The sequence below is a fragment of the Coffea arabica genome, chromosome 7e (genome assembly GCF_036785885.1).
Source record: "Coffea arabica cultivar ET-39 chromosome 7e, Coffea Arabica ET-39 HiFi, whole genome shotgun sequence".
NCBI classification, from domain to species: Eukaryota; Viridiplantae; Streptophyta; class Magnoliopsida; order Gentianales; family Rubiaceae; genus Coffea; species Coffea arabica.
Genome location: NC_092323.1, coordinates 43,633,697 through 43,705,785, shown reverse-complemented (window position 1 = coordinate 43,705,785; position 72,089 = coordinate 43,633,697). Strand labels below are relative to the sequence as shown.

General features: G+C 36.6%; 1 protein-coding gene and 1 pseudogene across 1 annotated transcript; both read left to right on the top strand.

Annotated features, from left to right (window-relative positions):
- Window positions 1-40,319: 40,319 nt before the first annotated feature.
- Window positions 40,320-43,542, top strand: LOC113700971 (probable dolichyl-diphosphooligosaccharide--protein glycosyltransferase subunit 3B; annotated as a pseudogene).
- Window positions 43,543-66,579: 23,037 nt separating this feature from the next.
- Window positions 66,580-71,695, top strand: LOC113702477 (uncharacterized). Its single transcript, XM_027223710.2, has 4 exons — window positions 66,580-66,820; window positions 67,271-67,749; window positions 70,332-70,932; window positions 71,058-71,695. Exons 1-4 carry the CDS (start codon window positions 66,719-66,721, stop codon window positions 71,499-71,501), a joined length of 1,626 nt encoding a protein of 541 aa, XP_027079511.1. The 5' UTR covers window positions 66,580-66,718; the 3' UTR covers window positions 71,502-71,695.
- Window positions 71,696-72,089: the final 394 nt, after the last annotated feature.

Sequence of the window (72,089 nt, the reverse complement as noted above, 5' to 3'; positions counted from 1 at the left end):
GGTATAGATTGTACCCCAATCCGATAAGCGTAGCTTCGGTTGTGTCCGTTACGCAAAAACACGTCAAATCTGTCTTTTGCTAAACCTCATTTCCGCACATGTTCCTAGCTTGGTTTTGTACTTGTATTACCTTGAGCCTATTGAATGGCTATTGGAATGAGATTGTTTTGTGTGTAACTTTGGGTTTGATTGAGGAAAAGAATGAAGTCATAAATGGTTGGAAAATAGGAAAATACAAAGGGCGTGCTGCCCAAATTTACGCTCAAGGGTTAGGTAGACATACTTGCAACTTGAGTTAGGGTTAAGAGTGACTACTACTTGAACCATCTAGGATATTTGTGTCTTCTTTTACTGAGGTATATATGTAAGGATTTGGCCGAACTTGTACCCTTGAGAAATAAAATAATGACTGCTTGAAGTACGTTTTCCTTGTACTTTCGACTCAAATGGCATTTCCAAGTATAAATGTTATAAAGTTATATAGTTTGAAAAGCGAGCGAATGTTTCACGAATATTCTCCAAGTGAATTTCCATTTCTTGATTCTTATTGAATGAAAAGTCTAAGTTTCAAACCTTAGTCGATTTTCAAAATTCTTAAACTGAGTTTTATCGCAGATTTGGATTCCAAACCCGGAGTACAACCTGGAAGTGACCAGTAAAGGCACTATATCTTTTGGTGAGTGCTTTCAAATACCGAATTGAACTTGATACTTGTATTTGTTACGTGACCAATGTGATTACATGTTATATACATGAATTGTTAGGGCGAGAGTGTACTCTATTAGCACTTGCCCTCATGTGATATATACTTGTTTATTGTTACAATTGATTTGATATACTTGTTTATGATGTGCGCAGCTCCTGGAATTCAAGAAACCCTGTGACGAGTTACTCAAGTCGAGTTGGCAAGGGCTTGGTTGATTGGGTAACGAACCCTGGATCTCTTGTTTTGTCGAGTGGAGTGATATCTTCTCAACTAATCGGTATACTCGAGTATTACCACCCGTGTTTATTGAGGATTTTGGGCCCAGTAGGGGGTGTGAATGGTGGACGGAGAGTAGTGTAAGTGGTGCTCTACTGGATTGGTTACTTACTTGAAGGTTGACGGAGTGTCAACTATTACTTGATCAAACTCTGGTGATGCAATGGGAATTTGGCTCCTGAGAGCCTTCCGTATTCTTATACTTTGGAATGATTATTGCTTATTGGATTATTGATTCTTCTGAAAAACTTTTACACTCGCTCACTTTGAGATTTTCTATTTGAAGTATTATTGTTCACTCTTATGAACTTTTGATGCCATTAACTTGCTACGTTGATATTCATACTTTCAAAATGGTCAATTTGTTATTTGGGACCTCACTGGGCTTTTAGCTCATTCCACGTCATTTGTTTTCCTTAGAAGAGGTACGAGCGAGGTATGAGACATGTACAGATTAGCGTAGTCTAACTGTTTTGAATTTTGCATTTGTACTCATGCTAGTACCCTACTAGGGTTGATTGTACTCGAAATGTACGCACTTTTAAGTTTTTGGTGTGTAGAAACTTTGTATCTGGATTTGAGTATCAATGTATATTTTAAGTTGACGTGGATGTGTTATGCATTTTTCTATGCACGTACGTTATTTTCCTTGAACTATGAGTGAGTGAGTTCTGGCGAGAGTTGAGCAGGCGGTCCGCTAAACCCTGGGGTACGCCCTAGGGGGAGGTGGGGCCGTCACAGATGGTATCAGAGCTCCTATTGACCTCGTGCCGAGAGAGGGTTCTCGGACTGTGGGGATTGACTTGTTAAGTGTGGAACAATTGTCTATTGTTGGGGACCTTAGATATTTATGTTGGGTAGGAATCTCTAATACGGGTGATTTGCTCTTGAGCCTGGCCGGCTTGAGTGGTGAATTATCATATTTTCGGATTCTTGTCCCCGATTACCAAAGAGTGATACCTTTACGATAAGTTGAGATCTCGCGTAATATTAGGGTAAGTTTGGGTGGCGAAAGCCGGGAAATGCGAATAGTCTGGACTTGAAATATATTGAAGATATTTATGGGATTTGGCTCGCTGTAGACCTTTTATGACTAATGATTATGTTCGACAGGGGAATCCGAGTATAGGAGGAGTTTTGATTGTGAAACATATAATCGAGAAAATAAATGTCACTTTTGCGGACTTCCGTATGCGCCGTCTTCTTAGGTATGATGTTGTGGGTCATCATGTAGATAATGAGATGGTGGCGAGGTTCGAAAACACTCGCTAACATTGTCTCTGTTGACCTTGGTCCCTAGTTTTTGATGATTACAAAACAAATGGATATTGCTAACATCTCCTCAAAGGCTTTTTCAGAAATGAAACAAATCAGGTTCAAAGATTAGCACATTTGAAAATGACAGAGTATGCTGAACCTGTCAGACGCTCAAGAAGACAGTACCGGACGTCCGATAATCATTGTATAACTTCGGACGCATGAAGAACACCACCACCGGACGTCCGATAGGATCCTTCAAAGTTGACAAAACAATCGGACGCTAAATATGTCTCCACCGGACATCCGATAGAAACAAGATGATTTCTCAAATCTTTTTGTTTGCTGTCGGACGCACAAAGATCTTGCACCGGACGCCCGATAGAATTGAAGAAGATTTCTCAAACTCACTGCCTGCTGTCGGACGCAAAAAACAGGAGTACCGGATGTCCGACACTCCAACGGCTTGTTGACTCTTCAGCTACTTTCTATCCGTTGGAAGCTTTAATGAGGCACTTTCTTGATCCTATATGAATAGTGGTTGGTCAGATATTTCAAATAACTTTGACACACTGAAGATACAAAAGGTCTAGAGTGATTTTAGTGAGAAAATACTCTTCAAATAAGATTTGTAGTCTTAGTGGTGTGAGATTCATTGTAAACTTTTCATTTGTGAGTGAATACTTCATGAGTGTAGCTCTGTGAGGGTTGTCCTGAGGGATAGTAAAACGTCCTAACTTGACCGAGTGGAGTTCGGGGCAAGGAGGAGGTGAACCTTCCTTTGTACACAAGAATGATTGTAATTCATCAACTTGAAGTAGCTTGTCTGAATTAATCTACAAGCTCAAGAGGAGTTGGGTAGTTAATTGGTTTGCAATTCTTTCCTTTTTATTTATTTATTGTTACGCTTATGATCTTTACATTGTTTATCTCTTTCACTTGATTGTTTTCGATCCTTACAATTGGTATCAGAGTTTGGTCTCCTAGAGATTAAGCTCAATCGGTTTTGGAATAAAGATGACAACCAACAATGCTATGTTTTTTGAAGAACATTCTGTCATTAGACCACCTATGTTTAATGGATCAAATTATGTGAGTTGGAAAAAAAGAATGATTATTTTTTTGCAATCTATTGATATTGAATTGTGATTTATTATTAGTGAAGGTTCATATGATGCCTCTCTTATAGATGAAAATACTCAGAGATCTAGACCAAAAATAAGAAGTGAACTGACTGCTGCGGATAGAGCTCATCTCACATTAAATGTAAAGGCCATGAATGTGTTATATTGTGCTTTAGATTCAAATGAATCTATTAGAGTCAAAGGATGCAAGTCAGCCAAGGAAATTTGGGATAAACTGAGAGAAATTCATGAAGGTAGTGAGAATGTTAGAAAACAAAAGAAGTCCATTCTAGTTACAAAGTATGAATCCTTCAAGATGCAACCTCATGAAAATATTGATGAGATGTATTGTAGATTCAATGACCTCATTAAGGATTTGGAGGTGTTGGAAAAAAAATACTCTCTAGGTGAGAAAAATAGAAAAATTCTGAATGCTTTATTGAAGGATTGGGAGAGTAAAGTGACTGCCATTGAGGAAGCCAAAGATCTAAATACCTTGCCTATTGAATCTCTCATTAATTCACTGACTTCTTATGAGCTAAAACTCAAGTCCAAGGTGCAGGAAGAAAAAGACACAAAAGTGAGAAAGAATATTGCTATGAAGGCTTCACAAGATGAAGATGATACAGCCTCTGTGAGTGAAGATGACATGAAAGGTGATGATAGTGATATTGCACTCATCACACGAGGCTTCAAAAGAATACTCAACAAGAGAAGATTCAGAAAAGGTGGACCTAGCAACTCCTTCCCGAATCAGTCCAACAACTTGAGAAACAAAGGGAAGCTAAAGTTCAACAAAAAGTAAACTGATAAGTGCTTTGAATGTGGCCAACCTGGACACTATGCAAGTGAGTGTCCAGTGATGAAGAAGAAAGAAGGAAGAAAACCAAGACTCAACAAATTTCAATTCACATGGAATGAGTGCAACTCCGATGGTGAAATTGAAGAGGATGAAAAATCTGCTCAATTGACTTTTATGGCCATTGGAGATGATGATGTAATATCTTGTAACTATCAATTTGAAAGTGATGATGAAACTGATGATGATCTTGAATCTTTCATTATAAAATTGTATGATAGTTTGAAAGAATCCTATGCTAGAAACAAGGAGTTAAAACAGAAAATTAATTTTTTGTTTCGAGATAATGCAAATCTTTTTCAACAAAATAAAAAGTTGAAAGCTGAAAATGATTACTTCAAAAAGAGTGAGACTGCTTTATACTTTGAGCTTGATAGAAAAACAAATCTTTGTGAATTGTTCAAAAGGGAACAAGGTGATTTGAAAAGAAGAATGGATGGTCTAAATGAGTTGCTTAAACACAAGAAATAAGTCGGTTTTCAAAAGAATAGGTTGAATTCTAATTCCAACGAATTTGCTATTCATAAGAGAAGACAAATAAGATTTATTAAAGCTGTTCATGTAAATAACTCTTTGATTATGTGTAATTTCTGCTGTCAAAAAGGTCACATGAAAAGTGATTGCTATGTGAGAAAGAATATAAAAAAAGGCATGAAATGCATGTGGATAGTTAGACATGATACTAATTCTAACAAGTAGAAGATATTGGTAAGATTGATGAGATTCTTGTTCATAATGTTTTTTTTTGTAATTCTCTTTTGATGTTTCTGATGTTTTGAACTGAGTTTTTATTGATTTTTTTACTGAATTTGTATGATGTCAAAAAGAGAGAAAAAAGAATAATGCTGATCTCATGATGATTTGCTGTGATTGCTGTCATTTCTCTGTTTTTATTTGAATTATTGGATTCTCTGTTATTGTTGCTGGTTTTTACTCTCATTTTATGATGACAAAAATGGGGAGAAATGGATGTTATGTGTAAGGGGGAGTTATTCTGAAATTATAAGTTTAGATGCATTGTGTGAGGGGGAACTTATGCTTATATGCTCAATTTCTTTCTTTCTTCCATCCATTGTTTTGTCATCATCAAAAAGGGGGAGAATGTTGACCTTGGTCCCTAGCTTTTGATGATTACAAAACAAATGGATGTTGCTAACATCTACTTAAAGGCTTTTTCAGAAATGAAATAAATCAGGTTCAAAGATTAAGCATATTTGAAAAAGACAGAGTATGCTGAACCTGTCGGACGCTCAAGAAGACAGTACCGGACGTCCGATAATCATTGCGTAACTTCGGACGCATGAAGAATACCACCACCGGACGTCCGATAGGATCCTTCAAAGTTGACGAAACCATCGGATGCTAAATATGTCTCCACCGGACGTCCGATAGAAACAAGATGATTTCTCAAATCTCTTTGTTTGTTGTCGGACGCACAAAGAGCTTGCACCGGACATCCGATAGAATTGAAAAAGATTTCTCAAACTCACTGCCTGCTGTCGGAAGCAAAAGATAGGAGTACCGGACGTCCGACACTCCAACGGCTAGTTGACTCTTCAGCTACTTTCTATCCGTTGGAAGCTTTAATGAGGCACTTTCTTGATCCTATATGAATAGTGGTTGGTCAGATACTTCAAATAATTTTGACACACTGAAGATACAAAAGATCTAGAGTGATTTTAGTGAGAAAATACTCTTCAAAGAAGATTTGTAGTCTTAGTGGTGTGAGATTCATTGTAAGCTTTTCATTTGTGAGTGAATACTTCATGAGTGTAACTCTGTGAGGGTTGTCCTGAGGGATAGTAAAACGTCCTAACTTGACCGAGTGGAGTTCGGGGCAAGGAGGAGGTGAACCTTCCTTTGTACACAAGAGTGATTGTAATTCATCAATTTGAAGTAGCTTGTCTGAATTAATCTACAAGCTCAAGAGGAGTTGGGTAGTTAATTGGTTTGCAATTCTTTCCTTTTTATTTACTTATTGTTACGCTTATGATCTTTACATTGTTTATCTCTTTCATTTAGTTGTTTTCGATCCTTACAGTCTCCTTTCTTGAGGATCAAAAAGGTTGGTACTCAAAACTAAACATATTCATGGCCTGTGACGGATCCCACCGCCTATTTGGTGCAACGAATCCCTTTTTCAAGTCGACCGCCCGGCCTTAATCACTACACCCTAAGATAGCAGCCAGGTGCTCACGTAACACGACTATACGTCTCCCACGCACCCAAAATTCCACCATCTCACCACTATGACGCGCTTTATACTCAATGTTGGCGTAGAACTCGCGCACCAAGTCCGGATAGTAGTAAGTCGGGAAGGTGAGAATCGGCACCCAACCAAGTTGATCGAACGCCTCCGAGATGCGATAAACTATTTCAACTTCTGGACTCACGTGCATCTCAAAAATAAATTCCAAATCAGCATGCTCCTCGTGCCACTCTTGATTCCTCAGAGTAGAAAACTTGGCACTGTCAAAAACAGACGCTGCGGCACTACGAGAAGTGCCCTCACCTGGTTGTCGGCTAACCGGTTGAGGAGAAGGTGACCTCTCCTCCTTACTTACTTCAACCTCCTTACTAACCTCAATATCATCACTACTAGAGGACGAATATACAACCTGTTTTCCTCTAGCCATAGTACCCTTAACACAAATACAACCTGTTTTCCTCTAGCCATAGGGTTTTAATGGATCAAATACACCCTTAACGCAAATCGCGGGATTGAGTTCCTTGATCAAATTTCGCCTTTTCCACCTCAAATGGTCATCTTTGTCTCCATTTACCAAACCTATAACACAAAAATAACAAACTAACTTAATTACACGCGTTATACATAAAATCATACCAAATTAACATCTTTAACAAAAACATTGGGTTGCCTCCCAACTAGAGCTTTTGTTTATAGTCGTTGACTCGACTCAAAAGGTTTGGATCTTTTTATGTCTTTGGGGAGTGATTTTCTCCCCACGGGTCGAAACTCCCAAGCCATTCCAATGTGTGACGAGCTGTGCATGTATTACCATCGTCCAACTTTCTGAAATGCCAAGAAGGAGTATTAGAATTGCCAGAAAAGGATAAGGATAAGGAGGTTTATTCAAGGGTTAAATGTAAAAATCCAAGAATCCCTAGCAGGTCCTCAGATTACCACTTTTACGGATGCCTTGGATAAGGCATAGAGGGTAGAAAATGCTAAGTCTCAATCTAAGGTTTTTCATGCTAGAAAGAGGGGTAACCCAAGCGATACCTCTAAACAGTCCGAGAGGTCTACCCAACCCCTTAAAATGGAAAAAGGGGCTGGAGGAGTGAAGATGCCTGAAATACCCGGAGAAACTCCATCAAGCGAAGCCCCGCCAAAAGGAAATAAAAGTAGGCGAGATCAACAAAAGGGGAAAACTCAAACTGGTCAAGCCATGACTTCTCACGTAACTTGTGCATACTGAGGCAAGATTAACCACACTGAGGCCGAGTGCTGGAGAAAACAAGGAAAATGTCTGAGGTGTGGTAGTACCGAGCATAAGTTTTTAATTTGCCCTAAAACTTCTAAGGGAGAAAGAAATTCTCAATAACCTGCTAAATCCACTGCAAATCAATCGAGTGCCGGAAGGAATAATTAATGCCGATGATTAAAAGACGGATCCAAGTAGTGGAAACTCTACGAGTAGGGGTGAATTTGACTCCACTTGACAAATAGGGATTGTGGTTTTACCCTAACATAGACTGGCACTTTTAGATGTTGTAATCTTTTGTATAGGGGATGACATCCTTTTGTTGTATATTGCGACTTAGCATATTTTGATTTGGTTGTTTCCCCTTTTGTTTTGAAACGATTTGATGAACTTATTATAACTATTATGATCTTTTATGTCATATGAAAATTTACCCTGCTTTTAATTGATTTTACTGTTTATATGTATATGTAATATATTGCTCAATGTCTATAGACCTATAATAGGATCATGAACGGCACCTGAGAATAGTTAAGTTCAATAAGTGTGGGTTGAATGGGAGAAGTAAGAGTGATGAAAATTGGTCACGTGAGGAAAGGGCCGGTAAAGATTTTGATCGAAACGTGAAGAAGTTAAAACGCAAGCAAATCAATCTAATGAAGGTCTTATAGAGAGATTATGGAATCGGGGAAGCAATTTGAGAAGTTAAAGAGGAGACCGAAAGAAGTATTTGGGGTTATTCATAAATCAGAGTACGAATTTCGAAGATGAAATTTTTTTTAAGGAGGGAAGGATGTGACGATCTGAATTTTTACTTATTTTAATCTTATTTTAATGGCTTAATTAATTATTTATTCACCCGTTTTCTCCGAATAATTTATTTCAATCATTTTAAATCCATTTATATGGAATAATGTCTCCTTTATGTTTTAAAAATGTTTTGTTAGAAAATTTTATTTTTCGGAGGCTCGTTCGATAAGAAATAGCGAAAACACGTTTATCGAGGCTATATTTGAATCAAAAGTGAAATAATTTTGGAGATTTGAGTACTCATGTTTTATTTCTAAAATGATTATTTTATAATTAATTACATTAGTAGTAGTTAATTATATAATCGTTATATGAATTTCTCGTAAATTTCGTCTTATCGCGCGCGAATTAGAATTTCACGAATATCGAGTTGAAATGGTTAAATAGAGATTTAAGAAATTTATTCTAGACTACTAAGAGTGGATAATTATAATGTTTAAGAAAGTACATTGGAGGTTTAGTGCACAAGTGAAACAAACCCGAGAGGAAACAAGCACGAAACACGCGCGTACACATACTATTCTTAGTTGACTTTTGGAGTAACTTTGGCCACAAACTCTTAAGCTTCTCAAGGAAGCCTCAACCATCAGTAGAAACACTCTCCCTTTCTCTCTCAAGCAGCCGTGCAACGCCAAGGGAAGAAGACCAAAAAATTTCTTCATCTCATCACTCAAACTTGCACCAAATCATCTCAAATTCCTACCATACCTTGCAAATAACTTGGAGATCATCTTGGGCTAGGAGAAGAGTTTCATTCTCACGGTTTTCTTGAGCTCAAAGGGGCCGAAAATTTCTGGTTTAACACCATCTAGGAGGTAATGATGATCCAACCCTTGAATCTTAGCTTTTGTAAGTTAAATTGCACTTGGAAGCTTGTAGCTTCATGTGGGTACCTCTATATTATTGGAAATCATGTGAGTGGGCTCTATGAAATCCCACAATGGACTTGATGAACTGATGTGATGATGTTGGGTGTTGTTTTTGTTAATTTAGTAATTAAACTAGTGATTATAAGTTGAAAAGTGGAAAGAAAACTCAAACAAAGTGAAACGGCAGAAGGGCCGGTTCTGCCCTGTCTTTGCCGTGCCCCTTGGTGCGATTTTTCGTGATTAAATTGACTTAATTTTGATGTATATATATTGCATAGGTTGTGTGGAAAGTTTCCACCAAAACTCACTTGATTTGGTTGGGTAAATGTTTAGATTTCGAAATGGTTTCATGACTGAAAAAGGTGTCCAGGGTTTCTCTGGCAGCGAATTTCAAACGACTATAACTCTTTACTCCAACATTGAAATCGAGTGCCGTTTATGGCATTAGAAACCAGACACTTCCAGTTTTATAACGGTATAAAATGTATCCCCTGATTCTACTTGAGTGAACCGTACCAGCCTTTCAAAGTCACCTGTCCTGTTTCTCGGCTATGCTAGAGAGACAGTGAGGTGCTGGAACTTGTTGCTTGAATTTTAGCTAGCTATGGACTGAATCTTTCTTCTCAGAAATTGTAGCTCTATGAATGTAGTTTCCAACGCCACTAACCATACTTAATTCCAAGTTGAATTGAGTGAGTTGTGGCCGAGTTACGAAATTGTATCAGTGATGGAAAACCCTCATTTTAGCTAGCCGAATGGCTTTGCTCGAATTAGGACTTGTTATTTTGAAACTTTTGGTGTCAATCACCCACCAAATGTATATTGGATGTTTCTTAGACCTTGCCTTCATAAATGGACCAGATTTGAGATGACTTTATCGGCCAAATGTTAGAAAAAGGAAAACGGAAGCATACGGCTGATTTGACTTGGAAATTCTTGAAACTTTAGTGGTCTTGTTAATTGACTTTCCGAACAAATTTTTGCATGAAATTCGACAGAGGAGTGGCCCTCATATGGTAGTGTGTTCATACCAAATTGGGTGCCATTCCAAGTCTATTTCTAAGCTCAACTGAAGTCCCAAAGTTTACGTTTCAAACCTGGAAATTCTTGTTTAGTGAGAAATTTTCAGCAAATTTGAGCTGCTATATCTTGGTGCTCAAAACTCCGATTCTTGTTCCGCTTGTTGTGTTTTAAACTTTGATTATAACTCTAATTGAGTTCAAATTTCAGAGGCTAGTTCGCATTCTATAAATTTTGCCGAATTTTCAAACTTGACCAAAAATCAACCCCGAAACTGTCTTGATAGCCCAAATCAGCGACTTTAAGCCAAAATTTGAATGTCTTCCATCTGAAATCATGAAAAAGTGTCTTCTAGAAACTTTTAGTACTTTGGAAGTAATTTCCAACGGAACCAAGTTTCCAATTTTGGACCTACCAAGAGTGAGATACGATTTTTCAAAGATTGTTTGTCAAATCTGAAATTTCCAAACTTAGGGAAATTGAATATTTAGAACTCTCCATTTTCCTTCGATATCGCTGGATCGTTTTATACTTGATTTTAAAGATGAAAATCAGATTTCCTTGTATTACTAAAACCCCGCTTTTGAGTCTCGATTTACGAGTAATTAAGGATCATTTTCATGATATTTTTCTAGATTGTACAAGTGTACAATCTTCTTCGATAATTAGGGGTTTTAAGAGATAGTGCGTAATAGTTAATCATTGATTGCTCAAGCACACAAGAGGACCTTCAAGAGGATCCCACGGTAGATGCCTGAACCCTCGAGTGGACATTTCTTCCTTATTTTACATGGTGAGTGTCAAGTGCATGAATGGTTGATAAATGCTTTAATTGTTAAATGAGTATTATGGAATTGTTGAGACGAGTGTGTACTTTATCGCACTCGTTCTCCCTTAAGTGATGCCGCAATTGAATTGTGCTATGTGATTTGATATTCGAATTGTGTGAAGTGAATTGTTATGTGTATTAAGTGAAGTGTTGCCATTGCAAATTACATTTGTGCTGACTCGACGTCGATTGAAGTAAATCTTATCAACCAATCATATTTTACTCGTGGGAATGCCTTTGTCCCCTCTCTCTTTGAACTACGTGATACTTAATAGCTGAATACATATGATTGGTAATTGTACATGAACACGTTTAACTCATGAGCTCTGAGCGGAACCATGTACCACACCGATTCAGATGGGAGGTACCTCTCATACCATCTCAGTGCTATAATCGATTCCCTGAACGATAGTATGTTGCACACCGAATCGGGTGGGAGGTACCTCTCATGTCGACTCAGAACCATAAACAATAATTGGTAATTGTACATGAATATGTTTAACTCGTGAGCTCTGGACGGATAGCATGTACCACACCAATTTGGGTGAGAGATACCTCTCATACCGTCTCAGTGCTATAATTAGTTCTTGGAGCGATAGCATGTACCACACCGATTCGGGTGGGAGGTACCTCTCATGTCGACTCAAAACTATAAATAAAGTATAAGTCGATTGGAGCGATGTCTCATCGACCACTGAGCGATAGCATGTACCACACCAATTCGGATGGGAGGTACTTCTCATGTCGACTCAGAACCATAAACGTATAATCGATTCCCTGAGTGATAGCATGTACCACATTGGTTCGTGTGGGAGGTACCTCTCATGTCGACTCAGAATCATAATTGGAAAACTGAAGTTCTACGGACTTGATTACCTAACCGGGTGACGGAATGTCATCACGAGGAAGTATTGGATTGAACTTTGGCAAAGTAAATAGGAATTAGCTCCTGAGAGCTCCTATATCCTACTCAAGTGTGTTTAATTGTTAATTGTAAATTACTTGAAATTTATAGTTTTATTTATTGTACAAATGTTATTGTCATTTGAACTATTCGCTTGCATGCCTTTCTTGACCTCACTGGGCGTCAGCTCACCCCATTAGTTTTGTTTTCCTTAATAGGGTCGGATTGAAGGTTGGGGAGAAAAGTCAACTTGATTGCTTTTGGTTAGAATCATGGGATGTAATTGACTAGTCGAATTATAATGACTGTACATTTTGGGAATGTTATTTACTATTGAGAACTTGTGATGTAAGATTTGAAAGTTTATTTAAGGAAGCGACCTTTCTCTACTTGGACTTGTATTATCGGGTATTATCTTTAAGTTTGGATTTGAATTGTACCGAGTCCTGGCGAGAGATAGACAGGCGTCCCGCTGACACCCTTTGGTTCGTCTTAGAGAGAAGCGGGGGCGTCACAGTTAATATCAGAGCTTAGGTTTCAAAACTTTATAGAGTGTCCTAGGGTTAAAAGTTTTGGATGCCAAACTGTGGGATTTGATTGTATATTACGTGCAATGTGATCTTGGTGCTTGAGGTTGTAGCACAATTTTTGCTTACAAAATACTATAAGACTTTACTCTTTAGGTTAGGTTGGAGGTGAGTCAAGATTCGAAAATCTAAATGGTCATCTGGTGAGTTCAAGGGTTTGAAACCTTGCTTTTTCCATTATTTTGCTTGCCGAAATTCCGGAAGAAAAGTTGAACCATTTGAACAATTTTGGACTCCATTTTGAACTTAAAAATGAGACATCTTTTGCACTTCTTTTGGTTTGACTTATTACCCTAGCATGTATAAGAACTTTCACCTTGAATTTAGTGAGGAAACTTGTATTCATTGGAAGTTTTAGTCTAAGAATTTAGGGAGTAGCTTAGGCTTTTGAATGGAATTTGGAATTTATCATCATTCGAATGAGGTGGCTTGGTATCGTGGATCCTTCTAGTTCTATCCCTAACTAGGCTTATTGTGAGAACACGTAATTTTCTCATTTTCTAGGATTTTATTCTATTTAATGGCTTGTTTTCTGCATTTTCTTTATTAGGAAAATTTTCTAGATAATTTTTATGAGTAAATATAGTTTTTATGTGATTTTTCTAGTATCGGTTAGTTTTTGAGAAATTAAGAGCGTATACCGGACGTGGGACCCGCTAGTACGGAAAGTTCGGAAAAATTCGGTCAACTAGATTAAGTTTTGGATACTGGGTTTAAATTATCGGGTGCTAAGAGATAATTAGAGAATAGCATATGGATTAGAGTGAGAGGGAACAAAAGGATATTCATGCATTTAATGGGGTGACAAGTGTCACCATATGATTAAATCTTGCCATTTTGACCACTATTCATGCCTTTACCAAATTAATATCAAAATTCACCAAAAATTCACCATTTTCTCCCTCTCCTTGGCCAGCCCCTCTCCAAGTAAAAAAAGAAAAGAAAACTCTCCACAATCTTGTCTTCAATCTTGCCCAATCTCTCAAGTAAACCGAATAATCTTCAAATTACTCCATAAAACCTCTTAGTTTGGTGGAGTTAAGCTTGGTTGTGAAGTGGTTTGGAAGCTTAAGGTGTTAAGTTGCTTCTTTCTTGACTTGGTAAGGTGAGTGGTGGGGGAACTCCTTTTCTCTTTTCAATAATGCTTAATTAGTGATTAATGTGAGCTTAAGTGATGATTTTAGTGGTTATTTTGTGATTTTTGGATGAAATTGGTGAAGTTTTATATTTATTTGTGATTTTTCTGTTTTCATATGATTATTATTGTGTGGCCATGTATGATGGTTGGAAATGATCTAAAATGAAGCTAGAGGATGTGACTGGTGGTTAATTGCGGAAAATTTCCGCATTGAACGAAAATTTCGGAAGTTACGGTTTCGATTACCCCCTTTCTGTCCGGCACTTTTCATCATAGTTAGAGGCCGAATTAGCCTTGGATTAAAACATGAAAGTTGTAGGGAATGATATTTTAGAAATTCCTACAAAATTTCAGGCCAATCGGAGTAGCGTAACTTATGAAAAGACTGAAATACCCTTGCTGCCCTGTTTCTACCCGAACTTGATAATTTCTTCTGTAATTGGTTAATTTGGTTGGGAATACTTCTGATTTGGTTGTTGGCGTCTTCTTAAGAAATGTAGCCTGGTGTCTTAGCTTTCGGATGGTTTTGGAATCACTTGATTTGGACTTATGTAGCCTGAATTACGGTTCGTTAACCAGAATGCGGTTTGTTAACCTATTTTTGCGGTTCTGGTTTGGTACATTGACATTTTGACCTAGTTGCATTACAAACTGGACTGAGTGGCCTTCTTCAACTTTGTAGCCCTTTCTGTTAGCTTCGAAACTGTGTATCTTGCACCTCCATCCGATAATCGTAGTGCTGGCTGTGGCCAATACGCTAAATGACGTCAAAACTGTTTTTAGGTTTTAAGGTTTAACCTTCATTTCCGGACTTTTCCTAGTTTACTTTAGTACTTATACGTGCTAGTGAAGCCTTGTTTTTGGTAGTATGTGGAATTGGTTTGTGACTTGTAATCGAGTCTTATTATGCTTATTTGAATGTTTTAAGACGTGACGGTGGTTCAAGACACTTTTTGGGCGGAAGTGTATGAAACATCATTTGCTTGCTTGGTGAGTGTACTACTCACTTGTTTGTTAACAATGTGGCTTTATTATATTGAACTTGATGCCCTGAAGGCTTATTTGCACTGTTGAACCTGATTAAAGTGAGGGTGTACTTGATCGCCCTCACCCCTTTTGTAATATATACGACTGTCTACTGTTTTACTGTGGTACTTGAAATGTACATGGAAAACTGGATTTGGTGTCGTTTGGACGAGGATCCAACGGCTTTTACTGTTACTACGGAGCTCAACCTCATTGGTAGTCGATTGAATCGAGCCAGTGAGGGCTTGGTCGTGAAAGTCGACGAGCCATGGGGACTGTTATATGGAATCTTGTAGTAGTGAGACTCTTGATTCCGGTATACTCGAGTATTACAAAATTTTTACTGTTTGGAGTTCCGGCCCGGTAGGGGTATGTTGGGTGGAAGGAATGGAAGTAAAGTGGAGCCTACGGTTGGTTACTCTTAAACATTGACGGAGGGTCAATGAGGTCCGATCAAGAATGCAAGCGAGGAAAGGGGCTCTTGAGAGCCGCCCGTATCCTTTTATCAACACTATTGATGTGTGCCTTGGCTTACTTTCGATGTATTGAACTGAGAAGCTTGATGCTTATATGAACTTTGCTGCTTGAGTGATAGTATCTCACTGGGCGTAAGCTCACTCTTTTCCTTTTGTTTTCCTTACAGGAAATTGAATACTTTTGGAAGGGCGATGAAATGGATTGCCGAGTTGAGCCTATGTATATATATATTTTGAATAGCTCCTTTTGGGACAAAACACTAAACGCATTTTAATCCAACCCATTCGAAGAGTTGAGATTTGCAAACCGTACATGTATAAACTTATGGGATAACTTTTGTATGCTATTTTGGTTTGTAAATGCTACATTTCAGGGTGTATATGTTTGATTGATGTCCGACTTCGATTTTCATTTTTTTTTATTTTGGAATTTTGACTTGTTTTAGCGCGCTTGTATGTCCGGAACATTTTAGATCGCTTCAAACTGTCCCGTTAGTCCTGGCGAGAGTTGAGCAGGCAGTCCGCTAACCCCTTTGGTTCGTCTTAGGGAAAGGTGGGGCTGTCACAGGTGGTATCAGAGCCTAGGTTTGAATTGGCTTGGGTGTATGAGAAATGCTCGATTTGAGGATTCTTTTGATTGTGTCTGTTAAGATTATTGATGCTAATTATTCTTTTGGTGTAGGATGGACGGAAGTGGTGAGCCTAGTGATAGCCCTACTGGGGAGCGACCGCAGGGGGTGCTTCCGGTGATTCCGTACCAGATCCGGCCTAGAGGGGCCGTTGTGCGTTGGAACCCGGCTAACCACCTCCGACGTTGTGAGTGTCGACACACGTATGCCTACCCTAATGCCTTAGTGTTGGATGTGGCGGAGGAACGTAAGGATTTGGCCACAGATAACTCTAGGCTTGAGACCGAGGTGAATCAGTTGAGGGCGGACAATGAGAAACAAGCCAAACGAATCAAGGATTTAGAGTACGATGTGCTTGAGGTAGAGGATCGGGTGGATGACCTGTGCACTCAGCTTAGGGAGGCACGTGAGCGTGAGACTAAGCGAGCGCGGAAGGTTAGGGGTCGAGCCGAGTCGATTCTACACCTCTGTGATGATTTGACCAATGACGAGAGCGACGAGGCCTCGTGTGCGGGGCTCGGGGCTGGGGTTGGATCCACCCCGTCGGGTGGGTCTACTAGCCCAACGAAGGATTAGATCATGACTCCTAGGTCTTTTGGATGGTTGTTTGTATATAGGGCGGATAGGGAAAGGAACCTTAGCTAATCGTTTTGTACGTTTGGATTAGCTACGTGTATATTTCTTTTGATGAGGTCATTCCCTTGTGGAGTGCTTATGTTTGTACTTGACGTGACTGTACTCGACTTGACTGCTTGATGTTATGTGCTTTGTTTGACTTATTTGGAATGTATATATATGCTTTGTTATTAAAGCTTTGGGTTCTTATTTACCGTAACTTATTGCTCTAGTTACATTGCCTAGACCAAGTAGATTTCATGGAAGGTACACGGAGTGGACGGGGACGTGGGCGCGGGAATAGACAACCTACGCCGGACAGGGGTATTGGGGAAATCTCATCTGGACCTAATCCTGACCCCAACGTGCAAATAGCTGCCGCTATGCAACAAATAACTAACCTGCTGGCACAAGTGGTGCAGCAACAGGGTCAGAACCCTACTCCTAACCCTGGAAACCCTAGCAACCACGTCGAGAGCGAAGATAGAGCCCTCGAACGATTTCAAAAGTTTCCTCCACCCAAGTTTATTGGGGGGCCCGATCCGGATGTCGCCGAAAGGTGGTTTGAGAAGATAGTCGATATTTTTACGGCCTAGCACTACACTGAAGAAAGGTAGGTGACTTTTGCTGTCTTTCAACTAGAGGGGGCGGCCCGGTCCTGGTGGAACGTCATTCGACAAAAATGGGAAAGGGAACAAACGCCCAGGACTTGGGGTAAATTTTATAAGGGAATTCAACGCGAAATTCTTCCCTCCTCTAGTTCAGGAGAGGAAGGAAGACGAGTTTATCCGACTCCGCCAAGGGGCCCAGTCGGTGGCGGAATACGAGAGCCAATTCACCCGCCTGTCCAAATTTGCTCCTGAGCTGATCATGACCGAACAACGGCGGATCAGGCACTTTATCCAGGGCTTCAATGTCGAAATCCAGAAGGACCTCGCAGTGGCTCAAATCAATGCTTTTAGCGAGGTCGTAGAGAAGGCCCAACGGGTAGAGAGTGCTAGGTTGCAGGTAAGGAACTTCCAGGCGAAAAAGCGCGGCTTTCCTGGAAGCAGTTCGGGGCAAGGGGACAAAGGTACCCCCTCCAAGTTTGGACGAGGAATGGGAGGTGGACGACAGTCAGGTACAGGCAGAGGGACTCCCTCTAGGGGTGACCAAGCTGGGCGAGGCCAATAAGGAAATTTTCAAGGAGGCTCAGCTTCAGCACCTCGCGGTCCCTGTGGGCATTGTGGGAAGCCAAACCACACGGAAGATAACTGTTGGAGGAAGGAGGGCAAATGTCTGCGATGTGGAAGCGCAGACCACCAGTTGGCTACTTGCCCGGTCCTAAAACAAGATGGAAAGGGGAGCCAACCACCGCCGAGGGCCAATGCTGGACCAGTTAAGAGAGATGGGTCCAAATCTAAGGTGCCAGCTCGAGTGTATTCATTAGAGCCCCAACAGGTCCCAGATTCCTCGGAGGTCGTAGAAGGTACGATCCCTATCTTCTACCTTTTTGCCAAAATTTTAATTGATCCTGGTGCCACTCATTCCTTTATTAACCCTGATTTCATGTGTGGCATCGATATAAAACCTGCTAGTTTACCATACGACCTAGAAGTTAGTACACTTACGGGGAATCAACGTTTGGTTACTAGTATGGTTTATAGGGATTGTGAAGTGTGGGTAGGAGAAAAGAGATTGTTAGGAGATTTGATAAGCATGTCCATTATGGGATATGACGTGATCTTGGGTATGGATTGGCTAGCCAAGTATAATGCCCAACTGGATTGTAAAACGAAAGTGGTAGAATTTCGCATCTCTGGTGAGGCAACCTTAAGGTTGGACATAAAGGGTAGGTTAGCCTCATCTGCCCTGATCTCGGGCATTCGGGCTAGAAAACTGTTAAGTAGAGGGGCACAAGGATTTTTAGCCTTCCTGATTAATACCCCCATGGATAAGTTAAAGGTAGAGGACGTGGCCATTGTAAGGGAATTTCCGGATGTATTTTCTGATGAGTTAGTAGCCCTGCCTCCGGAAAGAGAGATAGAATTCAAGATAGACCTGCTACCCGGAACCTCACCTATCTCAAAAACACCATACTGAATGGCCCCTGCGGAGCTCAAGGAGCTAAAGTTGCAATTACAAGACCTTCTGGAGCGGGGATTCATTCAAGAGAGTGGGTCTCCTTGGGGAGCTCTTGTCCTGTTTGTAAAGAAAAAGGACGGTAGTTTGAGGATGTGTATCGACTACCAGGGCCTGAACAACGTCACGATTAAGAATAAACATCCACTGCCCCACATTGATGAGTTGTTCGACCAGCTGCAAGGAGCAGTGGTCTTCTCGAAACTGGACCTCCGCCAGGGGTATTACCAGTTGTTGATTAGGAGGGAGGATATTCCGAAAATCGCTTTCAACTCGAGATATGGGCATTACGAGTTGGCAGTTATGCCCTTCGGACTAACCAATGCTCCTGCCGCCTTCATGGACTTAATGCATGGGGTTTTTAAGCCCTATTTGGACCGATTCGTTGTTGTGTTTATTGATGACATCTTGGTCTACTCCAAAACTCGCGAGGAGCACGGGCAGCATTTGAGAACCGTCCTGCAAACCCTAAGGGAACATCAGTTGTACGCCAAATTCAGTAAAGGCGAGTTTTGGCTGGAGAAAATCAGTTTCCTAGGGCACGTGATCTCCCAAGAAGGCATCTCGGTTGACCCGGCGAAAGTAGAGGTTGTGACCAATTGGAAGAGACCAGAAAACCCCATGGAGATCCGCAGTTTTCTAGGACTAGCTGGGTATTACCGACGTTTCATTAAAGACTTCTCCAAATTAGCAGGTCCCTTAACTGACCTGACGAAGAAACATGGTCGGTTCGTCTGGAATGCCCGATGTGAGACAAGTTTTCAAGAGTTAAAGAAGAGATTGACCATGGCTCCAGTTCTAACCTTGCCTAACGGAGTAGACGGGTTTTCTGTTTATGCTGACGCGTCGCGAGAAGGCCTGGGATGCGTTTTAATGCAGAACCGTAATGTGATATCTTTTGCTTCTAGAAAGTTGAAACCACACGAGCAAAATTACCCGACTCATGATCTAGAGCTAGCCGCCGTTGTTTTCGCGCTGAAAAAGTGGAGACATTACCTATATGGGGTGACTTTTGAAGTTTACTCGGACCACAAGAGTCTTAGGTACCTCTTCTCACAGAAGGAATTGAACATGAGGCAACGACGGTGGATGGAATTTTTGGAGGATTACGACTGCACAATCAACTACCATCCGGGGAAGGCAAACGTGGTAGCCGATGCCTTAAGTCGTAAGGTTCAAGTAGCAGGGTTGATGATCAAAGAGTGAGATTTGTTAGAATCCGTTTGTGAGTGGAAACCCTGCCTTGGGAGTCATAAGGTGAGTTTTGGCAATGTTAAAGTGACATCCGCTCTACTGGAACGCATTAAAGAAGCACAAAAGGGGGATTTGATGGTGCAGAAGTGGGGAGAGAAAGTAGGAAAAGGAGAAACAACCAATTTCAACTTTAGTCCTGAGGGTATTTTAAGATACCGGAACCGAATAGTGGTGCCGAAGGATGAATCATTGAAAACGAAGATTTTAGAGGAAGCCCATCGGTCTAAGTACACAATCCATCCGGGTAGTAGTAAGATGTACCAAGACCTGAAAGGAACCTATTGGTGGGACAATATGAAGAAGGAAATAGCTCTGTATGTACAGAAATGTCTCGTTTGCCAACAGGTGAAGGCGGAACATCAAAAACCATCGGACTTGTTACAACCCCTTGAGATACCCGAGTGGAAGTGGGAAAACATCACAATGAACTTCGTTTCAGGTTTACCGCGAACGCAACGAGGACACGATGCCATTTGGGTGATCGTCGATCGATTAACCAAGTCGGCCCATTTCTTGCCGGTGAACATGAAGTATTCCATGGACAAGTTAGCTCAACTGTACATGGATGAGATTGTGAAACTACATGGCGTTCCTGCGAGTATCGTCTCCGATAGAGATCCCCGGTTCGTATCTCGGTTTTGGCAGAAATTCTAGGAAACTCTGGGGACTAAACTCAACTTGAGCACGACCTATCACCCTCAGACGGATGGACAGTCGGAGCGAACAATCCAAACACTCGAGGACATGCTACGAACTTGCATTCTGGATTTTAGAGGCAATTGGGGTCAACACATGACCTTAGTAGAGTTTGCGTACAACAACAGCTACCATTCGTCGATTCAAATGGCTCCCTACGAGGCACTATACGGACGAAAATGTCGGTCACCAATCTATTGGGACGAAGTTGGCGAGAGGAAGGCACTGGATCCAGCAACTATTCCTTGGATGGAGGAAGCTCGAGCAAAGGTTAAGTTGATACGGCAACGACTTCAAACAGCTCAAAGTCGACAGAAGAGTTACGCGGACAATCGAATGAAAGATTTGGAGTTCGAAGTTGGGGACTATGTATTTCTTAAAGTCACGCCATTACGGAGCCTCACGGCAGGTAGAGGAAAGAAGCTCCAACCGAGGTTCGTTGAACCTTACAAGATTCTCCAGAGGATAGGTACGGTAGCGTATCGGTTAGAACTGCCATCCAGTCTCTCTCGAATTCACGACGTCTTCCACGTCTCGATGCTTAAGAAGTACTATCCCGACCCCTCCCACATCTTGCGACCAGAAGAAATCGATATAGATGAATCGCTCGCTTACAAAGAGAAACCTGTCCAAGTGCTTGACCGGAAAGTTAAAGAGTTGAGAAACAAGCAAATTCCATTGGTTAAGATACTGTGGAAAAACCATGGGGTAGAGGAAGGTACCTGGGAGGTGGAAGAGGAGACGCAAAAGAAATATCCAGAACTATTCGTGAATCAAGGTGAGAAAATTTCGAGAGCGAAATTCTTTTAAGGGGGAGAGAGTGTGAGAACCAGTAATTTTCTCATTTTCTAGGGTTTTATTCTACTTAATGGCTTGTTTTCTGCATTTTCTTTATTAGGAAAATTTTCTAAATAATTTTTATCAGTAAATATAGTTTTTATGTGATTTTTCTAGTATCGGTTAGTTTTTGAGAAATTAAGAGCGTATACCGGACGTGGGACCCGCTAGTGCGGAAAGTTCGGAAAAATTCGGCCAACTAGATTAAGTTTTGGATACTGGGTTTAAATTATCGGGTGCTAAGAGATAATTAGAGGATACCATATGGATTAGAGTGCGAGGGAACAAAAGGATATTCATGCATTTAATGGGGTGACAAGTGTCACCATATGATTAAATCTTGCCATTTTGACCATTATTCATGCCTTTACCAAATTAATATCAAAATTCACCAAAAATTCACCATTTTCTCCCTCTCCTTGGCTGGCCCTCTCCAAGCAAAAAAAGAAAAGAAAACTCTCCACAATCTTGTCTTCAATCTTGCCCAATCTCTCAAGTAAACCGAATAATCTTCAAATTACTCCATGAAACCTCTTAGTTTGGTGGAGTTAAGCTTGGTTGTGAAGTGGTTTGGAAGCTTAAGGTGTTAAGTTGCTTCTTTCTTGACTTGGTAAGGTGAGTGGTGGGGGAACTCCTTTTCTCTTTTCAATAATGCTTAATTAGTGATTAATGTGAGCTTAAGTGATGATTTTAGTGGTTATTTTGTGATTTTTGGATGAAATTGGTGAAGTTTTATATTTATTTGTGATTTTTCTGTTTTCATATGATTATTATTGTGTGGCCATGTATGATGGTTGAAAATGATCTAAAATGAAGCTAGAGGATGTGAGTGGTGGTTAATTGCGAAAAATTTTCGCATTGAACGAAAATTTCGGAAGTTAGGGTTTCGATTACCCCCTTTCTACCCGGCACTATTCATCATAGTTAGAGACCGAATTAGCCTTGGGTTAAAACATGAAAGTTGTGGGGAATGATATTTTAGAGATGCCTGCAAACTTTCAGGCCAATCGGAGTAGCGTAGATTATAAAAAGACTGAAATAACCTTGCTGCCATGTTTCTACCCGAACTTGATAATTGCTTCTGTAATTGGTTAATTTGGTTGGGAATACTTCTGATTTGGTTGTTGGTATCTTCTTAAGAAATGTATCCTGGTGTTTTAGCTTTCGGATGGCTTTGGAATCACTTGATTTGGACTTACGTAGCCTGAATTACGGTTCATTAACCAGAATGCGGTTTGTTAACCTATTTTTGCGGTTCTGGTTTGGTACATTGACATTTTGACCTAGTTGCACTACAAACTGGACTAAGTGGCCTTCTTCAACTTTGTAGCCCTTTCTGTTAGCTTCAAAATGGTGTATCTTGTACCTCCATCCGATAATCTTAGTTCCGGCTGTGGCCAATACGCTAAATGACGTCAAAACTGTTTTTAGGTTTTAAGGTTTAACTTTCATTTTCGGACTTTCCCTAGTTTTGCTTTAGTACTTATACGTGCTAGTGAAGCCTTGTTTTTGGTAGTATGTGGAATTGGTTTGTGACTTGTAATCGAGTGTTATTATGCTTATTTGAATGTTTTAGGACGTGACGGTGGTTCAAGACGCTCTTTGGGCGAAAGTGTATGAAACATCATTTGCTTGCTTGGTGAGTGTACTACTCACTTGTTTGTTTACAATGTGGCTTTATTATATTGAACTTGATGCCCTGAAGGCTTATTTGCACTGTTGAACCTGATTAAAGTGAGGGTGTACTTGATCGCCTTCACCCCTTTTGTAATATATTCGACTGTCTACTGTTTCACTGTAGTACTTGAAATGTACATGGAAAACTGGATTTGGTGTCGTTTGGACGAGGATCCAACGGCTTTTACTGTTACTACGGAGCTCAACCCCATTGGTAATCGATTGAATCGAGCCAGCGAGGGCTTGGTCGTGAAAGTCGACGAGCCATGGGGACTGTTATATGGAATCTTGTAGTAGTGAGACTCTTGATTCCGGTATACTCGAGTATTACCAAATTTTTACTGTTTGGAGTTCGGGCCCGGTAAGGGTATGTTGGGTGGAAGGAATGGAAATAAAGTGGAGTCTACGGTTGGTTACTCTTAAACATTGACGGAGGGTCAATGAGGTCAGATCAAGAATGCAAGCGAGGAAAGGGGCTCTTGAGAGCCGACCGTATCCTTTTATTAACACTATTGATGTGTGCCTTGGCTTACTTTCAATGTATTGAACTGAGAAGCTTGATGCTTATATGAACTTTGCTGCTTGAGTGATAGTGTCTCACTGGGCGTAAGCTCACTCTTTTCCTTTTGTTTTTCCTTACAGGAAATTGAATACTTTTGGAAAGGCGATGAAATGGATTGCCGAGTTGAGCTTATGTATATATATTTTTTGAATAGCTCCTTTTGGGGCAAAACCCTAAACGCATTTTAATCCAACCCATTCGATGAGTTGAGATTTGCAAACCGTACATGTATAAACTTATGGGATAACTTTTGTATGCTATTTTGGTTTGTAAATGCTACATTTCAGGGTGTATATGTTTGATTGATGTTCGGCTTCGATTTTCATCTTTTTTTATTTTGGAATTTTGACTTGTTTTAGTGCGCTTGTATGTCCGGAACATTTTAGATCGCTTCAAACTGTCTGTAAGGCCCAAAGACAACCTAAGAGGGGGGGTGAATTAGGTTGATTAAAATCTTAATCAAATTTATGCAATTTTTGCTTAATAAAAATTTACCTTCTTTTCTAGTAATGATCAATCAAATAGATTAGAAGAAGATAGCAATATTGATTCGAAAAACAAGTATAGATAAGCAATGAGAATTTTATTAAACAAAAAGGAATAAGATAGAATATCAAACTGATTGTCTACCAAGCTTTCCTCAAACTTGAAGACCAATCACTAGGTTGAGCAACTTCTCTTTGATGAAAGATGATCAACTAGATGTACAATGGAGGGAGCACTTCCTCCTTGCCCTAAGCCACACTTAGTCAAGCTAAGAAGTTTTACAATCAATCAGATAACCCTCAACAAAGCTACACTAATGAAACTTTCAACCACAAGAGAAATGCTCACAAGAAATTCACACCACTTGGAGAACAAATCTAGCTTTGGAGACTATTTTCTAGCTAAAATATCTCTTGAGATCTTGTAAACAAAGTGTGCAAAAGTCCCCATCTGATTCAGAATCGTTTGTATTTAAAGGGAACCAAAAATGGGCTTCATTAATACTTCCAACGGATAGAAGGCAGATGAAGAGTCAGCTAGCCGTTGGAGCTGTCGGACGTCCGACGGTTTAGTCATCGTCCGATCCCATCGTCCGAAAACCAGTCAAGTTGTTGTTCGGACGTCCGATGGGATTTTATCGTCCGAGCTTCTGTGTCCGAACGTCGTCCAGAGAGTTATCAAATCTTCGTGGAATTTTTAGGACGTCCGATGAGATTGATGTGCGTCCGAAGCATGCGTCCGATCCTTCAGGACGTCCGATGCTTCCTTACGAGCGTCCGACAGAGTCTTGGCAGAGAGTCATCAACACTTTGTGGAATTTTTAGGACGTCCGACCCGATCGATGTGCGTCCGAAGAGTACGTCCGATCCATCCGAACGTCCGATGCTTCCTCGCGAGCGTCCGATAGAATTTCCTTCTTGATGTTTTTCATCCTTTCGGACGTCCGACCGATTCCTTCGGACGTCCGACATGAGTGTCCTGTTTTTTTGCTTCTTCTTTTGGTTGATTTTCATTTCTTAACATATTCGTACCTGATTCTTTGATAGGCAAAAAGCACTTATATTTGAAGAGAGTTAGATAAACATTTCAAAGTCCTTTGTGATCATCAAAACCAAGAATAACATTCTCCCCCTTTTTGATGATGACAAAACAAAGGTTTGAAATGAGATTTGATGATTGCAATAAAAACTCCCCCTTTCTCAATAGACAAGAACTCCCCCTTACTTAGTGAAAAAATTTTGAAAAACTCCCCCTCACTTGGCTGCCTAACCAAATTAAACAATTATCCAAAATATGACAATTAAGCAGCCAACATCCAACATTTTACCAATTCAATCCATCAGCCAATCCAAATTTAATCAAATCATCAATCAATCAATCAATCCAATATCATCAATCATCAATCAATCCAGTCCTCTCCCCCTTTTTGTCATCACAAAAGGGCAATCAATCACATCCATCTCATCCACAAACACATTCATCAATGCAAACCAAAAAAAAAAAATTCATTACATCCATACAATCATCATTCAAAATACTTAAACATCTATCAAACAGTACCAAAAGAAACATAAACATAATCATAACCAAATGTTGAATTCATTTACATATCCATTGTTGAACACCACAAACACATGAAATAGACAAACAAAATGCAAATGTCCTAAATGGTGAACTATGTGGATCCAGGTGTTCTTCGAGAGAGCTGATATTGGGAGAGGTCCTCCTCTTCAGTTTCTTCATCAGATTCAGCAGCCTCTTCAACTGGTGCCTTGCCTTTATCTGATGTGGAAGGGCCATGAGGAGTCACAGGAATTGATGAACCAGGGTCTGGAATTGATGAGCTTGGATCAGTGGGGTGTGGCTCTTTGTCATGAGAAACTTCCTCAACCACAGGTGGGGGAAAAAGAAGGTTCTTTTTGTCTAGAAAGGCTGTTTGTTGCTCAGAGGACATGGTGAGCATTAGACCATGTTCTAGAAGAAAAACATGATGTTTGAGTTCACGAAGGAGCTCAATCACTTCATCATTGGAGGAGGAAACTGGTTTAGTGGCAGACTTCCTGGGATGAATGGGAGTGAGTGAAACAGATGAAGGATCATGTGCAGTCTTAGACCTCGGTTCACTAGATGATGCCCCCTTATAAGCCCACAGATTATCTTTAAAAACAAGATTTTTCCTTTCAAAATATCCTTTGGTAAAGGCATAAGAAGATGCTTCTTTGGGACAAACACCTAGAATTGGAACTTTGTAAAACTCAAAAATCTTTTGAAGAAACTTTCCATAAGATAATTTTCTGCGAGAATCAGTGGCATAGCGAAGTAAAAACTTGCACATGACAAAACCAAAATCAATACGAATTTTTTCTCGAAAACAGTAAAAGAGATACAACTCCATTTTGTTTACATCAGTTCTATGGCCATCAGTGGGTACAAGCAGGTTTGAAATGATTGAAAAGGCAATTAGATTCACAGGAGCAAGATCATTCAGTTTAGCATCAGCAGGGGAGGAAAAACTTCTTTTAAAATAAGTCAACATTTTAGCCCCATCAAAATGATTATCAGCAGTAGGGTGCTCTTCATAGGAAAAGAAATTTGCAATTTTATCCTTGCATCCAGGTTCAATAGTAGTTTTTAAAATATCATTCACAATTTCAGAATCAAAGACTAAGTCTACCCCATTAACCCTGGACATAATCTCAGTCTGATTAGTGCCTTTCCTAAGATTAGCAAAGAATTGATACAGCATTTCAGGGTAATAAACATTGGGCATAGAAACGAGATGTGACCATTTCTGGAAAGTAAATAGACTCAGAATGGATTCTAAACCTATGTGGCGAAATTCAGAAGAGTTTACAGTTCGTTGAGGGATGACACCTTTCTGGGATATCCAGGAGTGTTTGTCTTTTGCAGCATCATCAAAGAATGTAGGGAGTGTGGCTGATTTTGGAGGCAGTTGAGAAGAGGTTCCCTGTCCAGATTCAGGCTGAGAGGTGGGTTGTGGAGTAGGCCGTGACATTTGACCTTTTACGGCTCCTCTCTTGAAGCGTTTGGATGAACGTTTGACCGTAGGAAGATCCTCCTCCTCATCCCTGAGTGGATGCTTGCGTCCGGCAGTAACCTTTCCTCCTCTTAGATTCACCATTGTGCGAAATGTGTGGAATGAAGGATGCAAATGATGCACACAGTAGTAGGGAAGTGAATCGCACAGAAATTTTGGGACAAAAAGGCCTTGAACAAGATTTGACAGAGCGGTTATGAGAAAGTAGGGTTTTGAGGGAAATTTGGGAATTTACGAATTGTTAAGCGATTCGGTGAAATGATCAGGAGAAATGAATCGCAATCAACCAGGAAAAGTTTTGTTTGAGTCAATTTGGGAATGAGAGCTTCAGAATGGTATGAATTTGAGAGTGAGAAATGAGAGAGTTTTCGTCCGAGAGGAAATAGAAGAAAAAGAGTTTGAAGCAAATGAGGGAGAAAGTTATTTTAAAAAGTGAGTCGTTGCACTGTCGGACGGCAGAACGAAGTCATGTGTCCGACAGCTTCGTCCGAACAGGTGTTTTCTGGAAAAAAATAGCTGAAGAACATTATCGGACGTCCGTTCATCTTCTTTCGGACGTCCGAAGACTTTGAGAAATTTTAAGATGATTTTTCGATTATTCCTAATTTTGATCTTAGATGAATGAACTGATCTAATGGCAAAACTTTGGTAAAAATATCAGCAAATTGATCTTTAGAACAAACATAATTTACACAAATTTCACCTTTTTGAACAAGATCTCGAATAAAGTGGTGCTTTATATCTATATGCTTTGTCCTAGAATGTTGAATTGGATTTTTGGTCAAATTAATAGCACTAGTATTATCACAGAATATAGGCATGCAGTCATATAACAATCCAAAATCATTCAAGGTATGCTTCATCCATAAAAGTTGAGCACAACATGCACTAGCAGCAATATATTCCGCTTCGGTTGTAGACAGAGATATTGCATTTTGCTTTTTGCTAAACCAAGAAACTAAGCAATTACCAAGAAAGTGACAAGTTCCACTAGTACTTTTTCTGTCCACACGACAACCACCAAAATCCGCATCCGAATATCCATATAAAGCAAATTCACAAGATCTAGCATACCAAAGACCATAGTCCAATGTACCTTTCAAATACCTAAAAATTCTTTTAACAGCATTTAAATGTGATTCTTTTGGACAAGATTGAAATCTAGCACACAAGCAAACAGCAAACATAATATCAGGTCTGCTTGCGGTTAAATAGAGTAAGCTTCCGATCATACCTCTATAGTGCTTTTCATCCACATGATTACCTTCTTCATCTTTGTCAAGTTTTGTAGAAGTGCACATTGGAGTTCCAACTTGCTTTGAGTCCTCCATGCCAAACCTTTTCAGCAATTTCTTGGTATATTTTGCTTGATTTATAAAAATTCCCTCAAGGGCTTGATGTATTTGAAGACCAAGGAAGAAATTTAATTCTCCCATCATACTCATTTCAAATTCACTTTGCATAGTGGTGGAAAAATCCTTGCATAGATACTCATTAGTAGCACAAAAAATAATATCATCTACATATATTTGCACAATAAGAAGATCATCTACATATATTAGCATTGTGTCTAACTACCCACATGCATTTCATCCCTTTGGTCAGATTTCTTTTCACATAGCAATCTCCTTTCAAATGCCCTTTTTGACAACAAAAACCACACATAATGGAAGAATCCTTAACATGTAATGGTTTGACATATCTCAATCCACTTCTTCTATATATTGTGAAATCATGTGCATTTTTGTTGTGTGCTAATATTCTTTGATGAGCAGTAAGAAAGGTAGATGACATGTTCTTTTTGAGAAAATCTTGCTTTCTTGCTTTCAAAGTCTCATCCAAGTTGTCCATTCTTTTCTTCAAATCACCATGTCTTTCCTTCAGCATTTCACAAATACTTGTCTTTCTATCAAGCTCATTCTGAACATCAAATTCGGCTCTTACAAGACATTCATTGTCAGTCTTTAGTTGTTTATTTTGTTGAAGAAGACTTGCATTTTCATGAATGAGAAAAGCAATTTTCTGTTTTAGCTGCTTGTTTTTATCATAAGATTCTTTCAAGGCATTATGCAGTTTTTCAACAAAGGATTCAAGATCATCATCTTCTTCATCATCACTTTCAGATTGAGAGTGTATGGAAGTTACCTCATTATCTCCAATAGCCATGAAAGCCAATTGAGCTGATTCTTCTTCTTCTTCAACTTCGCCTTCGGAGTTGCATTCATTCCATGTAATCTGGAAGTTGTTGAACCTTGGCTTTCGATCAGCTTTTCCATCTTTATTTTTCTTTAAAGAGCATTCGTTTGCGTAGTGTCCAGGCTGTCCACACTCGTAGCATTTGTCCACTTGCTTCTTGTTGAATTCTTGTTTTCCTTTGTTCCTTGCATTTGATGAATAATTTTGGAATTGATTGCTAGGTCCTCCCCTTCTAAACTTCCTTTTATTCAGGATTTTCTTGAAGCCCCTTGTGATGAGAGCAAGATCATTATCATCACCATCCGAGTCTTCATCATCCAAGTGAGCTGGATCATCTTCACCTTGAGTAGTTTTTAGAGCAATGTTTCTCTTTGCTCTAGCATCCTCTTCCTCCTGCACTTTAGATTTCAACTTCAACTCATAAGAGGTTAGTGAGTTAATGAGAGATTCAATAGGCACTGAATTTAAATCCTTAGCCTCCTCTATTGCAGTCACTTTATTTTTCCATTCTTTGCCCAATGCATTGAGAATTTTCCTGTTCTTCTCTCCCAAGGTGTACTCTTTGCCCAACACCTCGAGATCTTTGATCAAGTCATTGAACCTGCAATACATTTTATCAATATCCTCAAGAGGTTCAATTTTAAATGATTCATACTTTGTGACCAAGATAGCCTTTTTCTGTTCTCTCACATTGTCACCACCCTCATGGATTTCTCTTAGCTTATCCCACATTTCTTTGGCCGATTTACAGCCTTTTACTCTAATTGATTCATTTGAATCTAAGGCACTATACAGAACATTCATGGCTTTGGCATTCAGTGTGAGATTAGTCCTATCTTGAGCATTCATTTCAGCTCTTCTTTTTGGCCGAAGCAACCCTGTATCTGCATCAAGAAAGTTAGCTTCATGCGGTCCTTCACTCACAATAAACCATAGCTCAATATCAATAGATTGCAAAAAGAAAATCATCATTTCTTTCCAGCTAACATAATTGGAGCCACTGAACATGGGAGGCCTAATAACAGATTGTCCCTCAACAAACATAGCATGACTGGTTGTCATCTTTACTCCAAGCCGTTTGAGCTTAATCTCTAGGAGACCATGCTCTGATACCAATTGTAAGGCCCAAAGATAACTTAAGAGGGGGGGTGAATTAGGTTGATTAAAATCTTAATCAAATTTATGCAATTTTTGCTTAATAAAAATTTACCTTCTTTTCTAGTAATGATCAATCAAATAGATTAGAAGAAGAGAGCAATATTGATTCGAAAAACAAGTATAGATAAGCAATGAGAATTTTATTAAACAAAAAGGAATAAGATAGAATATCAAACTGATTGTCTACCAAGCTTTCCTCAAACTTGAAGACCAATCACTAGGTTGAGCAACTTCTCTTTGATGAAAGATGATCAACTAGATGTACAATGGAGGGAGCACTTCCTCCTTGCCCTAAGCCACACTTAGTCAAGCTAAGAAGTTTTACAATCACTCAGATAACCCTCAACAAAGCTACACTAATGAAACTTTCAACCACAAGAGAAATGCTCACAATAAATTCACACCACTTGGAGAACAAATCTAGCTTTGGAGACTATTTTCTAGCTAAAATATCTCTTGAGATCTTGTAAACAAAGTGTGCAAAAGTCCCCATCTGATTCAGAATCGTTTGTATTTAAAGGGAACCAAAAATGAGCTTCATTAATACTTCCAACGGATAGAAGGCAGATGAAGAGTCAGCTAGCCGTTGGAGCTGTCAGACGTCCGACGGCTTAGTCATCGTCCGATCCCATCGTCCGAAAACCAGTCAAGTTGTTGTTCGGACGTCCGATGGGATTTTATCGTCCGAGCTTCTGTGTCCGAACGTCGTCCAGAGAGTTATCAAATATTCGTGGAACTTTTAGGACGTCCGATGAGATTGATGTGCGTCCGAAGCATGCGTCCGATCCTTCAGGACGTCCGATGCTTCCTTACGAGCGTCCGACAGAGTCTTGGCAGAGAGTCATCAACACTTTGTGAAATTTTTAGGACGTCCGACCCGATCGATGTGCGTCCGAAGAGTACGTCCGATCCATCCGGACGTCCGATGCTTCCTCACGAGCGTCCGATAGAATTTCCTTCTTAATGATCTTCATCCTTTCGGACGTCCGACATGGGTGTCCTGTTTTTTTGCTTCTTCTTTTGGTTGATTTTCATTTCTTGACATATTCGTACCTGATTCTTTGATAGGCAAAAAGCACTTATATTTGAAGAGAGTTAGATAAACATTTCAAAGTCCTTTGTGATCATCAAAACCAAGAATAACACTGTCTCGTTAGTCCTGGCGAGAGTTGGGCAGGCAGTCCGCTAACCCCTTTGGTTCGCCTTAGGGGAAGGTGGGGCTGTCACACTTATGATTTTCTATTTTTAAAGGGTTGAAAACAAAAAAGCCCCCTGTAGTAAGCCTAATACATAGAAAAATCCCTTATGATTTCAAAATTTACAACACGACATCTCATGCTTTGAACTAAATTGTAAAGGTGACGGAATCCGTTAAACTTAACGGAAATGACTTATTGGAACCTAAAAAAAAAATTTTATACCTAATTTTTATCAAATTTACCTATTCTACCGCTTAACTCTCAATTCTCTCTACTTAGAAAATAAAACAAATGATTTTTTTAAGCTGTCTTTTGTTTATTTATATCAGGATATTTTGGTCATTTTGATAATTTCTGTTAAGTTTAACGGATTCCGTCACCTTTACAATTTAGTTCAAAGCATGAGGGGTTATATTGTATATTTTGAAACCATGGAGGGCTTTTCTGTGTATTAGATTTATCACAGGGGACTTTTTTATTTTTTACCCTTTTTTAAATCCTGCATAGGATAGTAGGGATGGTGCTCGCCGTGAGACCTTTTGTATTTTGCCCACATGTACTCCTATATTTGCGGCACTTAGTTGCCTATGACCTGTATTTGATATTGTTAATTCGTTGTATGCACATTGACATGTGACATGACTTCTAACTTATGCAAATAACTATGCTTTGATTTAAAGTGTTCTTGCAATGTGTACCTATTTTTCAATTCATGCGCTTATACTTTCTACTTTTATTATGCGTTTAGAATTTTGCTAAATGGATCGGCGAGGACGTGGACGGGGACGTGGGCGTGGGTTTTGGCAACCCCGCACTCCCAAGAGAGGTGGGGGATCTGCGACTGAACCAAACCAAAACCCTAGAAACGAAGAGGGTGACCAAGTAGCTACGGCTATTAACCGCATGACCGATATTCTCGAGTGCTTAGCTGAGCACCAAGGATCTGAACCAGTCAAACAACCAAGGAACCAAGAGAGGGGTGAGGATAGAGCCCTAGAGCAATTTTTAAAGTTCGCTCCACCTAAGTTTCATGGAGGGTCTGATCCCGAGGTAGCGGAAATTTGGTTTGAAAGGATGGTTGATATCTTTGCTGCTTTAGATTATACCGAGAAAAGGCAAGTGAATTTTGTCGTTTTCCAATTTGAAGGGCCAGCACGCTCATGGTGGAATGTTGTTAGTGCAAAGTGAGAAAGAGAACAAATCCCTTGGACTTGGGTAAACTTTGAGAGGGGGTTTAATGTCAAGTTCCTCCTGCCAATTATATAAGAAAAGAGGGAGGACGACTTTATTAAGTTGAAGCAAGGATTATTTAGTATGGCCGAGTATGAGAAGCGGTTCACAAAATTTTTCAAATTTGCCCCTGAGCTTGTAGTCATCGAACAGAAAAGGATAAGGAGGTTTATTCAGGGGTTAAATGTAGAAATCCAAAAATTCCTAGCAGCAGCTCAGATTACCACTTTTACGGATGCCTTGGATAAGGCACAGAGGGTAGAAAATGCTAAGTTTTAATCTAAAGTTTTTCATGCTAGAAAGAGAGGTAACCCAAGCGATACATCTAAACAGTCCGAGAGGTCTACCCAACCCCTTAAAATGGAAAAAGGGGTTGGAGGAGTGAAGATGCCTGAAATACCCGGAGAAACTCTATCAAGCGAAGCCCCGCCAAAACAAAATCAGAGTAGACGAGATCAACAAAAGGGGGAAACTCAAACTGGTCAAACCGTGACTCCTCATGTAACTTGTTCATATTGTGGCAAGTTTAACCACACTGAGGTCGAGTGCTGGAGAAAACAAGGAAAATGTCTGAGGTGCAGTAGTACCGAGCATAAGTTTTCAATTTGCCTTAAAACTTCTAAGGGAGAAGGAAATTCTCAACAACCTGCTAAATCCACTGCAAATCAATCGAGTGTCGGAAGGAATAATTAATACCAATGATTGTAAGAGGGATCCAAGTGGGGAAAACTCTACGAGTAGGGGTGAATTTGACTCCACTCGACAAATAGGGATTGTGGTTTTACCCTAACATAGACTGGCACTTTTAGAGGTTGTAATCTTTTGTATAGGGGATGACATCCTTTTGTTGTATATTGCGACTTAGCACATTTTGATCTGGTTGTTTCCTCTTTTCTTTTGAAACGATTTGATAAACTTATTATAACTTAGTATAACTATTATGATCTTTTATGGCATATGAAAATTTACTCTACTTTTAATTGATTTTACTGTTTATATGTATATGTAATCTATTGCTCCATGTCTCTAGACCTGTAATAAGATCATGAACGGCACCTGAGAATAGTTAAGTTCAATAAGTGTGCGTTGAATGGGAGAAGTAAGAGTGATGAAAATTGGTCACGTGAGGAAAGGGACGGTAAAGATTTTGATCGAAACGTCAAAAAGTTAAAACGCAAGGAAATCAATCTAATGAAGGCCTTATAGAGAGATTATGGAATCGGGGAAGCAATTTGAGAAGTTAAAGAGGAGACCGAAAGAAGTATTTGGGGTTATTCATAAATCAGGGTACGAATTTCGAGGATGAAATTCTTTTTAAGGAGGGAAGGATGTGACGACTCGAATTTTTACTTATTTTAATCTTATTTTAATGGCTTAATTAATTATTTATTCACCCGTTTTCTCCGAATAATTTATTTCAATCATTTTAAATCCATTTATATGGAATAATGTCTCCTTTATGTTTTAAAAATGTTTTGTTAGAAAAATTTATTTTTCGGAGGCTCGTTCGATAAGAAATAGCGAAAACACGTTTATCGAGGCTATATTTGAATCAAAAGTGAAATAATTTTGGAGATTTGAGTACTCATGTTTTATTTCTAAAATGATTATTTTATAATTAATTACATTAGTAGTAGTTAATTATATAATCGTTATATGAATTTCTCGTAAATTTCGTCTTATCGCGCGCGAATTAGAATTTCACGAATATCGAGTTGGAATGGTTAAATAGAGATTTAAGAAATTTATTCTAGACTACTAAGAGTGAATAATTATAATGTTTAAGAAAGTACATTGGAGGTTTAGTGCACAAGTGAAACAAACCCGAGAGGAAACAAGCACGAAACACGCGCGTACATGTACTATTCTTAGTTGACTTTTGGAGTAACTTTGGCCACAAACTCTTAAACTTCTCAAGGAAGCCTCAACCATCAGCAGAAACACTCTCCCTTTCTCTCTCAAGCAGCCGTGCAACACCAAGGGAAGAAGACCAAAAAATTTCTTCATCTCATCACTCAAACTTGCACCAAATCATCTCAAATTCCTACCACACCTTGCAAATAACTTGGAGATCATCTTGGGCTAGGAGAAGAGCTTCATTCTCACGGTTTTCTTGAGCTCAAAGGGGCCGAAAATTTTTGGTTTAACACCATATAGGAGGTAATGATAATCCAACCCTTGAATCTTAGCTTTTTTAAGTTAAATTGCACTTGGAAGCTTGTAGCTTCATGTGGGTACCTCTATATTGTTGGAAATCATGTGAGTGGGCTCTATGAAATCCCACAATGGACTTGATGAACTGATGTGATGATGTTGGGTGTTGTTTATGTTAATTTAGTGATTAAACTAGTGATTATAAGTTGAAAAGTGGAAAGAAAACTCAAAGAAAGTGAAACGGCAGAAGGGCCGATTCTGCCCTGTCTTTGCCGTGCCCCTTGGTGTGATCTTTTGTGATTAAATTGACTTGATTTTGATGTAGATATGTTGTATAGGTTGTGTGAAAAGTTTCCACCAAAACTCACTTGATTTGGTTGGGTAAATGTTTAGATTTCGAAATGGTTTCATGACTGAAAAATGTGTACAGGGTTTCTCTGGCAGCGAATTTCAAACGACTATAACTCTTTACTCCAATATTGAAATCGAGTTCCGTGTGCAGCATTAGAAACCAGACACTTCCAATTTTATAACGGTATAAAATGTATCTCCTGATTCTACTTGAGTGAACCGTACCAGCCTTTCAAAGTCACCTATCCTGTTTCTCGGCTATGCTAGAGAGACAGTGAGGTGCTGGAACTTGTTGCTTGAATTTGAGCTAGCTATGGACTGAATCTTAAAGTGTTTTCTTCTGAGAAATTGTAGCCCTATGAATTTATTTTCCAATGCCACAAACCATACTTAATTCCAAGTTGAATTGAGTGAGTTGTGGCCTAGTTACGAAACTGTATCAGTGATGGAAAACCCGCATTTTAGCTAGCCGAATGGCTTAGCTCGAATTGGGACTTGTTATTTTGAAACTTTTGGTGTCAATCATCTACCAAATATATATTGGATATTTCTTAGACCTTTCCTTCATAAATGAACCAGATTTGAGATGACTTTATCGGCCAAATATTAGAAAAAGGAAAACAGAAGCATAAGGCCGATTTGCCTTGGAAATTTTTTAAACTTTAGTGGTCTTGTTAATTGACTTTTTGTACAAATTTTTGCATGAAATTTGACAAAGGAGTGGCCCTCATATGTTAGTGTGCTCATACCAAATTTGGTGACATTCCAAATCTATTTCGATACTCAACTGAAGTCTCAAAGTTTACGTTTCAAACCCGGAAATTCTTGTTTAGTGAGAAATTTTCAGCAAATTTGAGCTGCTATATCTTGGTGCTCAAAACTCTGATTCTTGTTTTGCTTGTTGTGTTTTAAACTTTGATTGTAACTCTAAATGAGTTTCAAATTTCAGAGGCTAGTTCGTATTCTGTGAATTTTGCCGAATCTTCAAAGTTGGCCAAAAACCAACTCCGAAACTGTCTTGATAGCCCAAATCAGCGACTTTAAGCCAAAATTTGAATATCTTCCATCTGTAATCATGGAAAAGTGTCTTCTAGGAACTTTTAGTACTTTGAAAGTAGTTTCCAACGGTACCAAGTTTCCAATTTTGGACCTACAAAGAGTGAGATACGATTTTTCAAAGATTGTTTGTCAAATCTGAAATTTCCAAACTTAGAGAAATTGAGTTTTCACTACAAGAAAAAAGGTCATTAGTGACAACATTTCTTTGTGACGACAAAAAGTCGTCACAAAATGAGGTTGTTTAGTCACGACTTTGAAGGTTGTCACAATTGACTCAAAGCAACTGAGTTTTCAGTGACAACTTTTAATTGTCGTCACAAAACTACTTCGCGCCATGGGACTTGGAAGGCGCGAGTTTTGCGATAGTGACGACTTGATAAAAGTTGTCAGTAATTCTACCACTTTCTTTGACAACTTTTCGTTGTTGTCACTGTTTATGTTTATTGACGACCAATTTTTGTCAATAAAACTATAGTGTAGTTAGTGACAACATAAGTATCATCACTAACTTGAACATCTCTAATGCATTTATTTAATTGTGAACCTCAATATTAATTTATTTTTTTTAAATTTGATGATTTATTAACTATGACTTTATTTAATTGTGAGCCTCAATATTAATTTAATTTTTTTTTAAAATTTGATGATTTATTAAACTAGTCATAGTTACTTAAATATTAATTTAAGTTATTTACGGACGACTTTTTGTTGTCGTCACTGATCACGAAAAAAAAAGTTATTAGTGACAACATTTTGTAGTGATGACAATAAGTCGTCACAAAAGGAGCTTCTTTAGTCGCGACACCTAAAGTTGTCACAATTGCATCAAAGCAACCAAATGTTTAGTGACGACCCGTTATTTTCGTCACAAACTACACTGCAAGAAATATGGTCATTAGTGACAACATTTTTTAGTGACGACAAAAGTCGTCACAAAACGTGGTTGTTTAGTGACGACAAGGAAAGTTGTCATAATTGCTCAAAGCAACTAAGTCTTCAGTGACGACCTTGAAAAAGTTGTCACTAAAATGATCTCTATAGTGACAACTTCTAATATCGTCACTGTCACTCTACCGATTCGGATTTAGTGACAAGAATTAATTGTCACTGTTTAAAGTAATTATTTTTAAGTCACTTTCATTAATTCTACTGTGTCACCCTAACTTTTGCGATTTAGCCCCAAATGTTGTAAAAAATTCCATTAATTCCATTATGATACCTTAACTTTTACAATTTAGCTCCATATGTAGTACACCGATTTCTTTAATTCTATTATTACTCCCTAACTTTTGTAATTTAGCCCCATATGTAATTCACCAATTTCATTAATTCTATTATGGCACTCTAACTTTTACAATTTAACCCCCATATGTAATACACCAATTTTATTATTTCTATTATGGCACCCTAACTTTTACAATTTAGCCCCTATTTTTTTATTAGGAAATTGCGAATGGTATCTTGATAAACTATGCATAAATATTTTATAATTTTCTCAAACTTAAGTAATAATTTGTTATAAACTCTAAAGATATATCTTTCATTACAATAGTTATAAGGCAGGCAGGTCTTTTTATCAATGGAATAAGAAATTTATGCCAGATTTATCTTTTGTACTACATGCCAAGTAGTATTAGCAAAGGAATAACAAAGTACTACAAAGTAATTAACAAAATAGCCTTCAGAGAGTGTAGTTTATGGGCAAATGAGCATTATCTATTCAAAGTACCAACTTTTTATGGGTATTTTACTTTCAAACATATAATTTATGATAAATTTATAAATGTTTGTAAGTAAAATTCAAAAAGTGTTACACTGATTTCTTACAAAACGAAAACTGGCAGGTTATCTTTTCAACATAAATTAAATTTTTTTTAAAAAAGAAATGACCCATAAAGTACCAACTCTTTGTGGGTTTCCTCCATTACATGAACAAATATTCTGCTCTTTATGGGCATTTCACTCTGAATCATTTAATTTATGTTAAATACATAAATGTTTGTAAGTAAAATTCAAAAAGTGTTGCACTAATATTTTTTTGAAAGGGAAACTGGTAGGTTTTGTATTTAACATAAATTAAATATGTGAAAGCAAAAAAAAAAAAAATTACCCATAAATCTATGTCTTGCAAATCTAAACTAGTAAAATAGTTTCAAACAAAATTAAACATTAAAATAAACTGTAATTTATACACATTAAAATATCTGTAATTTATACACATTTTGCAACTACTACTTTGTGTTTTCTCTGTAATGAATTTTTTAACTATTGAGAACTTAAGTTTTGTCTTGCAAATCTATACTAGTACAATAGTTTTAAACAAAATTAAACATTAAAATAAATGTTTGAAAAAGAACAAAAGCACATTTATTACTTGCAGTAATGTAAAAAAATTTTCTCAACCATTATCAATATTTTCACAAAACTATTAAAAACTAGCAATTGACAATATTAAAAAGGGATAATTTCAGAAACCTCCCCTGAGGTTTCTGACAATTTCACTGACCTCCCCTGAGGTTTCCACAATTACACTGACCTCCCCTGGCAGAACTTGGGACCCAATTGCTGACATCATATAATGCAAAATTACTATTATACCCAAGACATTTTGTGTTTTGGATAGTATTGGATTGCATTTCTATTTATTTAATGTATGGTTATGAAATTTGTAATGATATTACTCTTGGATTGCAGTTTTGGTTTGCACCTTATTACTGTTAAGGTTTTATAAATGACTGTTTTAGTTCTTGGATTGCACCTTACCTCCAAAATTTGGGAATTTACCCAAATTTTCCATTTTCTAATATTCCTACAAATATGCAAAATTATGCATATCCCTCAAATCTACCCAATATTAATGTTTTGTTAAACTCTAAATAACAAAAATATGAAATATATTATTTAAATATATTTTAGTTACACACAAGTTGGATGGGTAACTAGTGTGTCAGAGAGTTGCCATAATCTCCTTAAACCCGCATGCGGGTTTAAAGAGTATTCGGATATTCTCATATGCACCTATGCAAATCGAACCAACCGGATATCTTATCCGTATCCCATTTTTTTAAATAAAAATCTTATAAATTTGAAAAATAAAATCAAATTTAGATGTATTAGGGTTTTAAAAATATTATATAAGTGATAAAAATTTTATAAATTGTAAAAATAAAATCAAATTTAAATAATTAAATGTTATATTTGCATAAGAAATAATACAATAATCATAATAATGATAATACAATAATATTGATGTAATAAAACTGCCATTAATTTAAATATTTACTTATAATGCCCAAAGAGCCTAATTACCAATTTTTTCTTCTCGCGCTCAAATATAACATTAACCCGCATGCGAGCTAACCTTGAAATAGAAAAAACACAGAATCCCGCTTGCTGCAATAATGTTCTTTAGTGCTGCAATTATAAGAAATTAGTATAAAATATTAGCAAATTATAAAAGTACATTTTCAATTATATGAAATTAACAAATTTTGCCACCTATGTTGATGAAAATTTTTATTTTTTGCTAAAAAATAAAGAATAATACTATAGCATTAAAAGGCAATTCGTCAGGCAAATATCCTTCAAAAGGCAATGCTACTTTAAACATATTTTTCTACTTTTGCCCACGTCAATTCATCAGGAAAAGTTTTCGTTTTCCCACCATTTTTTTACCACCAATTTTTTTCCTTTTCGCCCAAAAAAGAATTTAGACGGACATTAACTTATAGTAGGTTGCAAAATGGCCTTCACAAAAGCCCCAATCTTCATCATCCTCTTCCTCATCACCCTCCTCCCGATCTCCACCAATTCTCAAGACCCCAGTTCGGATTTGCTCTTGCAGCTCGAATCCCTCCAATCCCAGTCCCCCAAAGGCGGCGTTATCCATCTCACTGATTCCCTCAAACGGATTCTATCCATTCCAACTCATCGTCCCTGTGCTTTCCTCGTCTTCTTCGACGCCCAACAACTCCACTCCAAACCCGAACTCTCCCTCCCTTCTCTCAAATCCGAGTTCTCCCTCGTCTCTAAATCCTTTTTAGCCAACAACCCTCCAACTTCTCACTCAAAACTCTTCTTCTTCGACATCGAATTTCAAGAATTCCAGTCCTTTTTCGCCCTTTTCGGAGTAAATTCTCTGCCCCACACCGATGTCAAGAAAGACTCCGTCCAGATAAATGCATCAGATTTCTCGAGGCTCGCCGAATCCATGGCTGAATTTGTCAAGGCCAAAACGAAGCTGAGCATTGGGCCAATTGATCGCCCCTCTTTGATTTCTAAGAAGCAATTGATGTTTCTCATTGCTGTTATTCTGATTTCGGCTCCATTCTTGGTGAAAAAAGTGATTTATGGGAACACCCTTTTGCACAATAAGAGTATTTGGATGACCGGAGAGATTTTTGTCTACTTTTTCAGTGTCTCCGGTTCAATGCATAACATAATTAGGAAAATACCCATGTTTTTGGTTGATAGGAATGACCCTGGGAAGTTGGTTTTCTTTTATCAGGGGGTCCGGGATGCAATTGGGAGCTAAAGGGTTCGCGGTTGGGTTCTTGTACACTGTGGTGGGATTGTTGCTGGCTTTTGTTACTCATGTTATTGTCTATGTGAGGAATAGGAATGCTCAGAGGTTGGTGATGTTTATTTCCTCCTGGGCTGTTCAGATGATTTTTGTTGGCATTCTTGTCGCATTTCTGGTTTCTTGATTTTAGTTTGTTCTACCATGTTAGTTTTTGTTAGTGTTTCAGATAAGGAAAATTGACGTTTTATTTTTGGTGTAAATTAACAATGTACCTTTTATTTTGCTTTTGTGCTCATATTCTGTATTTGCAACTGTTGATAAAAAAATTGAATCATGTAATTGGCAGTGATTTATGTATCTTTTTGGTGTTGTCTTGGTGAAATGCTTGTAATAAGCATAGCAATCACTTGTTTTCTCGTTTTCTATGGTATCTGTTCTAGATCTTCTTTCACATGTAGATATGGCGTTGAGATAAGTTTCCGACTAAATGAGGAAAGGTGCAATTTTGAATGGTAAACCTGCGGCCAAATTGCAAATCACATGCCAAATTATGAACTAGAGCTATAAGTTGGCATTTGCAGTTGGTAGTGGGTGTTTCTTCAGGAGTTGGAAGAATTTGATTCACAATTCCATAACATTTTAAAAGGCTATACTACGTACTCAGTAATTAGACTAGAGAGGATGATGCTTGAGTGCTAGAGCTTAGTGCAAGAGGATACTGCTATATTATTTGTGATATAAGTAATTCTCAATCAACTTGCACAACGGTGATCTTTATGGTAGTTTTCTAGTTCGAGTAAGAATAAGTACTTTGTAAAATCTGTTTTGCTTGCTTTCCTGGAATTTAAGTTTCATGTCTTACATGGTAGTTTGTTCTCCATATAGCATTATTTTATACTATATAATCACAAACTTTTTGCTGGATGTAGGTTGGATTTTCTGTTAACGGAGTAATAATACTAACTTTTATGTGGGTTTTGAAGGCATTCCTTGAGGTAATACCTTTTCTTTTCACATGAATGGTTCCCATTTTTGGTGCCATTCTTGAAGTAAATTTCATTGTGAATGTTTTGCAATGTCCCGCCACTTGCCTAACTTACTAGTTTGATTGGAATACAATATTAAGGGGTGCTGGTTTTCTATGGAATTAATACACCATGACAAACAGCAAAAGTAATTTCAGAGATCTAGAACAAGAAAGTTGTTTTTTGCTTTTAAATGGCAAAGAAACATTCTAGTTATGTTGGTACACATTGCTCCTACTTGACACCTTATATCATGATCGACATTACTTTGGTTATCATACTTGACACCTTGTATCCTCTGTGGTGCATTAGTTTGGATTGTTTTGGTTTAGTTTAGTTTAGTTTATTTGAATGTTTTAGCTAAGCAAGTGAACTGAAGTTGCTTTTCCTTTAGTGTTGTGCTTATCGTCTTATCAACTGGTTATATTGTTCATAGCAGTACTTATATCAGTACTTGTTATAGTAGTGCTTGTTGCCTTATCAACTTGTTATATTATTCCTTTGAGGCTGAAGTTTAATAGCAGTACTTATTTCTTGAGCTAATTTGGTGCATTAGTTTGGGCCTGATTTTGATTTTCCTTGGGGCTGATTTTGAATGTCCAGCTTTAATTATTGAGGTTCTTATTGGATTGCAAATTTTAGCTAAGCAACCGAACTACAAGAGATATAGTGAAATTGGGAAATGGCAAGGTTTAGTGAAATTTTGTCTGATGTTAAAAATTCCCCCTTGTGTTGAAATTTGGTATTTTTTTTTCACGACAAAACAGCCTAGCAAATTGTCACACTTAAAAGACAGTATCTTTTATCGGAACAAAACAATGACTAAATTCGTTTATATTATTCCAATCTTGTTTGCCACATCCAAAGCATCGTAGTCTGGAGTCAACCGAACATATGCTTTCTTTGTTCCATCAGACCTGATCATAGTGTTCACTTTCTTGATCTGTATGTCGTACATCTTCTTCACTGCATCTTTGATTTTCTTCTTATCAGCACGGATGTCAACTATGAATACCATGGTATTGTTATCTTCAATCTTTTTCATGGCAGATTCAGTAGTCAAAGGATATTTGAGAATCTGATAATGGTCCAACTTATTCCTAGGAGGAGCACTGATGCGTGGGTACTTCGGGTTCCCGTCCTTTTTCAATGTCTTAGGACGATGGAAGGTAACTTTGGTCCGGATCTTCTTGGCTTTCTTCTTAAAAGTTGTCCCAGATTTGACAAATTTGGCAACCTTGGCTATAGGGTGTTGTTGAACTTCATTATGATATTTGAATGCTTATATGATATTTTGACATTTCGTAATGCAATGGATGCATTCATTTGCTAATTATAAATCATTGTCATTTTTTTCCATTTATAGATATAATTGTTGTAGGAAAATTTTCAATTTTCATGGTGATAAAGAGTTATCATTGAATCAGAATTTTTCATTAATAACAATATATAGTTGCACTTAAATGTTCGCTTTTGTTTATATGCTGATTTTAAGTTTAAGGATGGAGTGTAATTACTTGTAAGATTTTTTTTGTTTATTGTACCAGTTGTCATTAGATTTGGTTCAAGAATGGCTAGCAGAGAATGCCAAGGAATCAATATTGGGACAGGACATGAGTATTAGTGGAATAGCAACTTATCAGCCATTTGATGGATTGATGGAGTTGAAAGTGGTAAGTACTTTGACATTACGTCTCATTTCTATCTGTTGTGCAGTTAATACTTGTTGAGTTGCGTAAAAACCTCTGAAGTTTATTGCATTTCCTGCTTCTACTGTGCAAATTTTTCTGAAGCAATTTCTGTTCTGAAGTGCTATTGACTCTATTAAAATTGAAGGAGAAACTTCACATGCAGCAAGTAATTTGAATGAATGCCTTCTATCTGTTTTATGGTTAATACTTGCTGGGTTGCATAAGAATCTCTAAAGTTTATTGCATTTTCTGCTTCTACTGTGTTAATTTTTCTGAAGCAATATCCATTCTGAAGTGCTATTGACTCTGCTAAAATTGAAGTAGAAACTTCCCATGCGGCAAGTAATTCGATTGAATGGCTGCTTTGATGATGTATATTTAATTCATATGAAGTATCTTTTGGTAAGTGCTTTAGAATGAGTAGAATCTTGGTGAAGAATCTCCACTTGCGATACAAAATTGAGTGTGAAGCTAGTTGATATCCTGATTCTATCTAAACTAAAGACAGAAAAACAAGGGAAAGACATTCGAAATGAAGCAAATATGTCCTGCATGAGTCTAAATCATTCTGTCAATGCACAAAATCGTGTCATGAAGACAATCTTTGGCAGATGTCACAGCACAAATTAGTCATGTATGTTGTACTACTTCTTTGAACTACTGGAATTTGCAATGCGTTCCATTGGTAGCAGAGTACAGGCAAGAAAATGAAAAACTAGATTAAAAAAATTCCAAACGTATTTAAGACTCAGGGCTTGCTTTTGCCTGCCTAAAGTCTCAAAAATCTTGAAAATGATTACTGTTTCATGTTTTTTGGTAATCAATTTGTGGTTTTCAAACAATGAATTACAAGTTTGGTCACTACAATTTGTTGTATGTGATTTGTCACTTGTAAATAATGGCTTTGACATTCCTGTGTATCCTAACCAAAGTATTGTGTCTGCATAATTATGATATTGACAAATGTGCTTAATGAACACTAGTTGCTAACTCACTTTAGTTAAAAGATGATAGTTTTGAATATGTTTCTGCTTCTTGTAGTAGCACTTTCTCTCCCCCTGCCACTGTTGGAGTCTTAAAAGTAATTATTCTGGCAATAAGTCCACAGGTTACTATTAACATGGACTCGGATAAAGTTTGACTTTTTGGCTCTAGGTGTAGCTCTTATAGCTTCCAGCTATTAGGATATCCAATTTGTCTCTTCAATTAGCCAACTTGCAATCATGTGTACGGTGCTTGGACTTGCTTTTTATCTTGTTGTTGTATATGCTGATTCACTATTCTTGTAGGCAGTAGTTGGATTCATGTCTCAAGTAATGGACAAATTAGTATCCTTCAAAAGTGCTTGGTAGGTGACAATATTAACTTGTAGTATCAAGCCTCAAAAGTGCTTGGTAGGTGATAAGGCTGCTTTTTCTTGTTTATTAGACCTTATGTATAGTTACATATTTTTAGATATATGAAATCCTATGACATTCAAAGCTTCAAAGACTACTTTTGGTCTAAAACACAGTGAAGTTTGCAAAGTTGTTTCTCATAAATGTGGAATCGTTTGTTGCTGTCCTTTGACATCTTAATATTAAAATAAAGAAGTGGAACAATTCTGCCCATATAATCCTTGGCTCTTAATGAATGTTATTAAACTTCCATCCTCTAGTAGACTCTGTTTCCGAACTACCCATATAATGTCTCTTTTTCTACTCTTTGTATAGCCACTATCTAGATGAGACTTAAAACAAATGATTCACTTTATTTTTTGGTGACTCCTTAACTAATTTTCCTTGTTTTAATTTTTCTATCATCTACTAATAACTTTACTATTTTATTGCAGATATATTGCTCATTTTAGAGGTTTGGAAGATTAGCAGTACGGCTTACGTGTCGACTCAAAAACTATGGTTATAGTGCTATCTTAAGTTTAGAAAATGTTTCGGTAGCACGGAAAATGTTTTGGGACTTGGAATTGTTTTTTAGTGTAGCCTTGACTTATATGGCAAAATTTGCTCTATTGAAACTTATCAAACTATTTGTAGTGTGATGTTGCACTTATTTATGACATTTGAATATTTAATATGTTATTATGGCATTTCCTATTGTAACGGGTGTCTACGTTTGTTATTTATTAAACATTGCTGATGTTTTCATTTTTTAGATATTATTGTAGTAGGAAATCATCAAACTACACATTGCAAGGTGTTGTAAATGAGTAGCATTTCTCAAGCAGGTTGTCTTTATTGACAATTGTTGTTGTCACTGAATCAAAACTATTCATTGATAAGAAGTTGTTGTCACAGTTGATAAGGGGTTTATTGACAACAAAGTTGTCACTAATTAATATATACACTGACTATGTTGCTTCATGCATCATTGACAAGAAAGCATGTCGTCACTAAATTTGTAGCTTTTATTGACAACATATCTTGTCATAAAAAAGTTTTTATTCACTGACGACTTTAAAGTCGTCACTGTATACTTTTACCGACGGAGATTCAGTGACGACTCTGTGACAACCGAAATGTTGTCAATAAAAGTCATCAGTGACGACTTTTTGCTTTTTTGTGACGAAAAGTAGTTGTCATTGAAGACCAAAATTCTTGTAGTGCTTTTATTTGTGTTAGTATGCATTTTCTTTCATTGGATTCAAATGTTGCATTCAGTTCAAATTTGGTCATTGTGAACAATGGTAGTGGATAAATCTTAGTTGGAGCAAATTGAAAGGATTATAGAGAAGTTCCAACCTTTTAAGATGTACTGACTGTTATCATATTTTGTTACTATTTTTCATAGACCTTGAACAAATTAGATATGATTATAGTTAGAAAATTCTTGATTTATATACTTTTTAATGGACTATTATTGGTTTGTGTCTAGTCTTAATGTTGCGGATGTTAAATTAACGTCATGACTTAATACTTATAGTAATTATATTAAGGAAATTAAGGGGTAATAAGTGAATTTGGGTTAAGTCTGAATTAAGCTCAAAACCCGAATGTTTTAAAGTTTTCTATAGAAAAATGTACTGTGGCAATTTTATATATTTAAGCTAAAAAGATAATTCAAAAATATGATCGTAAAAAATAAAAAAAAAATTGGAGAAAAATTGCAATCCAAACAGGCCTAGGTTTTGGGCTTTTTAGCAAACATGGTCCATAAGAACTTAGAATTGCGGCTTGAATCTTGTAACGTTTCATAAAAATTCTCTTTAAGTTGCTGCTTTTGTAACCATTTGGTTCTAGGAGATCTTATGTTTCAAAGCTCACATAATATAATTAGTGGGTCCTGTGGCAACTGCTACGAGGGGAAACAATCAAGAACTATTCTTTTATTTTTTCGTGGAGCTTATTCTTAAGAGTATGGAACAACTAACTTAGCTTGAGCACTTTCAAAAAGAGTTACTCTTGCTGGCAGTCGGGGTTGCGTATTACCTTTGGGCCCAGGACGACTAGAAATACCTCATCGTTTGAATCTCCACTGTTTTCGCCATTGCATGGGTAAATTATATTGCTATTTGTTTTTAAAATTATATTGCTATTAATATAAGGGTTGCGGTACTTTGGAAAAACTGCAACATAACAACAGTAATTGAGGATTGGTGACAGAAGGGGACAAATCATGGGATTTTTGTAAAGCAAATTACTTTGTGTTAAAGAATAAGCTGATGAATGTATTAACGAGAGAGTATGCTTTAATTTTTGCTGGAGCAGCTTGAATGTTGATTATGTAATTTTTGGAGTTTTCTACTTGCCTGATTGACTTTTTACTACATATAGGGAGTTACTGAATTGAAGCTTAAAAATATCTTCCCCTATTGAGACTTTTAGACTCAAAAGCAATTTGGAAGGGAGTACGTAGTTGTGTACCAGGTTCTTAACCCTAGACGCATAGACGGATCCAGAAATTTTGATTAAGTGGACGAGCATAAGACAAAATGATCAAGTGATTTAACTTTTTGCAAATTTAGTCTGATTCGAAATTGAAGCAAGATAATACATAAAAAATAAGAACACAATGTCCATCAAAGTTAGATGTTAAGAATAAATAATGAATAAGAATAAGAAAAAGTTTCTACAAAAAAAAAGGTAATTATTTAAATAATTAATCCATAAAGATTGAAAATATAATAGAAGAGTTTCTAAAGAAAAATATAATAAAACTTGCCTTGGAAGGAATGGATTCTGTACATCATAGTTGAAAACAAGAGTTATTTTTGATACAACAGCAATTTAATTGTGTTTAGTACAACGACAGTTTGACTTTTAATGTTGATTGACCTACTTCTATTTTAATTGGTAGTTTAATTCATATATTACCTTACTGAAAAGAGTAGAGGTTGGTATATTATAGGAAAGTTACAATGAGAATGAATGCAAAGATAATGGGAAATGAAGTGATTATAATAATTTGGGTGGGCAAAGTAAGTAAATTTTGTCAAGTTACTATAAACTGATGTAATTGAAATTAGGTTTTTAAACTAGGCTTCTAGGCTATGGGGCCTCACAAGTTGTGTCTCGCACAAGTTTGTCCCCGGTGTAAATAAGTAGGAATTTGGTACCGGTGTAAATCGTTTTATATATTCAAAGGTTAGAGTTTGATGTAAATGAATTGGAATTGGGTGCAAACAAGTTGGATTCGAGGTAAATAAGGTACAGTCAACTCATTTAAATCCATTTGAATAAATGGATACGGGTATATCCAATTATCCATGTATGAGTTACTTACAATTCTTTTTATTTTTTTAAAAATTGAAAAAAATTCACTTACAATTCTAGTCAACTTGTTGACCAGCCAAATCTAAAGGTTAACACCTGCATCATACTTGGTCGAATTGAAGAGTCTGATTAGTTGAAAAACTAAAACTAATGCGCTAGGACATTTATCTCCAGAGACATAGCAGCGAACCTACGACCAAAGGAAGATGCAAGCCAACCACCAGGATAAGCACGAAATGACTTTTTCCATCTCGAACAAAATAAACAATCGTGGAACATACGAAGCCCACAAAGGATGAGTCGTTGGCCATCTTTTCTGCTGCAAAGGTTTTAAGTTTTGAACAAGGATGAAGGAATACTGGTTAATTTGCCAGCACCCTTTCTACAGTTCTCCTTACATTTATATAAATACTTTGGTGCATGCAATATTCTGAGTGATTAAAAAGGAAAAACATAAATGAAAAAAGAAGTATATGTTAAACGAAACATATGGTTCTGCAAAAAAGGAAGCATATATTAAAAAGGGAAGATGCCGATTGCCAACCATACGTAACTTGGTACTAAAACTATTGCGGACGCGCTTGTTACAAACAATTTCTTGCATTTTCCTCAAACTTCTCCAACTTTTAGCTTATTAATGTTAGAAAACTAAGAAGACATTAAGAATTTGGAAATTTTCTGTATATTCAAGAAAAAGGGACCTACAAGATATGTGCAATCTCTAATTAAAATTGAATCAAATCAAATAAAATATATCTATATATCTTAATCAAATCAAATCTATGGATTTTAATTTAATCAAATCAATTATAATGAAATCAAATATTTATAATTATGACAAGACTAGATGTGCTGAGATATGCTAAGAATTAAGAATAAAAAATGGCCCTTCCTTTTAAGTGTTAGGCACTTTTAACCCTCTTTTTTGTAGGGAAGTTCTTTTGCTGTTTCCCGCACTTTATGTTACAATCATCAGATAACATATTGGTAATTGATATTTTTCACTACTCAGACATTCTTTAGGATTTTGTCCGTAGAACGAAATTGAGTAAATTTAAATTTTTTTAAAACAGAAATTGTGGAAATTAGTCTAATTTTTTGACATTTAACTATGTGCGGTTTTAAACAAGTGTAATATCTAGTTATATTTCTTATCATGAATCAAGTCAAAGCAAAGTTATCTAATGTGTGAGCCTTATAAAAGCGAAGTGGGGAGGAATAATGTATAAGCCTAAAGAAGCAAAACAAGGAAGTTGATTTGAACTAAAACCTTTAATTTCTAGGATTTCAGTATTAATTATTATACCAAAACCTCCTTAGTAATTTATATATCAAGATGATGATTACATAGTGTAGCTATTACGCTTGATATTTTAACATATTTGCTCGATGTGGGGATGTTTGATTACTGTAGCGGTGTAGCAGCACGTGCCTGCGGCTCGTGAGTCTAGAGCCCACGAAGGTATACTTCAACTGTTTTTTTTTTTTTTTTTATCAATTTTGGATCAATCTGAGAACCAAAGCAATTCAAAATTTGAATGCATTAATCTCCTTATTATTGTTGGTGTTTGTATATCTTGCTTCAGGTCGCTGAAATCCTCAAAGATATTCCTTCTTGGTTTCGTGATTGCCGTTGCCTTGACGTACTGAGTGTGATCCCTATAGGAAATGGAGGGACCATAGAGCTCATCTATATGCAGGTTTGCCATCTTTGTGACCCCCAGAAATAGTGCTGACTTTTGAACAAAATCCTTGGCTCCCAGTGCAGTACTCTGTCTATGGTTCCAAGTTTTGGTGGGGTCATGTGTGCCAAGGCATCAATGCTGCTTCAGGTGAATTTCATCAGTTGTTTACTCGTTTTTGAAGCAACATAGATGCCTCTTCCAGTTTTCTATCATTTTCAGCTTCCTTCCTTTAAATTCATTTAATTTCCCCTCCAAGTTCCTTTTCAATATATTAGTGGTAAAGAATTCTAAATAGCTCTGGCTCTGTTTGGATTCAGACTTTTTTGAAAAATAATTTTTTCATTTACAATGTTACAGTAATATACAAATAAAAACAATTTCAAAAACACCATATCCATACAATATATCAAAAACAACTTTAAAAAAAAATACACAACTATCCATCACTCTCCACCACCACGCCCACCACCTTACTGTCACCACCCCCATACTCAAGACCCTCTCTCCTCTCTCCTCTCTCCTCTCTCTCTCTCTCCGCCCATCTTTCCTCCCTCTCTCCTTCTCCTCCTCCTTTTTTCCTTCTCCTCTCTCTCCTTCTCCTTCCTCCTTTCTTCTTTCCCTTTCCCCACCCCCAATTTCCTTCCCCTCGACTGACCGCAACCTTTCTAGTCACGATCAAATCTGATCACGACCAGAAGCTCCGACTAAGACGGTCGTGGTTAGAGTGGTGGCTAAAGTCGCAGCCACCACCCGCGAGTAGGAGAGGGGTTTGGGGTTGGGGGAAAGAGGGGAGGGCGGAGAAGGGAGAAGGGAGAGGAAAGAGGGAGGAGGAGGAGGAGGAGGAGGAGGAGGGGGAGGAAATAGAGGGGAGGATGAGAGGAAGAGAAAGAAGAGACGGGGAGGCAAAAGGAAGGGGATAGTGGTGGGTCATGTAAAATTTAAAAAAAAAAAAATATCCCAAAAATATTGTAAATTATAAAAATACTCAAAAATATATTTTAAAAATACCTCTAAAAACAATTCAAAAAAACATCTACAGTAAAAGTTTTTTATATACACAGTTACAGTAAAGTTTTTGAAAAACACCTCCAAAAACAGCTAATCCAAACAGAGTTTCTGTTGTTTCAAAATCTCCTGGGAACTAACTACGGTTTGGTATTCTAGAATGTTCCTCCTGCTTTGCTTGTTCGTGTCCCGAGGGAGCATTGATCTGAGTGGGCTGATTATGGGGTAGATGCTTATGCTGATGAAATAAAAATATAATTAGACAAATAAAATGATTGATTAAAAAGTGTGTTTGTGATACTAGCAAATAAATTTTGTTTTTGAAAATAATATCTAATCCAAACAAACGGATTTTTGTGGTTTGTCTCAGTGAAGTAAGTTCACAAGAATGGGAATGGCTTAAATTTTTCAAAATTGAATGGTCATCAGTGACAGGATGACTAAATCGTTACTGCATCAAATTTGAAAATCAGGTACCAAAGTCAGAGCTCTAAAATGTTACTACCAGCGACAACGAGAGCCCAACTGATGCCTCGACAGGTGGAGTATTAGTGCAAGCTCCATTTATATCTATCATTTTTTTTTGGTCAAGCTATACTTTGACTAGTATTAAGCCATTTGTAATGACGGAATGGGGGACTAGTATAATGCATTTGTCCATTCAATCATTGTATCCAATTCTCTTAATACTATTTTAGTGTTTCTCCACAAGTGTAGTATTTGATTTAATCTTAGGTTGGTCATTACTTGATATTACTGGTCCCATAACCAACCTCTAAGAAATTGAATCGTTAGTTGACATTTCACCTCAAGCAATACGATAAAATACATGTACTCAGGAATTAACTCAGAAAACAAGCTAGATTGAAGTGGTCATACGGCGAAACCAAAATATTCCTTCAACTGGGATTGAGTTTCTTCGTGGTTGCAGAGATGGATAGTTGTAGATCAAGTGATTCAAGTCAGAGTGGCTTGGCTCGATCTCAACTATCCATTTTAAATGACTGAAATTGAATTGTATTGCTCTATCTCAATCTCCAATCGTCCACCACTCTATATGAACTCAACCCTTTCAACTCCATTTCAATGTAAACAAAGAAAATTAAGGAAAAATTATCATTTTAGTCCCTAAACTTTTTCACTAACACCAATTTAGTCCTTAAAAGATTTTTTACATAGAATTAGTCCTTCATGTTCTTCAAATAAAGAACAGGGGTCGAAAGTAAAAAAAAAAAAAAAAAAGAAAAAGAAAAGCTATGGGACTAAATTAAAGCTGTAAGTTTTTAATAATTTCATGTTCTTCAAATGAAACAGAACGAGCCGCTGCGTTCCTAATCCTTCTTCTCCGGTTGACTTTCAAGTCTTGCAAGATTCATATTGATATAGACGCAAAGTCAAAGAAACATATGTTAGGGTGGTTATTTATATTTAACCTTTGGTGAAAATCATTAACTATCAAATCCAAAATCTATATAACAATTATTAAGAAATAAATTAACAAAAATTTTGTAGAAGCATACCTGAATTCATGTTGACAAAATAGTGCTCGAATCCCTAGAAATTTTGGGGTGGCCTTCCAGATCAACACGTATTTGCCAATCATTGAGAGAGCCCTTTAGTTTCTCTCTGGTATCTTTCTTGACGATGGGATATCAGGAAAGAGCTATTTTGTCGGCACTAGAAAATACGACAATGAGAAAATGTGTGACTTGGGGACCATAACCCTATTTATAGATAACATTCTTGTTACCCTTTGGGTCCCTATTTCAACCCATCATAGAAATAGGAAATACCCTTAAATCTCTACACATTAAAGGTCCACACCCTATTAGATACATTAAACCCAAACCATATTTGATCATTTTTATTGAATTTAATTTTATTTGACAGTTTGCAACACATAATTATTCACATATAAATCCAACGTTGGATTAAGGATCGAACAATCTCTCACTTGCACTATATGTGTAACCTTATAATTATGTTTTGCAATTAATCGTATGATCTCAACTTTATTGTCATTACCACAATGTATCTATAACCAATTCGATCAATCAATTACATCAACATAGGATCAAAGCGGCCTTTGTTATAATTTCGTAATTCAACCCATCAATGGTTACATATATTGATATAATTAAATGACATGAATCATGATATGGATGTGCAGTATAGAAATTTCATGTAATGTGATCATAACATGCCTATTTCTAACTAGTCTACATTAAATTTTCACGAGATCAAACCATACCAAAGTCAGAGTGTAAATAAATTCAAACTTTATTTATGCATAAAATATCCTTAAATCATTAATAATCGAGAAGTGTAATAAGAGCATTTAAAATTACAAACTACCACTAAAACTGTATATCATTTAATAACATGACACCCATACGAGCAGTATGCTCATGAAACATTTTGGATGGCAATCCCTTAGTAAGCGGATCCGCAACCATGGAATTTGTCCCGTTATGCTCTATCGATAATTATCCATTTTGTACTTTTTCTTAACAGTCAGGAACTTGATATCTATATGTTTAGATTTCATGGAGCTCCTGTTATTATTGGAATATAGGACTGCTGACTTATTGTCACAAAATAATTTGAGTGGTCTTTCAATACTATCCACTACACGTAATCTTGTGACAAAGTTTTGCAATCAAATTTCATTGTTGGATGCCTCATAACAAGCTATAAAGTCTGCAGCCATTAGGGGTGTACAAAGTCGAAAAATTCCAATTTACCGACCGATTTCGAATTGAATTTGAAATTTCGATAATTCAGAATAGAATTCAATAATTTTGATTTTCAATTGATTGAAATCGGGTCAAATTCGAAAATATAATTTTTGAAATTGGAATTACCGATTTCTAATTGGGGAATTCGAAATAGGAATTAGAAATCGAAAATATGATTTCGATTTCGTTTAATAATATTTATATATATAATGTAATATTTTTAACAATATATTATATATGTAATATACAATTTATATTATATAACAAAATAAGTTATTAACAATAATACTGATACATCTAACAATTAACAAAAATTACAAAACAACTTGTCAACCTCCAAAATGACAAAAAAGCAAAAGTGCAAATTGGAAAACCTAATCTGTTAACTCTTCCGCATCTTCCTCATCGTTTCTCAAGACTCAAGTCTCACCTTCCTACCTCCACCTCCACCACCAGACTCTGCCAGTCTTTAGTCGAGAGTCAAGACCCAAGAACTAGAAAGAGCTCAACTATTCTGCCTTCAGCTTTCCTACTTCCTCAGCTTTCATCTTCACTCTCTCTCTCTCTCTCTTTCTCGGTTTCATCTTCATCTTCACGCCATCTTTAAGCCCAACAGACAGTCTTCATCTTCAAGCCATCATCTTCAAGGACAAATTGAGGTACGCCGTATACGGGTGATTTTACTTAGGCTATGCTATAATTGCTATTAATCTATGTTTCTAGTTTATTTTTCTTAGGCATTTCATCAAACAGCTTCTAAGTAGGAGAGTTGGGAGGGGGGGTTTCCACATTTTGTCAGAATGATGCAAAGTCATGATTTTACTTAGCCTTCATCTTCTTTTTTCTTTTTAAATAAATAAAAAGTTGAGTTGCCCATACCACTTTTATTCTGTGTTGTGACCATTACTGCGCTTACTTGGAGAAGACTAAAACAAAAAAAAAGAAAAAAAAGAAAAGATGTTCATGTCATCAGTAACAACATAGTATCTCAAGGCTCGAAAGCATGATGCCTGTAAGCCCTTTTAAGGCCTTGAATGTTGGCATGCCTCGTGGAGCATCCTCTGCTGAAACTAGACTATCTGTTACTTTCCGTGCAGTTCGTCTTAACGATGAAACCTAAAACCTTAGCTTACTCCTGTTCTTTCTAAACAATTTTCTGCTTTCTTAGCTACGTAAATATCTGAGGTCGAAACTTTACATGTGTCTGAAATCCATCATCTTTTGTTGAGCAGTCCACTTGAATAAACAGACACACTTTGTTCCATCTTAATTCATTGTTTAGATTCTTTTCTAACTAATGTTCCATCTTAATTCATTCTTTAGGTTCTTTTCTATATGGTTTTGTCTTTTGGGCTTTTCACTATTCTATGGCATAACTTTTCCAATTAATTCAAATGGTTTCCTAGTCCGTGTGTTTACTTGTTTTTGTTCTCCCCTGCTATTGGATTCATGCTTTATGCCCTCTGCGGCTCTGCCACTGTTTCTGCCCACCTATCTGACCTTCCTAAGTGTTTGTGTTTATGTATGTGCATCATCAGCCTTTTGAGTTATTGCCATGGAAGAGTATTGGCTAATCTATTGCATATATTGGGAAACATATTTTCATTTTATTTCCATTTTCTTTTGCATACCAGTAAACATGTCCACTTTTGAGGAGAGAGAAGGTTCAAGTGATTCAATGCCATCTTCATGTCCAGTTCCTACTTCCAATAGCTGTGAAGAATTAGGCCTTGGTGTTAAGAAGAAGACAGGCGAGTACAAGAAAAGGTCACTGGCTTGGGATCATTTTCAGCCTCACTATGTCCAAGGTGTTCGTCATGGAATATGTAACTACTGTACGTAAATGATAGCTGCTGATCCGAAGTCTAATGGTACTACTCCTCTCTTATCCCATATTAAATCATGTGAAATGAATCTTGCAAATAAGTCTAAGGGGCAAGGTACATTATGCTTGGGAGAAGTTGGTACTCCTGGGGGGATGTTAAGAGTGCACTTGTTAGTTGGAAGTATGACCCTGATGCAATTAGAAAAAACATTGCTTACATGTTGATTGTTGATGAATTGTCATTCAAACATGTAGAAGGTATAGGATTTCAGCATCTCATGAGAGTTGCTTGTCCTTCTTTTAAAATTCCTTCAAGGTGGACAATTACTAGAGATTGCTATCAACTTTATTTAGATGAAAAAATTAAGTTAAAGAATATGTTAAGGCATAGTGCTGTTAGAGTTTGTCTTACCACTGATTGTTGGACATTTATTCAGCGAATAAATTATATGTGTTTGACAGCTCAATTTATTGACTGTGATTGGCGATTGAACAAAAGAATTTTGAATTTTTGTCCAATTAGTAGTCATAAAGGAAATGAAATTGGGAAGAGTATTGAGAAATGCTCATTAGAATGAGGGATTGATGATGTTTTCACAGTAACAGTTGGCAATGCTACTTCAAATGACTTGGTTGTGCAATATTTGGCTGCAAAATTGCAAAATTGGGGTAAAGCTATATTAGGGGGAAAGTGGATTCATTTAAGATGTGTAGCTCACATAATCAATTTGATTGTGATTGATGGCATAAAAAAATTTGGGGGGTCCGTTGATTCCATCCGGACAGCTGTGAGATATATTAGACAATCACATTCTCGTTTGAAAAAGTTCAAGGAATGTGCTGAAATTGAAAAAAATTGATTGTAAAAGGTTACTGAGTTTAGATGTGGCAACAAGGTGGAACTCAACCTACTTAATGTTAGACAGTGCTCATAAGTTTGAGAGGGCATTTGAGAGGTTTGAGGAGCAAGATCCATAAATGCTGCATGAGCTAGAGAAATTGCCAAACAAAAGCTGATTGGGAAAAGGCATGATTCTTAACTATATTTTTGGAGAACTTTTATGATCTCATAGTAAAGGTTTCTGGCTCCAATATGTGACATCTAATAATCTTATCAATGAGCTTAGTCACATTAATGGCATCCTAAAGGAAATGGCAGAAAGTGCTAATTCTGACTTGAGTGGAATGGCAAAAACGATGAAAGACAAGTATGATAAGTATTGGGGAAGAGTGGAAAAAATAACATGTTGATTTTCATTGCTTACATGTTTGATCCTAGGACAAAATTTGAGTATTTTGAATTCATTGCTTGTAAAATGTATGGTGATACCGAGGGTGCCATTGTGGCTCGTGTAGCCAAGGATGCAATGTATGAATTGTTTGATGAGTACAAGAGACTCAATACTCCTACTGGATCAACTACTATTTCTCAATCCTCTACTTCTTCACTTTCTAGTGGATCTGAAAATAGCATCTCTTCTTTTGATGGAGAAGTCTCCAAAAAAATAAATGATAGATACAGAATTGAGTTCAAGAAAAGGAAAGTTGAACTTGGAGGAAAGAATGCTAAATCTGAACTTGACAAATATTTGAGTGAGGATTGTGAGAATGAGGATCCCCAGTTCGATCTCTTGAATTGGTGGAAAGGTAATAGTCTTCGATTGCCAATACTTTCGCAAATGGCTCGTGATGTGTTGGCTGTCCCGGTCTCTACAGTTGCTTCTGAATCTGCCTTTAGTACGGAGGACGTGCTCTTGACCCATTCAGAAGTTCTTTAACTCCAAGAATTGTGCTAGCCTTGATTTGTGCTTAAGACTAGTTTCGGGCATCGAACAAGGAGTTAAATGTAGAAGAAAAATTGGAGGATCTTGAGAAATTTGAATATGGTAAATTATCTTCTTTCTTATTTACAAACTTGAAATATTTTTTCTATTCATAAATGCAATTAAGCTACTTCATTCTTTTTTTCTTTCTTGAATAATAGGTTTGATCAAAGGAGGTGCAGAAGCCACAATTGTTGATGTTTGAATTCTCTAATGGTGATTTGGAGTACAAAAATTGAAGTTTGAGTAGTCAAGCCTATCCCTCAATCCCTCGGAAGTTGCAAATTGAAATGTTATTTTACATTTATGATTTGTTGTCTTATTCAGTTATTTGTGTGAAATTTGGAGACTTTAATGCTTCACTGAGTACTGATACTCTACGCCATGTATGAATAAGATTTGAAAGGGATGTATGGTGGCATAACGCCATTGCCAATCCATAGATCTGGACACTTCAAACAAAGTTGTTTAATTCGTAAGGCATCATATGTGCAATTATTGCGTACATTTGTATTATTTGATATTTGATATTTGTAACGAGTGGGTGTTGCAGTATGGTGATGTTTTGTAGAAGTTAACAGACTTGTGAGAAGTCGTTAAACAAGAAAAAAAAGGAAAATAGGCTTTTGAATTCGGTGATTCTGAATCGAATTCGAAATCGGAATTGAATTTGGTCCGGAAAATCCATGTCAAAATTTCAAAAAATTTCGATTTCAAACTTTCGATTTACCGATTTCAATTTCGTTGCACACCCCTAGCATCCATAGTAGAATATGTTATGAAGGATTGTTTAGCACTCTTCCTAGATATGGCACCTCCAGCCAACAAGTAGATATAATCTGACATTGATTTCATAGTATCTTGGCATCCAACATAATCAGAATTAGTATATCCAATGATCTCTAACTCATCTGACCTCCGATACGAGCATGTAATCTTTTATTTTCTATAAATATCGCAAGACTAGTTTGGTTGTTTTTCAATGATCTAATCTACACAACGGATCCTCTATACCACACCCTGTCTCACATCCTATCCCACTCCTTCTAATCTTGCCAAGTGTCCCTTTATAAACCAAATCCTGAAACAACCCAACTCGGATCATATTTAATTAGTTAACCGATTAATCAGGCAGAAAAACTTAATCTCTATAACCAGTTATCAATTAAAATAAAAACCCAATCACAAAATTAGAGATTAAACAAGGGAAAAAAATCATCGGAAACCCTGAGTCGTCATCTCCTCCACCGTACCCTTCGAAACAAAAGAATCAAATATCACTCCTTCTCAAAAGATTAAGTTTTTCGGGTGAAACTCATCATCTTATCAGTGTGTTTCGGGAAGGGCAATTGAATGACGCCACCACCTGTGAATTGAGAAATCCAAATTCATGATGATTCTCTGCTTCTTCATTGAATAATAAGTACCCATATTTTCCAGTAAATCGTTGAGAAAATAAAAAGGATCCATGAAATTAAGAACTATCTTGGACGCAGCAGGCCAGAGATTAACACTTTCAACATCTGGAAAATGCCAATGCATAAGAAAATCACCACTCCAAAACCGATTCTGCTAAACGAAAGCTAATCTTCAACTGAACAGTGGGAGTAGGTGAATAATTGCTCCCACAGAACTTATGATATATACAATCATCTACTAAATTCATCTCAAAATCAAATGAGATGATCATTTGATGAAATTTAAAATACCATTGTCGAGATGCTTGTTTGATCTCATAGATAAATTTTTTAAATTTGTAAATCATATTCTTTGGATCTCCTGATACAAAATTTTTTGGTTGCACCATATAGATCGTCTCATCAATGTCACCATTGAGAAATGTTGTCTTTACATCCATTTGATGTAACTCAAGATCGAAATGTGCCACTAATGTCATGACAATTCTAAAAGAGTCATTTGAAGAGACCGGAGAGAAGGTTTCTTTATAGTCGATACTTCATTTTTGTGTAAATCCCTTGGTGACAAGACGAGTTTTGTATCTTTTCACATTACCTTTCGAATCCCTTTTGATTTTAAATATCCATTTACAATCGATGAGTTTTGCTCCTTCTAGCAATGGGACAAGATCCCAAATATCACTGTCTTTCATGGATTTAATCTCCTCATTCATGACATTGATCCACTTTTAAAAATTTGAACTTTTCATGGTTTGACGGAAGTTGATTGGATCATCTTCCATCAATCCAGTGTCATCCTCATCTTTTTAGAGAAAAATAATGTAATCATCTAGCACTACACTTCTCCTTTCTCTAGTAGATCTTCTTAACGGCACTGATTTTTGGAGAGGGAAAGTTTGTTTTTCTATAATAGTTTATTTTTTGACATTATTTTGATTTGTCATGCCATGATTAAGTTCAGAAATAAGATCCTGAACAAGATCAATGACATCTGTGGGAATATTAATATATTTCTCTTTAAAGACAATGTCCTTTACTGTATTTCCTCCTCCGGTATTTCTTGTCTCAAAAATTAATTTTGTCGTGGGATCATAAAATTTGTAACCCCTGAATCTTTCAGAGTATCCAATAAAATAACAACTAACTATTTTTTAATCTAGTTTCTTTTCATTTGGCCTGTAAGGTCTTGTCTCAGCTGAACACTCCAAACATGTAGATGCTTCAAACTAGATTTTTTCCCTATCCAAAACTAATAAGGGGTTTTGATAGTGGTTTTAGTTGAAACTCTGTTAATAATATATGCTACAATCTTAAGTGCTTCTCCTTGGAATGACTCTGGTTAGGTAAAATGATCATACTCCTTACCATGTTTTTAAGCGTTCTATTTCGTCTTTCAATTACACCATTCATAGTGGGTCATCCCGGCATAGTATACTGTGGGACGATACCACATTCTTTTAGATATTTAGTAAATGATCTTGAACGTTGTTCACCTGAACCAACATAACTACCATAGTACTCACCACCACGGTCAGATCTAACACTTTTAATTCTTTTGTTGAGTTGATTCTCAACTTCAAGCTTAAAATTTTTTAATACGTCCAGTGAGTGTGACTTTTCTAAAATGAGATATATTTAGTCATATCTTGAAAAATCGTCTATGAACGTTATAAAATATTATTGACAATTCCAAACATATGTAGGAAATGACCCACAAATATATGTATGTATAAGTTCTAAGATGTTTAAGGGCCTATTGGATTCAAATCTCCTTTTATTAGTTTGTTTTCCCTTTATACAGTTAATACAATCATTAAAATCTGTAAAATTCAAGGGGTCGAGAATTTCATTTGACACAAGTCATTCCATTCTCCGTTTAGAGATATGTTCCAATCTTTTGTGTCATAATGTAGCCGAATTTTCGTTGGTTAATTTTCTCTTTACTCCTTTGATATTGAAATGCAGAGATTCATTAAATGAAACAATTGTATCAATTAAATATAGATTCTCGTAGTCCCTTAAAACCCCGAAACCAACCAATTTTGAATCATGAAACAATTTAAACTTTCCATTTTCAAATAAAAAAATTACCAAATTTATACAAAGCAAAAATAGAAATCAAATTTCGTCGAAAAAACAGTACAACAAATATCTCATTGAGATCCAAATAAAATCCGGTCTTTAACAATAATCTAAAAATTCCTATTGTCTCAACTTGAACTATTTTGCCATCGCCCATGTAGATATATCTTTCATTATTATTAGGCTTTTGATAATTCAGGCAACCCTGCATAGACACACTGATGTGAGTTGTTGCAACAGAATCTAATTACCATATGTGTCTAGGTACCGAAGTTAAATTAACCTCAGAACAAACCAAATTAAGAAGCATATATTCCTTAATACACCAAGCATGATAGTTGGTGCAATGTTTTTTTTTATGCCCTTCAGTTCCACAGAAGAAACAACTATTCTTTTCCTGATCAACTGATTTCTTTTGTTGTTTCTTTTGTGGCGCTGTACCTGCAGTTCCTTTTTTCCTTTTTTCTCTTAAGTAGTTGACACCAGATGGACACTTTCTGTCTGATCTTGCTTCAACCTTTCCTCTTCCTCTACACAGTGTGAGATGAGTTCATTTAGAGACCAACTCTTCTTTTGACAGTTGTAACTCACCTTAAACTGTCTAATCTGTGTAGGAAGAGATATTAAAATCAAATGCACTAGTAACTCTTTAGAGAGTGTCAATTTAAGTGTATTTAATTTTGAAGTAAGATGAGACATTTCCATAATATACTCTTTGATATTACCTTTACCACTAAATTTCATTAAAATTAGGTGTGTCAAGAGCGTACTAATTTCAGTCTTATCGTTCTTGACAAACTTTTTTCAATATCCTGAAGGAACTCTTTAGTGGTTACTGTCATTTCTGACATTGTTCCTCTGAATGCTTCTGGAACGGCCTTTTTAATGGTCATCAAACAGAAGCGATTCGATCTCTCCCATCTTTCATTATTTCTCTTTTCATTAAAGGTACTCTGATCTGTAAGAGGTGGGAGAGAATCATCCCTTAACGCAAGGTCGAGATCCATTACTCCAAGTACTATTAAGAGAACTTGAAGTTTGTGCCATTCAACATAGGAATATTATTGATTTTGGTAGTAAAATTTGTAAGATCATTTGCAACTAAACAGAAAATATAAAATAATTAAAACTATGCTCATATAAATCAAATAATAATAAATTCAGATAATGGTACCCCTATCTCAAGATACCGATGTTCCATTAATATTTTATCTTTGGACAAAAATATTAATTTCTAAGTGATATCTTGATGCAGTAATAAACGGTGATAATAATAACATGTCAAACAATAAATTTTCTTTAGGCCAATTTATAATTCATATATAAAAAATAATAATCATCACGTATTTATTACCACAAGTGCACATGTAATTTTATTAAATATTGACATTCTTTGGGCCGATCAATATTCATAAAATTACAAGTACCCAACTAGTTATATTTTAGAACAAATCAATTTCCATAATAGAAGTCACTTTGGTAGCATATTATTTCAATTAATTTATTCCAAAATATATATAATTATACCAATATTCAAATTTAAATTATCCAAATTCCATAAAAATTTTAATCAAAGTTAACTTTGGTCAACTCTGATCAAAACGTAGTCAAATATGGTCAAATCAACCAAATTGGATCAAGACTTATTGGACCCAAAATCCATATCCATAACTTGACCCAAATTTATTATTTAAACCCTAAGAATTTCTTGAAGTCCATAATGCCTTATAAGACTATATATTTAGTGGGCCTAACATATGGATTTTATAAGGCTTAATGTCTTATTAACTTTATTAGGTTTCACTTAAATTAAAGAAACCCTAATTTCCTTAATATTATTTTTCAAACAAGAAAACAAGTCAAAGAATTTAAGTAATAATCAAATTAATTTTATGGACAGAACTTTGAAACTCAGAATATTTTTTTTTTTTGTCAATTTTAATCCTTAAGAGTGGGGAAATGGACGAACGACTTCCCAAAGCCAGAAACCAAGTAGGTCCTACGTATCATCACTTGTGCCACCAATTAGTGAACATAAATTGAAAACCGTATTAAGACTTATGTAATCAAAAGCATTGAGTTATTTGGAGTGATTTAACCGAAGACAAAAAAAATACATGAATGGCATCAGAATCCCAATTCATGCCTATTGACTTTTGCAGTTAGTTATAGATTCAATACATGAACATTTTCGGCCAAGGCCATACATGACTTACGTGAGCACTCATAAGCATAAAAGCTGTATAAAGACTCGTCCACCATGGAAGCGGAACTCACAAATTCATTTTTTTATTGCATATGAGTCAGAGTGGTGCCATGCAAACAAAAACATAATTTACCATAGTTCTGAATGTAATGCGGCAGAAGCAACCAAAATCATACACATATATGATCAAAACAATGAATCAACAAGACTTGAACACATAACAATCATATATTTAATAAAATCATGAGTCCACAGCCAGCAGCCATGAAAACAGAACCAATAGTAAAACAAAATTATTTCCTAATAATCAATCATATGGGCTCTAATACCACTTGTTAGGGTGGTTATTTATATTTAACCTTTGGTGAAAATCATCACCTATCAAACCCAAAATCTATATGGCGATTATTAAGAAATAAATTAACAGAAAATTTGCGAAAACATACTAGAATTCATGTTAACAAACTGGTGCTCGAATCTCTAGAAATTTTGGGGTGACCTTCCAAATCAACATGTATTTGTCAATGCTTGAGAGAACCCTTTAGTTTTGCTCTTGTATTTTTCCTGATGATGGGATATAAGAAAAGAGCTATTTTGTCGGCACTAGAAAATACGACAATGAGAAAATGTGTGACTTGGGGACCATAACCCTATTTATAGATAACATTCCTGCTACCCTTTAGATCTCTATTTTAACCCATCATAGAAATAGGAAAAACCTTTAAATCTCTACACATTAAAGGCCCACACCCTATTAGATATATTAAGTCCAAACCATATTTGATCACTTTAATTAGATTTAATCTTATTTGACAGTTTGTAACATATAATTATTCACATATAAATCCAACGTTGGATTAAGGATCCAACAACATATACGGTTCCCATTGAGAAAAATAAAAAAAAGGAGAAAAAGGGAAAAGAGAGAAAAAAAAATAGAAACGAAGGAAAAAATGCTTGTTTGCCAACGGTGGTAAAGACAGCTATGGGCATCGGTTCCCTACTCACAACATACAGATCTTACCAAATAATCTCCAACTCTCCATAAAAATCAATCAACAATACTTTTTCATGTAGTTCAGGTATTTTATCGAACACAAGAGTGGCAGAAAGAAAGGTAGATTTTGCCCGTCAAATTGTAGTAAACTGAACCCAAAATGTTTCCAATTTAAATGATTACAAATCAACCATATTTAGCACAGCCGATTTTCCAAAAATAAATGGAATTAAATCACTAAAAAATTAACTGATCGTCGGAATGCCCCTGGTTTTAAGAAAAGCTAACTAAATATTTGGGAGCATAGCAATCAACATCTGAAATGTCACTCAGAAGCAAATTCGTGAAAAAAAAGTTATATTGACATCACACTAGTCAGGTGTAAAATACCATACCATTGATGTCCGCAGATACCTTAGTATATACAAACTATTTATTCTAACAAAATTTTCTCGTTTCCTCGCTTCAGCCTCTCATGTCACCACCTCCGCAAGGCATGCCTTGTATACAGGACTGATCTCAAGCACCACCCTCGAATGCTCAAATTGGTAACTCTACCACATCAAAGTCTTTTCTTGTCAACATTTTAGAAAGATTTTCTCAAAGATGTGTGACTGATAGTGAAGTTGGGTGCAAGGGATGAGGATGACGACACTTCCTATACTCTTTTGCTAATTTATGTTTGTTGTTATCCTTAATTTAAGTGATGATGAATGTTTACTTTCCCAATTTAATGAAATTTTGTGCTTTCCTCCCCAATTTAACCTCTATCGTCTCATTAAAAGGATCCTCGCATGAATTGCCTATAATTAGCCTCTAGTGGTCGTTTGTCTAGTTGAAACAAAAAGATGTTTAGGGCGACGCTGTTGTAGAGATCCTTAATTAGCAAAAAAAATTTAGTTGAAGGACTAATTCTGCAAAAAAAAAAATCTTTCAAGGACTAAATTGGTGTTAATAAAAAAGTTTAGAAACTAAAATGGCAATTTTTCCACAAATTAAATCCAAAAGAGCATCCACATGGAGATCATGACTTATTAGTAATGTTTTAAAACTCGGACCGTTAATTGAACCGGTGAGGTGTTCAGGTCAAGATTAACCGGTCGGACCGATTCAACTCTGGTTTAATGATTTTTTTAAAATAATTTATAAATATATATATGCACAAAATAAGACATGCAATGGACTCATTTAAAACTTTATATGATAAAAAGTTCAATATTTTTGAATAACTTGGATTTTCAAAAATAAAAGTTTTTAAATTATAAGTTGAAACAAATAAATTTCATCTCAATCTCAATTATATTTACCAAAAAATAATCTTACATTCAATACAAAATATACCACAATATTTTAAAATTATACAAAATTCACGTCTATGGGAATTTAGATATTGTGAGTTTAAATTTTAATTTACATTTTTGGGATTTAGAAATTGTAATTAAAAAAAAAGGAGTTTGGAGTTTAAAGGAAGTCAAGAGAATTGAAAATAGAAATGCAAAGTTGATAAGAAACAAAAAATGAGATAAAAGTGAGTGGTTGTGGCATTTAATAATTAGTCTTTAGAGTTTAAGAAAAATAATTCTTTTTTTAATTTTTTTTTCAATTTAATGGACAAAAATAAAATTAAAAGATGGAAGAAAATATCAATAAATTAACTAAAGAAGTTTGATTAAAAAGGGAGTGACAAAAGAAAAGAGGAGAGAGAGAGAGAGAGAGAGAGAGAGAGTTGAAGATTAGAAAGAACGAGTCATAAGAGAATGCGATTTTGTAGAGAAAACGGAGAAAAGAAAGATAGAAGTTTGTTTTATATAAATAAGTTATCATAAAAAAACTCATAGGATGCGATGGTACATTTGTTGTTACATTGGTCTTTTATCACAAAGATCCTAAGTTTGATCCTTGGTAGCTGTGTTTTGCAAAACTTAAAAAAATATAAAGAGTAAAGTTAAACAATCGAAAACCATCGATTCGACCTGGTTCACCGGTTCTGACGGGTTTGATCGGTTTTGACCGATTTTTTGACAAAGTCAACTGTAGTAGAGTATCGGACCAGTATCATGGCCGATTAGCAGTTCAACCAATCGAACCGGCCGGTCCAATCCGATTTTCAAAACATTGCTTATTAGATATCTCCGCTCTTAAATTGAGGTTAGTGTAGCCGTCAATAGGCTAAAATAATTCAAGCTTGACCGTAAAACTAAGAGTTGCACTATTTGACTAAAATAATTCAAGCTTGACCCTAAAACTAGGAATTGCACCTTTTGAATATCGAGAAGTCAGAGCTTCAAGGCATAACTAAGTAGTGCCTTGGAGCAGGAATTGTGATCCATCAGGCATCAAGCAATCTCCATTTGGTGGAGCACACAGTGTTTACCGTCTTTCCATGGAGCCGGTGGTACTCCGACATCCCCAGTTCATAGCCATTCTGATTGTCTCAAGCATTTTGTGTCAAACTGCAATCGGCACTGCAGCCAAGAATCCATATGTACGTTGACTTTCCCTTCTACTTTTCTTATTTTTCGAGTACCTAGCTATGGGGCAGAAACACACACACGCACATATGTATACACACATGTATATGCACTACGACACTTCATCCAATTCATTATGTTTGATTGGAATGATACAAGAAAGTTTATCTTGGTCTAGACCAACTACTAGGCAAGCAGCAAACTCCTAGTAGTTAGTTTTTGACTAATGAAAATGATCCAGATAAAATCTTGAAACTTGTTATCTCACATTCTATGCAATTCAAATAAAGATATAGGGTACTCGTGTATTCAATTGGCACTGTTAGATTGGTCAAATACGAACTGTTGGGTCTGCCAAGTAATGGTCCATACTGGAAAAAAATTTGTCTACATATACAGCAATTTTTACATGTTGGCTTAGTTGAATAAATCAACTAATCGTTTATTGCAATTAATTTCCGTAGAGATACCATACCAACAAGCCTTCACGACCAGGGAATTGGCTAAACCATGGAGGAGACATATACAACCGCAGATATGCCTCTAGTGAATCCAAAATCAGCCCTTCAACCGCATCTAAACTGGGGCTAAAATGGAAGTTCAACGCAGCGGGATTTGTAACAGGAACGCCCGCTGTATATGATGGGATTGTATATTTCACAAGCTGGAATGGATATGTGCACGCGGTAAAAGCCTGCGATGGCTCTCTGGTGTGGAAACAAAATGTTGAACAACTCACCGGTCTCACTGTCCCGGTCTTGAACTCAACAATATCCAGATCAACTCCGACCATCATCACGGATCAGGATATGATAATTCTGGGAATCACAGGGCCAGCTTATGCCGTTGCCGTTAAGCGGAGCAGTGGCAGCCTAATATGGTCAACTCAGCTGGATGGCCATCCCTTTGCCATCATCACCATGTCTGGGACCTATTATGATGGGTAAGCACTACCCACCACAACTCTTGCTTGAGCCTTTTTTTGACTTGAGAAAATATAGAGCTTTGAATACTAGAAGAAAAGCACTTTTGTAACTAATTTTCTTCTGTACCCTTTATGAAATAATAACAAGATTCCCTCAAAATATACTACACAAATTGATAGGCCACGCAATCAAACATGAACTTGGCTGTCCATTGGAATAACTTTCATATATAGTAGTGATACTTTATTAATATAAGTTAATGGGGTCAGTACATTCACACGTCCAGATGAAGCAAGGAAGAGAATGAAATGTTCATCCCCACACGTTACTGTGCATAATAAGTTAAGTTCCAAAAAAATCTCAAAAACTAGGACGGAGGGAGAAAGAGTGTCTGTATGTGTGTCTATATATATAGTTAACACATCTAAATTTTCCTAATTTATACATACTAATAAATTATTATTCTTCCTTGCATTTATCACTTTTCCTAATTAATCTTTTTTTTTTCAAAATCTAATACATGAAGTACATTATTAGTATCCAATGAGCACCTGTTAGACAGATCCTATTTACAAAGAGAGAGAGAGAGAGAGAGAGAGAGAGAGAGCTTTTAATACTAGAAATAGAATTTATACCTAACAAGATTTAGCGAAAACCTAATTTTGTGGTTGTTTTATATATATATATATATATATATATATATATATATATATATATATATATATATATATATATCTTGAATACTAGAAGAATAGCGCTTTTACATAACAAGAGTGGGTGGACACCTAAGTCGTTTTATTTCTATCTTTTCTTCTATTCCCAATTGTTTTCTGCGCATAAATTAACTGATAGAGTGCATTGTTCAATCAATTCTTGCAAATGTTTCCTTGAGTACATTTTAGTGAATAATCTTTACTGTTTCACCTCGTGTCTTCATTGTGTATGGTTACTCTATTTTTTCATGAATTATGTGAAATTTATTTATTTATATATCTATTTAGGGTAGGAGTCCTGTGAAATTTACTTTATGAAAAGGGGAAAAAAATCATGTGTCATCTATCTGGACAAAGATCTGGGAGGTAAAAATGAAAATTTGAATGGTATAGGTATATGGTTCGATTTTCTGATGCTTAAAAAATATTTAGTGTTGATGATAGATAAGAAAAGAAATCATATTTAGTGATACATGTTTTCTAATTCTGTGGGAAAGTCTAGTTGAGTGAATTCGAGAAGGATAAATTTGTTGTTAATTAAAGTCGTATGTTCAAATGTCATACATTTCCTCATTATTAAAAACTATAAAGAAGTTTAGATAAGACTAACCTTTCAAAACGCCATATTAAATACGGAATATAATTTGAAAAGTATTAGGAACTGGTCTTCCTGGACCCAGTAAAAAGTCAATGATGCATGGCTTTATAACTCAAACTTATATATATATATATATGTATATATACAGAGTTAACTGTAATAAGGTTAGACTCAAGGAATAGCCCTTGAATAACTATTTGCTTACATGATCTACTTTGCATTTCTATAAAACAGAAGAAGACTAAAGACATTTGACATCCAAATATGGACAAAAGTATTCTAGGAGGAGAAATATGCATGATGGGTGTTTACGATGACAAAAAAAAAAGGTTATAAAACAAGAGAAAATTTTTTTTTTGGTTTTATTCCTAGTTGTGAATCTAAAAATAATCATGGAGAATGAGCTAATAGGCCACAGCACACTCAGCATCGGGCCTCACCAATTAATTTCATACCTTTCAAGAAAAACTAATTTAATTAGAATTACAAGTTGCAGCCCAGCCCAAAGCACAAAAAGTTCTCATACAATTTGAGTGGTCCTCTAGATAGAGGTGTAGTTTCATCTAGATAGGGGTGTACTCTCAAATTTGACTTGAATTCGAAATTGACCGAGTTTCAATCAACTTTGATCTCGAGTAACTCGATAAGATATTGGAGTCAAGTACAAGTAAAAAAACCACATCTCGAGTACTCGTTAAGATTTATCGAATAATGTATATATATATATATATTAATCAATGCAAAATTATATTTATAGGTAAGAAAGTTATAGAATTTATCAAAAAATTAAGCTTGTGAGCTCGATTGAGTTTGATTAGCTGATATTCAAGTATGATAAAATAAGTTCAAACTCAAGGTTGATTTGTAACAAGTTTACTCGAGTAATGACTCGACTTGATAGCAATCCTAGTTCTAGTATTGGAGTAAAGTATTTTGCAGGATTTTTCTTTGATATTATTTTTGTTCATTATATATAAGAAAAAACTTATTTTTAATTTTTTTTTTTGTTGATCATAGGAAAACAACTTAGAGTTGCTATGGGTTTGATGCAGATAAGATTATATTTTAAATGACTGGATTACACTAAGATTACTTTATTGTAAGAGTTAATTTTGGTTATGTACAACTTAATATGTGAATACAAACATGTCTATAATGCTACACTAAAACTTGAAAGAAATACAACGGCCACAATAACTGCATCACAAGCCAACGGCATCTACTCCAAACCCAATTTATTATAAAAGTAGTACTCAGTACTGAATTTTAGCCTTTCTGTTGTTGGTAGAGGTTTCTACGTAGGAGTATCTTCAGTAGAAGAAACTGCTACGATTGAGGAATGCTGCACATTTCGTGGTAGCCTCATCAAGTTAGATGCTCGAAGTGGCAGGATCTTATGGAAGACCTTCACCTTGCCAGACAATCATGGGAACCGTGGAGAATATGCAGGAGCAGCCGTATGGGGGAGCAGTCCATCAATTGACGCTCCAAGAAATCATGTATACATGGCAACTGGAAATCTGTACTCAGCTCCTCAACGTATCAGAAAATGTCAAGAAAGATTAAATAATCAGACTAATCCGACCAATCCTAATGAGTGCATTGAGCCTGATAACCATTCAAATTCCATAATGGCACTAGACATGGACACTGGCAAAATCCAGTGGTACAAGCAGCTTGGAGGTTACGATGTCTGGTTCGCGGCTTGTTCAAATTTGTCAACCCCTAATTGCCCTCCCGGACCAAACCCGGATGCCGATTTTGGGGAGGAACCAATGATGCTAAGTATCAAAGTTAATGGTACCAAACGAGATATCGTTGTGGCTGTCCAAAAAAGCGGATTTGCATGGGCTCTGGATCGCGATAATGGGAACATTATTTGGTTTACCGTAAGTTAACTTCACTCTAAATGTCATCATCATTCCATTTGCATATTATTTTAGTCTAGTTATTAATTTTGGTACGATAGCCAGTCTGATTAACTTGCCAATGGATGGATGGATGGATGATGCAGGAAGCGGGTCCTGGTGGTGGTCTCGGGGGAGGTACTTGGGGTGCAGCAACGGATACAAAGAGGATCTACACAAACATTGCCAACAGCAACCAATTGAACTTCACTCTTCTGCCATCACAGAAAGTCACGAATGGTGGAGGCTGGGTGGCGATGGACCCTCCAACTGGTAAAATTCTGTGGTCGACCGCTGATCCAAAGGATTCTATGGCTAATCCTGTGACTATTGCCAATGGTGTCCTTTTTGGCGGCTCAACATATTCAACAGGACCCGTCTATGCCATCGATGCCGAAAATGGCAACATACTTTGGTCATACGAGACTGGAGCCTCCGTCTATGGTGGCATGTCTGTAAGCGATGGATGCATGTATGTCGGGCATGGATACGTAGCTCCACTCTATACTGCTGGAACCCATCTCTTCGCTTTCTGTGTACAGATTTCTTGAGTCTCTTCCATACACTTGGCATTCTTGGCCTTGCAATTTCCATGTTTGCCACGGTTGAAGCTAACATGGTTCAGTTATGTATCCTACATACTTTAACTCTTACAGCTGATCGTGTCATGTGAGGAAAGGTGGCTTGTTATGTGAAGTCAGTATAATAATAAATCACGAGAAGTTTATATCGCTATTGTAATTAATTAATTATTGTTACTAGGAAAATACACGTGCGTTGCACCTGTTTTGATATTTCTAAAACGTGTCTTACTTTTATTTGTTTATATTGCAGGCAAAAGGTTAACAAAAAGTAAACAACAACAACTCATTTTATAATTTAGCTTTTTTCCTAAACCATTGCTGAATCTAATCGTATGAATGTGCAAAAAATCATGTTCTAATGATTAGTCATCATGTGCAAACAAACTACACGCATCTACAGTTATTATCATTGATAAACTATTTTGAGAGACAAGTTATATTCAGTTCAGTTTTGTGTTTCACTTTTTCTATTTGAATATTAATTTCTCATATTAATTCAATTTGTAGCATTGATTTCTGTTGAGAAGGTGCTATGCATTGCACCTATTCTTCTAA

What these genes read in the sequence shown, in the direction of transcription:
- LOC113702477 (XM_027223710.2), top strand. Translation starts at nt 66,719, where the DNA reads ATGGAGCCGGTGGTACTCCGACATCCCCAGTTCATAGCCATTCTGATT. An exon ending in TCTGGGACCTATTATGATGG is followed by an intron (nt 67,750 to 70,331) that starts GTAAGCACTACC and finishes TGTTGTTGGTAG; the next exon opens with AGGTTTCTACGTAGGAGTAT. An exon ending in GGAACATTATTTGGTTTACC is followed by an intron (nt 70,933 to 71,057) that starts GTAAGTTAACTT and finishes TGGATGATGCAG; the next exon opens with GAAGCGGGTCCTGGTGGTGG.